The sequence below is a fragment of the Zootoca vivipara genome, chromosome 3, assembly GCF_965207765.1.
Source record: "Zootoca vivipara chromosome 3, rZooViv2.hap1.1, whole genome shotgun sequence".
NCBI classification, from domain to species: domain Eukaryota; kingdom Metazoa; phylum Chordata; class Lepidosauria; order Squamata; family Lacertidae; genus Zootoca; species Zootoca vivipara.
In genome coordinates, this window is record NC_142586.1 from 111,765,955 (window position 1) to 111,837,875 (window position 71,921).

The 71,921-nt window shown below is 43.2% G+C and overlaps 1 protein-coding gene and 2 long non-coding RNA genes across 6 annotated transcripts; 1 reads left to right on the forward strand and 2 right to left on the reverse strand.

The window, feature by feature from the left end:
• Positions 1 to 355: 355 nt before the first annotated feature.
• XPO1 (exportin 1) lies at positions 356 to 43,109 on the reverse strand. 4 transcript variants are annotated; one of them, XM_035110894.3, is made up of 25 exons: positions 41,685 to 43,109; positions 37,830 to 37,961; positions 34,717 to 34,818; positions 30,377 to 30,449; positions 17,645 to 17,706; positions 17,510 to 17,554; positions 17,221 to 17,402; positions 16,442 to 16,490; positions 16,239 to 16,358; positions 16,003 to 16,131; positions 15,461 to 15,619; positions 12,912 to 13,109; positions 12,276 to 12,414; positions 11,235 to 11,416; positions 9,749 to 9,905; positions 9,253 to 9,416; positions 8,394 to 8,528; positions 7,250 to 7,433; positions 5,056 to 5,162; positions 4,758 to 4,952; positions 3,849 to 4,017; positions 2,936 to 3,070; positions 2,662 to 2,821; positions 2,464 to 2,560; positions 356 to 1,399 (listed from the first exon to the last, which is right to left on the reverse strand). In XM_035110894.3, the coding sequence occupies exons 2-25, from the start codon at positions 37,953 to 37,955 to the stop codon at positions 1,253 to 1,255; spliced, it is 3,216 nt and encodes a 1,071-aa protein (XP_034966785.1). In that variant the 5' UTR covers positions 37,956 to 37,961; positions 41,685 to 43,109; the 3' UTR covers positions 356 to 1,252. The 4 variants fall into 4 exon arrangements, with proteins under 4 accessions (XP_034966785.1, XP_088523023.1, XP_034966784.1 ...); XM_088666897.1 differs by lacking the exon at positions 41,685 to 43,109 and adding an exon at positions 40,967 to 41,197; XM_035110893.3 differs by lacking the exon at positions 41,685 to 43,109 and adding an exon at positions 38,726 to 40,757.
• A 549-nt stretch (positions 43,110 to 43,658) lies between these two features.
• LOC148686401 (uncharacterized) lies at positions 43,659 to 47,072 on the forward strand. Its single transcript, XR_015949185.1, has 2 exons — positions 43,659 to 44,397; positions 45,905 to 47,072. It is a non-coding gene; the product is annotated as an uncharacterized LOC148686401 (long non-coding RNA).
• A 14,510-nt stretch (positions 47,073 to 61,582) lies between these two features.
• On the reverse strand, positions 61,583 to 66,433 carry LOC148686402 (uncharacterized). Its single transcript, XR_015949186.1, has 3 exons — positions 66,213 to 66,433; positions 64,995 to 65,254; positions 61,583 to 62,159 (listed from the first exon to the last, which is right to left on the reverse strand). It is a non-coding gene; the product is annotated as an uncharacterized LOC148686402 (long non-coding RNA).
• Between the last annotated feature and the right edge of the window lie 5,488 nt (positions 66,434 to 71,921).

Below are 71,921 nucleotides of genomic sequence, written 5' to 3' on the forward strand. Positions count from 1 at the left end.
AGAGAAATTCTGGAGAAATGTTAAGCAAAAGTAACATTGATACTGCCAAATGTTAATTTTTTTGTTTTTGGTCATATTATACACTGCTTGAGAAGAGCCACAAAAACTCTGGTTAAAGGGGGGGGGGAGAGACAATGCTGGGCTGGGCATTTCGGGAGACGTGTTGAAAACCTACGTTTAAAGAACCAATTTGCAGAGCCACTCTCCTGCTGAGGAAGGTCCCATGGCCATTATGGGAGTCCCTGCCAGGTCTTGCAGGGTCCGTAACAGGATTCTTCTGCTACTCTAAATTCTACTTGAATTTTAAGGTGATCAGAGTGTTTAATCCAATAAAATAAAGCCAAGGAAAGGAAAATAAATGTAAACCAAGTTTATTTTGCTTTTTAAGTAGTGTTCTTAAAGCACTACAGCATGGTAAACAATGTAATTAGTAGAAGTCATCTCAAAAGCCAGAATTCTTCTTTAATGAGCTTGTTAAAAAGATGCAGCCTAGTCTAACAGGATAAATATTTTAACCATTTCACTTCGAGTTAATGAAGGCTCACAAATGAGCAACACTCCTCATTGAGGAAAACAAAAAGCTGTTGTCGACAAAGCGACAGCACACACACAAAAACAAAAGAACTGTGTAAAAATAACTAACTGTACTGTGTTCCCATACTCTTTTTTTCCAAGTTGCTTTACAATGGGATGATATGCACATGATCTTGCTGCAAACTTGCCATACAACTTGCAAATACCAGTAAGCCTAGCCTTGCCACAGCCCAAAAGCTGCTCATGTCTGATGCAGCACTCACCATCCTATACCTAACAAATCATCTGATGGACTTTACTTATTTACCCTTTTCTTCTAGACTGCAGGACAGGCTAGTAAGAAAGTGTTCCCTAATTGGAAAAAAAATCTGTGTTCTAACTGGAAAATGTATAATTTTGCAATAGACTTTACAAGTTATATGTTTTGCCTCTTTTACCCTTAGCCACAAAATGGGCATGAAGTGTTTTTTATTTTTAAAATGCCTTAATTTCCAACTTCATGCAAATCTAAATAAAGATGACCAAAACAAAAAAGCTTAAACAATGGAAGGATATTTCACAGAAAATTTCTTATACAAAAACACATAAGAAAAAAGGGCCACTAGGTGACATCTTAAATTTACAAATTGGCATCATTTTGGTCAACAAATATCCAAGTCCTGTTTTCTTTTACAACAAAGCAGCTGTACAGAAAGAAAACAGTGCAACTGGTTATTTTTTAATCACACATTTCCTCAGGAATTTCATGTGGATTAAGGATGCCAGGGACAGACATCTGAAGTTTGTGTTTCTCCTCCTGAGCCTGTCGAAGAGCTGTCTCTCTTTCTTCCAGGAATAAGTCAGACGTGTCTTCACCTGCAAATTCCTGTGGGAACAAAGCAGGTGAGAAAATCCATTATAATCCAAACATCCGGCAAAGATCATCAAAAACTAGAAAGGCAGTTACGATGCAAAGTTCCAGAACTTGTGTATGTATATATGTATGTGTATGTATGTGTATATGTATGTGTGTGTGTGTGTATAATTTTATGCAATAATTTGTTTAAAAACAACACTCAATGTTTGAAACAGAACAGTGACTTCACATGTTAGAAAGCAGATGCCACAATTAGTGCAGATCCCCTTTTCATACCCTGATAGTTCTGCCCTTAAATTTTTGGTCCTCCAACTCAAACACCCGCAAGTGATTCCAACTATTCTCCCTTGCTTGTCCTTCATGCATGAAAGCAACATCCTTCCATCCAAGTCTATATAGTGCTCCTTCTCTTTTATTACATGTTGTCAAAGCCTACCTCCTGCATGAAACCTTTGACTGAACCCTTTTGTTTCAGTAGAGGGTGGGAGGGCTAATTTAGCGTAACTGCATTTACATTTAGTCTCCCCCCATTTTTGCCTTTCTACCGTGTCAAAAAAATAAACTGAAAGCTTTTTAAGGCAAGTACTTGTCATTTTGCTTAAGACTACTCCTTAAAGCTATATTATGTGTTCTTTTCTTTAACTGAAGAGTGAATAAAGAAAAGCACACAATAATCACAGGGCAATACCGTATTATACTAGGTGTATGGGCATTTCATGCACCCTTCCCATGAGGAAGTCTCCCTGCAGCTTGGAACTAGAAACTAAAGTTACCCCAGCACTTTAGATGTTTGCTACCTTTACCAATATGACAAAATAAAAAAATTCCTTCAGTAGCACCTTAAAGACCAACTAAGTTTATATTTTGGTATGAGCTTTCGTGTGCATGCACACTTCTTCAGATACCACGAAAGTTTTGTAAAATCATCTAGCAACTGACTTGGCATACCAACCAATGGAGCATGACAGAAACTAGCAATACATAGGTCTCAACAACAACAAAAAACCCCTCATGATTTAGTCTACTTGAAGTCCCATATGCATTCAGAGTAAGGGAGGAAATTCCAGACATACCTTTATCTGTACCAGGAAGTCCCTAAGGTGTTCCTTGAAAGCAGGAATATCCTGATTTAAACTGAAGAGTCCTGTTACAAACAGTTTAACCTGTGCACTGAAGTAATAAAAAAAGAGAAACACACAAAGAAGAGCAATTAAGACCACTAGTAGTTGCACTCAAGTTCTATTTAACCTTTTAATTCTAAACACACTTACTCTTGAAGATGAGGAAATGCAGATTTAAGGAGATTAGCAACATACTCCTGAATAAACATTTGGTTGCTCACTGGATTTCCAGGGTTTAGAGGAGTACTTATTTTTCCTTCTTCTACTAAGTTGAACATGTATGCAAGAATTGATGCATGCATTGTCAAACCTGGTGAAAGTACACAAAGGAGAGTAATATTTAGATTAGAATGTATACAGTAACTGAACTCACTGTAGCTCAAGCCGTACAGGTCTTCCATCCCACTTCTCCACAATTACTTACCAGCAGTGTGAGACGTGTCTGTTACAACAGAGAAAATGTGCTGAAGAATGTCACAGAAATAAGTCTGGTAAAAACTCTGGGCAGCAGCTTCTTCTTGTGCAACGTTTTGTAAAAGTGTATAAAGGATCTGAAGACCTAGAAGAAAGTACATGAAGCTATTCAAAATTTTAGCGTCTGTAGAAGTTATGCATTCTAGAAACCAAGTGAACTACATCAAGGTATGAGCTACACAGAAGCAAGAAAGTTATTAGTCTGGGAATTGTACTATTTAAATGAAATAACCAGACTCATGACTACCACATTTAAAATGAATGGACACACTTGGAGTGTCCACTCCACCAAACCCGGACTCAATAGAATTCCCATAAATTCTTGAGGGAAGCTGAAAATCAAGTTTCAAATCTGTTAGGCAGGTATATAGTACAGCCTCTTTTCAGAAATAGGTAAGAACAGGCATCCCCAAACTCGGCCCTCCTGATGTTTTGGGACTACAACTCTCATCATCCTTAGCTTACAGGGTCAGGGATGATGGGAACTGTAGTCCTAAAACATATGGAGGGCATTCAGAAGGAAGCAAAGGATATTGGTGATTAGTAGGGAGCTCTGGGAATGTGAGGCATGGGAGTCCGAAAAATTAAGTATAATTGGCTATAATTGGAATGTTTTCTCTAATTGGAATTGTATGATTAATTTGGATTTGTAAAAATGTAATTGGGACTAATTTCAATGTGATTTGATGTGTTTTAATTGGAAAATTTAATAAAAAGTATTTTAAAAAAACATCTGGAGGGCCGAGTTTGGGGGTGCCTGGGTAAGAATCTACATGCCCACATGTTCTAGGCAGAGGAGGATAGTTCAGCACAACTAGCTGACTTACTCAAGCGTAAGAGCTGAGAAAATTAGGACAAGTCACCTGTATCTGCAACGTTTCTCATTGTGTGCTTGAAAGCCCAAATGATAGAATCCAGTACTAGTTTGAACTGTGCAGGTGGGATGGCCAGGAATGCTGGGAAGCAATGGGAGTTTACTGCTTGTAGTAGCAAGAAAAAGTTTGTTCTGTGTTCAGGATATTCTTCAAAGTCCTAATGGCAGAGGAAGGAGAAAACAGAAAAAATAACTTTACACAATATAGTCTGGCCAAAACAGATTTTTAGAACTTCACATTACTTTAAAAAGCACCCCTAAGTAAAATAATCCAGGGCAGCAGCAGCTGCACAACAGCCACCAGTTGTTTAAGAGCCCAAACCTAATTTTGAAAGAAGTTTCAAAACAATTCAAATCATGGTTTGATTTACAAGTTTTCAGCACTAGTGTGTACCTGAGGCAGACCAAAACTTTAAACTATGCTCTAGCCTAGTTTGATCTACACTTTTTAACAATGGTTAAAACAATTGTTTCCTTAAAGTTGCTTCCAGTGAATGACTGAATATAGCAAGGAGAATTCAGTAAGCCATGAAATGAACGCCAGAGAACTGTCAGAACATTTTTTGCTCAGTTTGAAGTTCTGGTACGCTAATTCAAGCAAGATTTTCAGAGCTAGATACCCCTACATATGTGTCAGGCTTAAGTATTTTGCCTTTACTTTTCACGGAAAGGCACCAGTAAGTTTTTTATAAGGTTCCTTCTTAGATTTCATTTCCACCTCCAAGAAGAATAGCTCTAACAGCCACTACATGGCAAGCCTCATGAGCAGCAGCCTATAAATGCTTCACACATACATTTACAAGGAACACTACAATTTCAAACAGAGACAACTGAATGTGGTTCACAGCAGTGAAGAAACTCGAGGCATTCCTGTTTGTTGCAGTACTTTGTGAATTACCTTATTGATCATATTTAACGTGCATTCAAAGACAGCATCAAATATCTGAGGTATTTCAGCAGTAATGTGTCCTCCCAGCTTGTTTACTATGATAGCCATTGTACTAAGCACTTCAGGCTCTCTGGCAGCTGGAACATTCCTCTGGTAATCAATAAGAACTGCATCCAGCAATGGCGGAACAAAGTTTTCAGCTACCTAAAGAGAGAGAAAGGGTTGTACTGTAACACAAGGCCTACTATATGTTTGAATGTGCATTTGCCATTCAATGAGGTTGCTGACACTTGAGAAGTCCACTTACCATCTGAGGATCATTGGATCTGCTCACCCAGCCAGAAATTAGTTTTAAAGTTTCCCTTTTTACTGTTCTCATACTTCTGATCAGAGGTTGCTTCGTAACCATTTCTCCTGAAAGAGTTTGAGGTCAGTTACAACCCAGGAATACATACTTTGTAAAACAATTCAAAAGTATTTTTTACCCTCCCATTCCACAGAACGTCCCAAGGTAGCTACCCATCTAAAACCAATAAAACAACAAACAGAAATATGCCAGATAAAATCCAGGGCAAAGCAAGCAGCTGTCAAAAACTTGTAAAAATCAATTTGAACTTTAAACAGCAATTTTCCAACAGAACAATTTCAAAATCCAGTAAAGGTCACAAGAACATCATATAAGCTCCAAAACCTTTATAGAAACAAATGTCTTAAGCAGAGGCTGGATGGGCATGTGCCATGTATTATTTAGCTGAGATTCTTGCATTGCCCGGGGGTTGGACTAGATGACCCTCAGGGTTCCTTCCAACTCTACAATTCTACCTTAGGGTAAAAGTTCTGACCCTTTTATTATAGCCGGCTACTGGACAGCATATACCAGGCACCGGCAACCTCTAGCCCATGGGCCGGATCCAGCCCACGGAGGCTGTTTATCCGGCCCATGAGCCGCCCAGTCACTGAGCCGCCCGCTTTGTATTGCAATGCTTCCTCATGTGAAACCATGTTGATTCTTATGAAGGCAATTTGATGTGTTGTAGTGACCACACCATGCAAGGGTTCCCCTATCCCATCCATTCATTAAATTTAATCTTGTTCTAACCACCCTTTGCTTTTCAAACAACATAAACCATTCCATCACTTCACCCGTGTCTTTTACCCAAGCTAATTCATTCAGTAGATGAAACAAAATAAAAAAATTCCTTCCAGCAGCACCTTAAAGACCAACTAAGTTTTTTTTATTTTGTATGAGCTTTCGTGTGCATGCACACTTCTTCAGATACCATGCACACGAAAGCTCATACCAAAATAAAAAAATTAGTTGGTCTTCAAGCTGCTGCTGCTGGAAGGATTTTTTTTATTTTGTTTCAACTACGTCAGACCAACACAGCTACCTACCTGTAACTAGAACTCATTCAGTAGATGTTATTTATTTAAGTACTTATTCAGCTCAGTATCAAATAGCAAAGCAGGAAGTAGTTAAATTAAAAAAATATAGTATTTATACCCCAGCCATCTGGCTGGGTTTTCCCAGCCACTCTGGGCGGCTTCCAACAAAATATTAAAATACAATAGTCCTTCAGATATCAAAGCTTCCCTAAACAGGGCTGCCTTCAGATGTCTCCTAAAAGTCTGGTTGTTATTTTTCCCTTTGACATCTAGTGGGAGGGTGTTCCACACGGTGGGCACCACTACCGAGAAGGCCCTTGGCATGGGGGTGGAGACGATGCCATTTAGTGCTTTAAAGGTCAGCACCAACACTATGAAATGTGCTCGGAAACATACTGGGAGCCAATATAGGTCTTTCAAGACCGGTGTTATGTGGTCTCGGCAGCCGTTCCCAGTCACCAATCTAGCTGCTGCATTCTGGATTAGTTGTAGTTTCCAGGTCACCTTCAAAAGGTAGCCCCACATAAAGCACATTGCAGTAGTCCAAGTGGGAGATAACTAGAGCATGCACCACTCTGGCTAGACAGTCTGCAGGCAGGTAGGGTCTCAGCCTGCGTACCAGATGGAGCTGATAGACAGCTGCCCTGGACACAGAATAGACCTGCCCCTCCAGGCTGCGCACCTGGTCCTTCAGGGGCACACTTACCCCATTCAGGACCAGGGAGTCCTCCGTACCTGCCTGCCTCCTGTCGCCCCAAAACAGTACTTCTGTCTTGTCAGGATTCAACCTCAACCTGTTAGCTGCCATCCATCCTCCAACCGCTTCCAGACACTCACACAGAACCTTCACTGGTTCTGATTTGAAAGAGAGGTAGAGCTGGGTATCATCCGCATACTGATGAAGCCCCAGCCTAAACCCCCTGATCTCTCCCAGCGGCTTCATGTCTCAGCGATTGTTTCATTGCCCTCAGATCTGTGGAAAACCATGGGGCTGTCCTGGCTCCATTCAATCGGAGGGTGCTTAGGAGCCACAGAGTCAATATATTAGATCTCGCTCCGTTGAATCTGAATTGTAAGACACTCCAAATACTTATGTTAAAGCAAGTAATACTCACCATTTGCCTGAATAGCTGCAGAAATGTTTTCACTGAGGCACTTGTACACATTCAGCATATCCAAGTAGATTCTGCCCAGCTGAATCACAAAGGGATGCCCAACAGCTTTACATGCCCGCACATTTGTTTTCAGAATGCTCCCCAATTGCTTAACAGTTTCAGAGTCCTTTAGGATATCAACGTTCTGTGGAACAGAAGTAAACCACGTATATACAGTATATATATTTCCTGATACTTGATTTGGTATTTTATTCTATCATTTTATCTGTGTTTCATGTCACCTGGAACACTACGTTAAAACTAAATGTAATAATAGTAATAAATTAATTATCCTCCTCCTCTTCCCTGGCCAGCATGAAAATAGTCTGTTGGTGTTTTTTTTGGGGGGGGGGAGAGAATTCCTTCCTCCGTTCCCAGTGCAGAAACGGCATGCTGATGAAGATATGCTTTTTTCAATTTAATTAATTAATTAAATAAATTTGGATACCACCCTATACCAGTAGATCCCTGCTTAAGTTTTTCTTTACTAGCCTGCATTTTGCTTACTAGGAGGGTGGTAGCAGCTTGTAAGTTTGGGTTGGGACAGTGCTTAAGAAGGCTGCCTTTAGCCAAATTAGCTGATGCCTCTCTCTCTTCTCCTATTTCGCACCACATCCCCACAGAATTCCACCACAGCATCTTGGAAGGCAGGTCAATCTCATTTCAGCACTGCCCACCAAAGGAAGGTTCCAAATGATATGCATAAAGCTAGTAATGACATGCTTCATCAGCCTCCAGTGAACTGGAAAAAAAAAAATACTCCTTTTGTCCACTATGCTCTATGAAGGTTGCTACAATTTTACTATGGCGAAGCAGAAACTGCAAGTTACACGAGGCCAAACGGTAAAACTGGAAGTAAAATTAATGTGTTTTGCACCCAATACATGGAATGAAGTAGCTCGTGTAACTTAACACACCTCAACACAATAAAACCTTTGAAAATTGGGAGTAAATTATTTGAAGCAGCACTGATTTGGGTGACCACTGCCACAGCAGCCATTTTGTGGCTGGTCATGCCTTCATGGCAGCCATTTTGTGGTTGCTCACATATGCAAGTGTCTCCGTAGGTTCAAAATGAAGAAAACCCAATAGAAAATATGCTTACTTTTGTGGCCTGTTGAATTATGCTGTCCCATACTTGATTAGGCAGTAACATGTATTTCTCTATCAAATGCTCTTGTACCGTCTGGTCAGTCTGTGCTCCAATCATGTATCCAACAGCTTCGTAGAAAGTATGCACCTAGTTGAGGTATCAAATGTACCAAAACATATAGCTGAATATGCTAAAATATCGTAAGCCTATACATGCATTTCAGACTGGTATTTAAAACAGGTGCATTTATTTAAATTATCTGTTCAACGGTGAAGCTTCATCTTCTTCTAAAACATGTGAATTATTGCTCAAAATTAGGGCTTTTTAAAGACAACCTAAAAACACAACTTAAAAGGTTGACAAATAAATGAAGAACACACATGAACTTAGGCTAACAGTGCACCAAGGAGTCAGATTTCCCACTATGGAACAAAGACCACCTACTTTACTATGCAGAAAATTTGGCATTTATATAGCTAACTAGATGTGAATGCTACAGCACTATTTTGGGCAGAGGAGAAGCAGTTGGAGCTTGCCAATGCTTTGTACCATGTACCGTACATGTGTCCCAAAAGTTCAAAACCACTGTTTTAAGTCCAAAAATGCTCTTCTGTGAATGTAAGAGCTCTTTCATATCCAACACACTCCCAAAGAATTCATTCCAAGCTTTCTCCATACATCTTTCATTTTAAGTCATGAGTGGAGAAACTATCAGCTCAAAGGCTGCACTTCCTCATCGGTGAAAACCTTATTGGGGGGGCACATATCAGTGGGCAGAGGCAAAACTGACAGAGCAACAGATGTGTCTTGCTGCTGTCCACCCTCAGGCCCAAGGCTCTATATTCCTGTTTTATTAAGTTGAGTGACATACCTGTTGTGGTTGAAGGTCACAAATGATTGTATTAATGTTGTTCAGGATCTCATCAATGAATGGCATGACCTCTCCCACCTGGACTTGAACAAAGTGTCTGCGGCATTTCTGCGCTATTTTTATAAAAGTATCGCAAGCCATGTCTTGGACACCATCGTGGGTTTCTATAGCAGAGCAAGAGAATAGTTGTGAATACAAAAAATTACTGTATACAATGTGTTACTGTTTCTCAGGTTTCATCTTTCCACAGAAATCTTGCAAAGTTGGCCTATTTCTCTTTTCTAAATTTAGGTAATATTTTGGTGTCTTCTATTGGGGCTTCAGGAAATGAAATTGGAAGAGAGATGCTACTCAGAATCTTGAGTCAAATGAATACATTCCTGCTTCTCAAAGTCCAAAGGTAGTCCAGGATCAAAAGCAGTTAACTATTTCAAAATTTAGATTGCAAGAAATACTTGTTACTGTGAAAACAAAGTGAGCATTCCAGATAAATTACCATGCATAAATTCAAACAGCTTGTTGACAACCGTCTTCAGAAATTTCCAGTGGGCTCTCAGAAACCTTGGATATTGCCCTACTATATACATTATATTGGATGCGATAATAGCTTTATTATCCTTCCCTCGCTTTTGCTCGCAAAGTCCCAGAAGGTCCTACAAAAAGAAAGAAAGAAGAAATATAGAGTTGCACTATTAGAAGTTAAATTTGAAAGCTTTTTTTTCTATTCCGTTTGCAGCATTCAGAATATTTTATAGAACCTCTACAAAGTCCCCATTTTTCTTTTCAATAAATGCCTGCATTACCTTAAAGGCTTCTCCTTTTCTCAAATGGAAGGGAAGCACACACTGGCCCCCATTAAGAGCTACTGGGATGTGTGTGTGTTTTGATGGGGTTCTTTTGCATTATAACAATCTATTGCAAGTTGCCTTGAGGATCTTCCATCAAAAGGTGTTGTGCAAGTCTTAAAATAACTTCAGTTATTTTATTTGAACTGCCACTAGCATGTCTACATTTAAGTGCAGGCATCCCCAAACTTCGGCCCTCCAGATGTTTTGGACTACAATTCCCATCTTCCCCGACCACTAGTCCTCTTAGCTAGGGATCATGGGAGTTGTAGTCCAAAACATCTGGAGGGCCGCAGTTTGGGGATGCCTGTTTAAGTGTGTTGACTCCAAGATAATAATTGAGGCTGCATCAGCAACAGAAGCTGCATGTTACCTTTATGAAATCCCGCCTTTCCTGGAGTTAACTATGGCCACTGGTAAGATTAGCATTCCCTAGCACTTTTGTTCAGATATTGCTTTTTAAAAACAGACTATGTTCCGCCTCTTTCTGGATACTCTGATTTGTTTCCCCCAAGAGTTACTAACATTTCTCTGTCCAGATATATGCTATACATGGTGCTGACTCTGAAGATGGGTTAGAAATGTCAACTGCTGCAGAATTCAGCAGCCAGGTTTGAACATAACACGAATCCTGGCACGAATGCACAGGCTGCCAATTAGTTTCTGGTCCCAATTCAAACTGACGGTTTTTGACCTATAATTCTCAAAATGCCTCAGGACTGCAGTACCTCAAGGACCAAAAACATTCTCTTTCTCCCAGGCCTTTGGCTAATTAAATGATACATATACACGGGTGGCGCTGTGGGTTAAACCACAGAGCCTAGGGCTTTGCTGATCAGAAGGTTGGCGGTTCGAATCCCCACAGCGGGGTGAGCTCCCATTGCTCGGTCCCAGCTCTTGCCAACCTAGCAGTTTGAAAGCATGCCAGTGCAAGTAAATAGGCGTTTCCATGTGCTGCTCTGGTTCGCCAGAAGCAGCTTTGTCATGCTGGCCACATGACCTGGAAGCTGTACGCCGGCTCCCTCGGCCAATAACGCGAGATGAGGGCTGCAACCCCAGTCGGTCACGACTGGACCTAATTTTGTAAACTGCCCTTTGATCCTCAGATGAAGAGCAGTGTAGAAACATAATAAATACCTTTATTACTGTTACAAGAAACCTCTTCTCATCTTCTTCATGCATTGCCCCACTGATTGAGCCTATGGCCCAACATAGAGTGTTTAGATTTTTCCATGACCATTCGGTACCATTTACTTGATTGTGAAGTTTCTCTGTCATTATTCGCTCAGTATCTGCGTAATCCAAATGAGTAAGGTAAACTAGAAAAAGGAAAATTGGCCATCTATGAAAATGAGCATTACATATTTTCAGGGTTTCAGAGTAACATCTATGCTTAAGAAATATAGTTAGTATTTAAAGATAAAAGTGCTGTAGTGCTTGTTTATTTACTTAATCACACACAGTTCATCTTAACATCACAATACTATACATCATTCAATACTATAAGTGGGTATAGGTTTAAAGTAAGTGTTCACATAATTATACAGTGGTACCTTGGGTTACAAATGCTTCAGGTTACAAACACTTCAGGTTAAAAACTCTGCTAACCCAGAAATAGTACCTCGGGTTAAGAACTTTGCTTCAGGATAAGAACAGAAATCGTGCTCCAGTGGCGCGGCTGCAGCAAGAGGCCCCATTAGCTAAACTGGCGCTTCAGGTTAAGAACAGTTTCAGGTTAAGAATGGACCTCTGGAACGAATTAAGTTCTTAACCAGAGGTACCACTGTATTTCACTATACAGCCATGTTATTATACATAATTAGGGTAACTAAAGGGTGCCCTGCAGTTTCCCTAAGGTTATGGGGCTCTCTGCCAAGTAAGACATATCAAGCACGCATTATCTAGATTTGTGTAAAAGCAATATAGGCCCTAGTTGGTCTCCTAGGCTTCTGTAGGCATTTGTGACCTAATTTTCCAAGCACAGGATGACCACCAAGACAGAGCTAATATCATAAAGACTTTATCTAATAAGGACTCCAGGCAGTACCTGAAATTAAAATCATAGTTGACAGAAGCATGTAGAACAAATCTGCATTACACTGTTTACAAAGAGCTACAATACACACACATGGCCCTGGGATGATCATGGAGTTGCAGGAAATTATTATTTTAACTTACCTAGCGTTTCTCTCATGTTTTTGTACAAATTGATAGAATCTGTGTCTTTCATGAATTCTCGGACAACTTCCCCTTGGTCATTTTCTACAACAAGCACTTCCTCTGGTTTTGCCATGCGGCTAACCATCAACAACCGCACCTATATTTAAGGGCGGGGGGGGGGGGGACAGAGAAACACACACAAATTGTATATTCCTAAGTATTTTCATACAAGAATATTGCTAAATATATTTACACCTATTTTTAAACAAGCAGCCGGTGCACTCACAATGAGGCAGGCACACATTCCAATTAATGTCATCTGACTGCAGCAAGCAGGCTTCCTACCTTGTGACTTTATAAAGGATTAATATTGTTTTTATTTTAACCGCCATGAACCATGAAAATCCACCTAATATTTTTCACAATACTAGGGGAGGCCCAGCTGGATGGGTGGGGTATAAATAATAAATTATTATTACTATTATCATTATTATAGTTCAGAGAAACAAGTCCAAACTTGATGAGTTGAAGCAGTAAACTCGTATGAAATGATTTTGGAACTGCTTCTGAAAAAATCAAGCCACCAGACATTCAGAAGAATGATTAAGCCAAACTATGACAGAGATTATAAGCAAGTTGGAAGATTCCTATTACCTTAGACAGAACAGGAAGATAAAGTTGTCTCCGGGGAGGAACATCAAAATGCTGAGTCCCCGAAAGTAATGGCGAAGCAGATGTTGAAAATGGGCTCTCTCTATATAGTTCAGCAGCCAGATGATTCCAGTACTCCAGACAAATCTTAAAGATTTCAGTTTCTTCAACTTCAGATACCAGCAGCATGTAATGGAGGGCCTAAAGTAAATTTATGGTGATTACTTAATCTATATATATAAAAATGTAGGCATTGCGCACACGGATGTAATAGCCCTTCACCGTAACCGCTGAACCAAATTGCATCAAATTAGGACAAAGTGTTCCTTGCCTATCAGGGAGGGATCTGGCGTATGTTTTTCCCCAAAAAACCCACACCTGTCACACCTAAAATAATGATTAAACGCAAAAAGTGGCGCCCCTATTACGCGTCACCAGCAAAAACTCTGAAGACTCCAGCAGCATCCAATAGACAGAGGGCAGGACAACGTCACCCCCCCCGACATGCTATAACCGCCAAAACGGCCATTACCCCTCAAAGCCAGACGACGGGAGATACGCAGAGTACAACAAACACCGCAAACACCCCACTAGCCAACCCACACCCCCGTTGCCACCCCCACAAACTGGACCTCGCTGTCCAAACAAAAATTCCACAAGGCAGGCCATACTCCACAGCCCCCACTGCCGCCGCTGACTCAGCCAGCACCCCCCCCCCACAAGCCAACCCTGTGCTTCTTGCCGCCGCCACAAAACCAACAAACAAAAAGCACCTCGCCACCGCTGAAAAAAACAACGCCAACCAAAGCAGGAACCTCCACCACCCCCGCCTGAAGCAGGACCTTGCCTCCAAAGCATCAACCCCGTGGCAGGCCAGGACCCGCGCCCGCCGCTGCCGCCAACATAAGCCGGACCTCCCCACCAAACCACAAACCCCGCAACAGTCCATTTTAGCTGCCGCCACCAACGACGTCGCCGCAGAAACCGGCAAACCAAAAAGGCCAAAACCCACCTCCACAGGATGCGCGAAACGCGCCAGACCCCACAGTTCCCACCGCAAAAAACCATTTAGAAGGGCCGTCGCGTCCGCAAACGCCACAATACACCTCTCCTAAAGCAAAAACCCCACCTCCCCCAGTCAAAAAAACAACAACCCACACCCCGCTCCTACCAACTCCCAAAGCAGCCCAGAGTCCAACACACTTCTCGAGGCAGTCAAAACCCCACCCCGCCCCACGCCCGCAACAGTCCTCCCCACCAAAAAAAACCACCTCCCAAACACCGACCACAACAGTCCTAAAAAGAATAACCCTCCCTCCACAGCAGCCCCCACTACACTCCCAAAAAACCCCTCCCCAACACCACGCAACTATCCTTAAAAAAACAACAACAACCAAGCACCGCCCCCAACAATCCTTGGAAAAAACAAAACAAAAATCCCACCTCCCCAGCACTGCCCGCAGCACTCCTAAAATAAAGAAGAAAACCACCTCCCCAACAGCGCTCACAAAATTCCTCAAAAAGAAAACAAAAAACATTAGTGGTAGCTGGCTGTTAGTTTACCAACAACAGAGGGATGAACTGGGGGGAGGGAGGGGCCGGGATATGTCATCACAGGGATGACCCACAGGTGTGGGGGGTCACAGGGATAACCCACAGCAACGTGTGGCCGGGCCAGCTAGTTGACAAATGACAAATGAAAGGGCTAAGCATATATAGAATCTGGTAACTTTCAACATCTGATCAGTTTTTGGTGGAGCATCTCAAAAATGCTTTTGACCAAGTTCTCGGCAAAAATCACACACAAGTTCACATCCTTGGAATGAATACAAAAGGGCAACTGGCATTGTGTCCACTAAGTACTGACAGCAGAAGAAGAGCTCTTACTATTTCACAAGGTAAACAATTACCAGACTAGAAATGCTGGAGAACTCCCTTTGAGAACTGCACAGCCTGAACACAAATACTGGGACCAGGCCAACTGTACAGCTGACAAAGGAGCTCACATTTGAGACACAAATTTACCCTGTCTACTAATCAAACTTAAGTCTGCCCTCATGGCTTTACTCAGTTCTTAACCCAACGAAGAATTGATGCTTTTGAATTATGGTGCTGGAGGAGACTCTTGAGAGTCCCATGGACTGCAAGAAGATCAAACCTATCCATTCTTAAGGAAATCAGCCCTGAGTGCTCACTGGAAGGACAGATCGTGAAGCTGAGGCTCCAATACTTTGGCCACCTCATGAGAAGAGAAGAATCCTTGGAAAAGACCCCGATGTTGGGAAAGATTGAGGGCACTAGGAGAAGGGGACGTCAGAGGACGAGATGGCTGGACAGTGTTCTCGAGGCTACGGACATGGGTTTGACCAAACTGCCGGAGGCGGTGCAGGACAGGAGTGCCTGGCGTGCTATGGTCCATGGGGTCACGAAGAGTCGGACACGACTAAACGACTAAACAACCCAACTTACTTTTCAGTACAGACGATGAGATATAGAGGACACCAAAACAACAACACATACAAATAAGAAGCAAGCAAACTGGGAAAACTTACTTCCATTAATGTCTCCCTTAGATTTAAACGTTTTTCTATAAGTTGACCGTGCTCTTTCAGAAAGGTACAGAGAAACAAACTGAGATTCTGGATGAAATTCTGCTCGTCGTCTTTTCCATTGGAGTATGCAAGTCGAATATTAGTGTTCAAAGGAAGCATCTAAGAACAATGGAACTCAAAATTATAACCTGGCAGTCATGTAAATGCCAATGGTGTCATCAACTACAGCACACTTTGGCCTGCTTCATTTTGGATTGCAGCCATAAATAGCTCAACTGAGATCAATGGGATTTCACCCCACATGGACGTTTCTGCGCAACTTGGCATACTATCCACAGAGAGATTCATTAACCCCTCAAATGTTGCATACGGGGGGAGGGGGGGGAAATTAAGGGATTCCACAAGATTTACTTCCAATGAACAAGTTGTTGCCTGCACTGGAAATCTTGGTATCCAGTTGAAGAATTTGAGAGGAACCAACTGCTTCAGAGTAAGAACTGCCACCCACTCTAAATAAGTTTGGGAGGAGGAAAAGAAATTACCTGTTTGAGCTGCATCATCGTCAAGGTAAAGAGTGTGACAAACTGTTCCTCATACTGACTTACACTGACACCAGCAATCTCTGTGAGGCACTTCAAGGAGACATTTCGGAACATAGGGACATTTAAAAACTGTAAAAGAAAAAAATATGCATAGAAGTTAGGTACTCACTTACTAGCTACAATCAGCACCCCATTTTCCCTCTTAAGTGGTTATTTAGTTTAGAGGAAATGCTCACTTTGTATATTAGCGTGCTTATCAGCTTGGTCTCAAAAATATAGCCCAGTGGAATCCAGTTGAGGAATCGAAGCAAAGTTTCCAAAGTCGCATGAACAAGGGGAGCATTTTGAGAGTTTTCCTGTTAACAAAGCTACATATAAGCAAATCTGTCTTTATAATAACGTGACCATTTTACAAAGATTATATTGCAATTAAGCTTACCATCACAAACTGACACAGCTGAAATATCTGTGAGAACTCATTGCACATGCTAGAAGAAAGAGAGAAAAATCAGCATCTAACAACAACAACTATTTTATTATCAGTACTCTGCCCATCTGACTGAGTTGCCTCAGCCACTCTGGGTGGTTTCCAACATATATAAAAACATAATAAAACATTACAGATTAAAAAGCAATAAAAAGCAACATTAAAAGTTGCAATATAAAATGCCTCTACCATGTTTAATATGCCATACTACTGCAAAGACTTTTGTTACTACTTTAGAGGTTTTGCAGTATAGCCCAAGCAAACACCAGCAGATTACCAATTCAAGCAAAGGCAAGAACCTGCAGATATGTGCAGTAAGCCCGCAACTTACGTGCATTTAACTTGTGCATATTCAGCTTGCACACTTGGCAAATAGATAAATATCCAGGGGAAAACAGACTTTGGAAATCCCACCCACCATTGAACCCAATGTGTTTTTGGACTATATACAATTTTGGCTTTAGGCACGATCCTGGGAACGTAACCCCCATGTAAGTTGTGAGCTTACTGTATTGCTTCTGAAGTCTATCTTTTAAGAGCAGAAGTTGCAAAATAAGTTTTATTTCTACATCACAAACGTAAGAGACATATAAGCTCTGTTTAGAGTTTAGGGGAAGAGGCAGTTGCAATATATTGCCTCCAAATATCTGCAAGGAAAGCTGGTGGATAAAACAGATGGGCAACAGCCTACTTAGGTGCAGTATATTGGGAGGGGGGGGAACACTACTTGCCTGTCCTTTAAGTGTTTGGCTTTTACTTGAGTTATTTGTCCACTGGAAAAGTCAAACACCTCTTCACTAAGCAGTTTTAAGATCACCATGTTGTTCTGACAAAGGCTTTCACTTGTCCTGCTGGCCCCAACTATGTCACTGATGAATGTTGGCCAATGTTTTGGCCATTCTTGTTTTAGTATCTGCAAAGCATGAGAACCCCACGTGGTATAAGATTAGTTTTCTTCTGATAAAACCTTCAAATTCTTCTGATAAAACCTTCAATTTTTAGGTCCAAGACGAAACTTACCTGAACAAGAATCATGTTTAACTTCCCTATGTATACTTTCTCTTTCTAGAGGAAGCAAAGAAAAAGAGTTAAGGCCTGGTTTCACTTCATCAGAAAGGAGCCCACTTTCCAATCCCCTAGAGAAATCTCACTTACTTCAACACATGATGGATCGGATGAAGTCTTGATAATTAAGCCAACAACGTATTTTTTGATACCTACAAAATATTTTTTAAAAGTTTGTAAACTATCAAACAACAAATCACTGATTAAACAGGATGCATCAAGGAATTATTAAAAGCCCAAGTATACAGTGTCCCTGAGTAAAGCTGCCTGAATACATTCAGCCAGGCATAGGCAAACTTGGCCCTCCAGATGTTTTGGGACTACAACTCCCATCACCCCTAGCTAACAGGACCAGTGATCGGGGATGATGGGAGTTGTAGTCCCAAAACATCTGGAGGGCTGAGTATGCCTATGCTTGCATTAAGCAGTAATGGGAAAAGAGAACAGATTATCCTATGGACTGATACAGTCATACCTCAACTTCCGAAGGTTTTGACTTCTGAAGCCGACAACCCCGGAAGTCTTTTCCCGGCGTGCACGCAGAAGCACGAAATCGCTCTTTGCGCATGCGCCGACCGCCTGCTTCAACATCCGAAAACCTCGACTTACGAAGACAGCCACGGAACGGATCGTCTACGTAAGTCGAGGTACCACTGTAATTGATTAAAGAACAGGAATAGGAATAACTAAACAATCATCCCACTTTAGAGAGCGAAGGAATGAAGCCTCTCAAAGATCTGCATTAGGATTGATGCCTTTTCTTAAGCTCCTAAATTTTGTGGAGTTAAGGGGTAAGCGAAGTAGCCAAGATTGTGGATTGCTTCAATTTTTTTATGGTGATGAAACCCAAGCACGACTCCAAAAAGCCATATCCAAATTGAGAGAATGATAAATGCAGTTCAGTGTAAAGAGATACACATTGGCGCAAATATCCTAAATGCACACATACTGAAGGGGCCCAAACTCACAGTGACTAAACAAGAATGCTCTTGAGGTCATGGTGGATGGCACAATGAAATGTTGGCCCAGTGTGCAGCAGCTGTGAAAAAGGTGAATTCTTTGCTAGGGACCATTAGGGAAAGGGATTGGGGTGGGGAGAAGGTGCCAATATTATACACTAAGAATACTGCCCTGCTGCTCTCATGCATGGTTTATTAAAGCCATGGTTTATTAAACAGTGGTTATTAAACCACCACTTAGCTTTATGTGTGAACTCTGCCCTTGGGCTTAACTATAGTTAATGGCAAACAGATGTAAAGTTCATTGGGTAAACTATGGTCAAACTGCTCTCATAAAATCAATTTCAGTTCCAGTGAAAGAAAATACTTTAGACTAGTAATTTATTCATCTGTCAACTTAATTTCTCAAGCATGTCATCCTGCCCTTATAGAGAAAATTAACCCATGAACTGAGAGCAAGGAGGATTTTTTTTCAATAGACAATTTTCATACTGTCTGGTATTTTATATGAAATTTTATTTCATATATTATGACGAAAGAACATGGCTGCCTGTAATACACGGAAACCTGAGAAGCCCCCCCCCCCCGGATATACAGATTGACATCTTCTGATATACCTTGCATTCAAGGAGTGGGAGAAAGGGGTGTTGGGAGGTGGAGAACTATTCAGTTTATTACTTTAACACCGATTTAACCATCATGGTTTCCCATAAAGAATTCTGGGATTGCAGTTTAGCAAGGGGCCTTCTGAATGGGCAGCAATGCAACATACTATACCACGAAAAGCAACGGATCAATACACACAACATTTCATGCAATCATGGCAGCCTTGAGGACCTCCCATTCAGCAGGTTCCCCTGACCTTCAGAAGAGGCGGGGGTGGGGGATCACCTTCTGCCATAACCCTACTGCGTGCTTCTTTTTGCTGAATTTTACACAAGTTACATATTTAAAATTTGCAAAGAATGAAGGGGGAAAAGGCAAGAGTTGTTAGAAAGGGCAAAGCTGTATACAAAGCTTTCTCCAGCCCTACCGCTTCTGATTTTTGGCGATACAAGCAAGTCTAAATAAGCCCATCCTTTCCTCACAGGGTGGGGCTTACTCAAAAGACTGTCACTATGGAAGTCTCTCGTACTTCTAGTGGCAGATGGCTTACTCAAAAGACTGTCACTATGGAAGTCTCTCGTACTTCTAGTGGCAGATGCAGAACGTGGCCGTGGAGCAAAACCTTCCTCAATTTGCAGAAATTCACACTTAAAATAACTAATAGTATTTATTTTCAGAGTGATAGCTGTCATGTCTTCTTTCTTCCAGTGTGCAATCCAAAATATTTTGCTCTTCTCTCTTGCACTCACTTGTATCAAGTGCTGCCATTTCACTCATGCAATAAATGTCTGCTTGTGCAACAAAAATTTCCCCTACAATTCTCTCCAGGCCTTCATGCACGCTCAAAATGTGCTTCAGAGGGCTGGGGGACCTTGGATACTATCCATATTCACTGTGAAGACTGTAGTGCAATGCAGTTAGTTCTTTTATCATGCCCTCCGTAATGGGAACATGTTCCACATCTCCCCCTTTCCTTTGAGTTTCTCTGTTATGTATTTTTCAAATCTGACCTGAAAAGGTTATTTGATTAGGATAGTTTGTTTTGATTTAAATTCAAAGTTAATACATACTGTTGTTGCCCGATTTAAAATTAACAATCTTGGCATTAGGTAAAGGACTACAAGCAAAATACAACAAATACCACACTTACTAATCTTACTTCACTATAAACTCTGCTGTATCAAACCAGTAATTCATCTAGTGTCTCCTCTTGCTGTTGGGAAGAGGAAGACATGGAGTGGACAAAGACCTGCAATTGGTTTTGACTGGTAGGCAGGGGGGCAAGCATTCCAATGCAGAAGCAAGTAAGCGGTAAGAGACTTGCATTGACACCATTCACCCAGTGTATGAAGTACCCTCAGGCACCAGGTGCATTTTACAACTTGGCATGGCTTAATTGCAACCAAGTTGTATGGTTGCGTAATAGGGCGACTAGCGATGTGAGGTGAGAATATTCTTCGGAGAATATTCTCCACAAACTGTCAATTCTAATGCAAGAACCAGTTTTACAACACACATTTTATACTCTTGGCCATACAGTGCACTTTTATTACAGAAAGTAGCTTTAATGCATTGTACACTTAAAGTACCTAGGCATATACAATTATGTGTAAGAGCATACAGTAATTCACGTTGCTGCAAATATCCTTGATCCCAAGTATAATGGCGTTCATTTATCATGAGATGAACAAATTTAAGAGCTGGCAGCATATTGTGCTAAGGAAGATTTTTTTTTTAGCAAGTCATATGTATTGAAGTCGATTGAAAAAGTGGGTGCAGTGGTTTGGTGGAAGGGAACATGCTTTGGTTCAAAGCTTAGCAGAGTGGCTGTGGAAATTTTAAATATGCCACCAACGACAGCTGCAAAAGAATGTAGCTTCAGTACTTATGAACTTATTCATTCAGCAAAAAGGAATAGGCCTACTGTAGACAGAGCAGGAAAGCTTACATATGTAGGCTCATAACTTAAAACTCCTAGAAGAGAAGAAAGCACAGCTTTTAAGAAGCTCATTGAATTTTACACAACCATCAACTTCGTTCTATGATCTCACAGATGAACAGCGTGGAACTGAAAGCTCTGCCACCAGTGGAGACCAATATGGTGACTTATCCTCTTAAGATGTTTGAGGAGTCAATATAAATTAATAAACATTTGAGATGTTACTTAAAGCCTATTTTTTATATAAATTTCTTTCTTGTGACAATTTATCCTATATAATAAAGTCCCTGTGTCTCTGCGTCCAGATTCCCTGTGTCCCGTTACATACACCACATGTCGCTGCGGGGCGGCTGCAGCCCATGCTCAGTGGGGTCAGAAGAGGGGAAGGTCTTGGGGGGGAGGTGGACGGGGGCGGGGCGGGCGTTTCCCTCCCCCCCCACTATTGCAGTGGTTTGCAAATGGGTGCACGTTGCGTGGGGCGCTCTACATGCAGTGACTCGGGTGCGTGAAGGACCCATCGCCTGCAAAAGTCGCAGGACGGATGGCGCCCTGAGGCATAAAGCTCAGCCCAAGCCTTAGCCTGGCGCTTCCTTCCTGTTTTGGGAGTTCAAATTAATACAGGGCGTGGGGAAACGGAGGACGGCGGAGCTTTCAAGCCGCTCCCCCCTCCCCCGATATCTCAGACGAAAGTGTCCCCCGCAGGCTTTCAGCCAGACTTCGCTTCCGCTTGCAAAGTGCTTAGGACTCACCCGAAGGCCCGTTTTCGCTCCTGCTGTTCGGAGCCTCTGTCTTCTGACTGTGCGCATGTGTGAAGGGCAGCTTTAAATTGCTTGTGTTAGGTTTTTGAACCCCGCTAATTAATTCTAGCACCCGTTATTTTAACGGGCTTCAAGATACTAGTCAGTTATAATTTAAATAGGTTGTGTGTTGCCTTACTTGTCTAAGCAGATAGTTATCTGCATTTCTGATGTTATGTAACTTGTCATTACTGATTATTTGTGTTTTATTTTCTGGAAATAATAACATTTATCTAAAACTTTATATTGATTTTATTAGTATTACTGTACCATGAAGATATGATTATTAAAGAACGTACTCATGTAGCGGACCTGAGGTTTTTTAAATATTCCTTTTACTTTAAAAGCTACATTTCATACATACACAACATAATTAGAATTCAAAGTTGATGGTAAATATACAATTAATAGCAGGCTTAGTGATTAACGTGAGTCGTTCACATTGAATTTTCAATTTCAAGTTTGGTGCAAAAAAATCAAAGAATGTGAATTCGCTGCATTGCCCCATTGAATAAAAGTATCTGTACAGTTTTTGGTTGCCATCTGAACAAGCTTACCCATGAATAAACATGTAATGTATATTCCTGCGTGTAAGATTACTTTTTAACCCAGGAAAATCTTCTCAAAAGTTGGGAGGTCATCTTATACGCCGGGTCGTATTTCTTATACGGCAAGTATATCCCAAACTATATTTTAACTGGAAAAGTTGGGAGTTGTCTTATACGCCGGAATATACAGTATATTAACTAATGCATTAAAATGAATATTCTCCTATTTTAAATAAAAATTCTCGAATATTCTCATTAATCAAGAATATTCTCCAGAAGATTATTCTCAATAATTTAACATCACTAAGGGTGACAGATTCAAGAGTAAAATAAAACTGCCACCGTGAGTCAAAACAGCACCCTGTGCAACTCAAGTAAAATTGTTGCCGCTGCTGTGCAAGTGAAACTGCTACTGCACCAGAATAATACACTTGGGTGACACTGTGGGTGGTGCAAGTCAAAACGACATCCTGCTCAACTCACAGGTAAAACAGAAAAAAATCATGTTGTTAAAACAGCAACTAGACATTCTGCTACGGTGACCTTACTGTAGGTTTAGGGTGCCTTTTGGCAAATAGCTGATATATCTGAATTTCTACCACTGCTTGCACCATATGCAATGGCAACTGTTAACTGCCACAGCATGTCTGCATTTAAGTGTATCTCCATAACCATGAGAACTAGAAACTAGCTATTTAAAGAATAAAAGCATGTTTGCAGGATCGTGTGCCATTTTTTAGATCTGCCACATTTCACGTAAACATCAGCATGACTGCACATTTGTCAAACTACCATTCATGTTTATAGGGAGGCTGCAGTAATAAGGAACTAGTGATTTCATGTATGGAAGCTGGACTTCAGCTGCCACTGGAATAGTTATAAGAAGTATAGTTGCTGCCTCGCAATGCAGGGGGACAAGCTCCTAGGGCAAGGACCTTTGCAAGCTATGTAACAAAAGGCCATTAGAATGTATTGTCCTAAGGAAGACCAATGTATTTATGGCACTGGATTTAAAATAAATGTTGTGCCTTCATAAACAGTTATCATAAAACATAAAAAAGCTGTGTACTACAAATCTGAATTATATAACCTATAGAGATGTTAACACCCAATCTGCACTTTGCTGTTAATTAAAAGGCTCCTGTGAAACCTAAGCACCCACATAGATGATTCCCTGCTGTGTCCAAATGATTCACGTTCTAGCCATGTCTCCAATCATCCTCCACTGGGGGTGGGTAATTCTGTCTGCATCTCTAGATCATATATGAACATGACTGAATGATTCAACCACTCCAAATGCAGACATAAATTTTAAAAACCCTGTCCTTAAGGGGTGGCATGCGCAGAACACTAATTCATACAGAAAAGCACCGTGGAGTTTCTCTCTCTCTTGAAGATTGTCCAAGTAAACTTTTGAGTGCAAGAATGGAGCTTGTCTCCAATGGTAATTCAGAAAAAGAAATTTGCTGCAGCTTCTCTTGCACAGCATACTCCACTGGTCTGTCTTGCCTGCCTTAAACTATGTTCAGCCACTACCCTACCCCCATTTCTTTGTTGTAGCCAATTCTGTCCTACCTTTCACAGAAGGTTCTTTGATCAAGTGGAGGCTTCAGTCAATATATGGGTGAAGGGAAGACAATTTCCATCAGTTCTCCCTTTGCACTGTAGCCCCTCTAATCTGCTCCAGAGTTAACAGACCTTCAGGAACAGTGTGGAGGGTAGCAGAGGATGAATTGGTGGACATTGTCCTCATGGAAACCTTTGCTGGATCAAAAGAGCCTTCTGTGAACAATCACCACCACTGGATATGCTATTAATCTTTTATCAATTTAACATCATCTCTTCTCTTTTGTCACCATGCCTCCCTGGTGTCTTCAGGGCACACTTTTAAGTGAAATGAAGCAACCTCAGAATGATGGATTATGTGCCTAGTATAAGCTAACTTGCAACTTATACACATTTAACTTGTGCAACTTCATCTTTCCACAACTGACGGCTGGTTGGTTGAAAGCACACAAATTAAATGTATGGGAGGCGGAAAGCTTAAAAGCTCTTTTTGTGCAGGGTTTCCCAGCACGGAAGGAGCTTTTAAGCTCTTAAAACTTGCTCACCAGGCTTTGGGAGGCTTCTTGCAAGATCTCAGACAGCCCTGCAAGATTTCATGACACTCCCAGGGCCTGGTAAGCAAGTCTGAGAGCTTAAAATCTCTCTCTCTCTCTGTGTGTGTGTGTGTGTGTGTGTGCACTGTTTAGTGTGTCAGATTTGGAATATCAGAATACTTGCAAGTGGGTGCTTACAAGGGGTGGCTTGAGTATACATGTTTTTATGCAAATGAACCATCTCTAGAGCATAAGATGTAAGTGACCTGTACCAAATTTGGCAGTTGTGTAGTACAAATGTAGAGCCTCCAATACATACATATCTGATCATTCTGACCAACTATCTTACCAATTGCAGCAAAATCTTGAAATAGCACTTTCTGACATTATGGCACTTCTGGGAAGAGATGGGCAGTAATGGGGAAAAATTCCAGGTCTTATCAGGAATTTCATGCTCATATTGCCAAAATTTTATTTATTATTACATTTATATCATGTCCTTACACTCAAAGCAGACCAGGGCAGCAACTGGCTGAAGGCATCCAGCCCATTAAAATAAATTTGCTTAAGATGTGCCTAGCCCATATATGATTCCATTTGATCTAAAGGGGTGGTAAGGGGGAGAATCTACTTTTACACCAACAGTGTTGAGGTAATGCAAGTGTTAACAGCAGATTATAGTAAGCCTGGAGCAGTGAGTGCTTTTTCAGGAAGAACTTTCCTAGATAGCGTGACAGAAATATGGAAGGTACATACATAAGGAGATACTCTAGGAAGTGATTCTAGCAGATTTTAATAATGTCTGTAGTACTGGTGGTCATTGCAAAAACAACAAAGTGTATTGGGGCACCTAAAAGACATATATTAGCTCAGATGGTCTATATCAGGGGTCAGCAAACTTTTTCAGCAGTCCACTGCCCCTCAGATGTTGTAGGGGGCCAGACTGTATTTTGGAAGAAAAAAAATAAACAAATTCCTATGCACACTGGGAAGAATGGGGTGGGGGAAGGGCAGGCATAATAAAATAAAATAGTGTGCATTAAAGTGGGGTGGGGATGGCTCCTCAACAGACAAGCTCACCCATCACCATGCTGCTCATCCTCCCCCCCCCCAAACCACACACACACACAGACCCACAATCGCCCCACGGAGAAAAGGTTGGCAAGTTCAATATGCAGAGAGCGGCCAAGGCGAAGGAGGGATGGCAGCTCCAGAGAAGCGGCACCGGTGGGGGGAGCTGGAAGAAGAGGTGAGGGGGGCAAGTAGTCCTCCTCCCCACCCACTTTTTTCGTTTGCCGCCTGCCTCATTCGCCGAAGGGCTGGCAGCGGTGCCATGAAACGGGCTTCCTCCCTGCCTAGAGAAAGAGCTGTTTCTTGTAAAACGGGTAGGCAGAGCGAGCTTGTCCACTCCGCTCTCTGGTCCACAGGAGCACCAGGGCGGCAGCGATGGGAGTAAGATTATTATTATTACACTACTTTCCTAATGGCCTGACTTGGAGGGAGAGTAAGAGGAGAAAGGTTGGTGGGAAAGCAGAGAGAAAGAGGATTTTTTCCCCCTTCCACCATCTAACTCCGCGCGCTCAGCTTCTGGGGGCACAATACAATACTAATAATATTAATAATATTGGGGTAAGAAAGCAAGCAAAGGTGGCCTGGCCCTCTACCCAAAACAAGGAGGGGTGTGTGTGTGAAGGAGGTGAGCAGTGCTGCCCAGAGCTGCCCGTCGTGGCACAGGGCTCCATGGCGGCAGCAGCGCCGTTGTCATCGGAAGCCAGCTTGACTGACCAGACGGAGCTTCTGCTGAGGTAAACCAGGCACGGCATTTGATTGGCAGAGCTGCCGCCGCTCGGCCTTTTCCTCCCGTCGCCATCACTGGGAGTTTCGGCTTCATGGTGGGTTCTTAAATGGCTGGGCAGGCCGGATCTAGGACCCAGGCGGGCCTGATCTGGCCCGGAAGCTGTAGATTGCCAACCCCTGGTCTATATAGCCTACTTCATGTCATAAAATCTGCTAAAAAGCTTTTGTGGATAGCCTACTTCATGATATCCAGCAGACTATCCACAAAAGCTTTTTAGCAGATTTTATGACACTCTGTATTCTTGGACATTGCCAAGGTACAGTGACGAATTTAGGGCTGTGCAAGCACTGGGTGTTGAGCCAGGGGGCACATTCTCAAAGCAGGGAAGGTAAGTGAGGCATCAGACTTTGGGAAGGAGGTATGAGGCTCTGGTTGGTCGAGTTCACAATTCTGCTTTATTTTTAAAGAAGCTTTTTTTGTTATTAAGTTATATATTTTGTGCTTCCATTTTGTATTTTTATGTTGTAAACCACCCAGTGATCTTTGGATGAAGGGTGGCATCTAAGTTTAATAAATAACAGTAATAATAACAGAGTTTGAAACACCTGTCTAGAAGTCAAGAGTGCATAGTTAAGACTAAGCATGCACTTAGTTTCTAGGCCCCATCGTTCACCATCAATTCCAGATATCTCACAATCCAGCCTTATTTATTTTTAGATTTATATCCAATCTCCTCCTCCAAACAGCATAGGGAGGTATACAGATTCTCCCCCTCACCACAGTATTCTCACAACAATCCTGTGAAGCAGGTTAGACTGTGTTGGGGGCTGGCCCAAGGTCACCCAGTGGGAATTTAGACCCTAAAACTAAATGGGAATTTAGACCCTAAAACTCTTAATGACAGTACACTGATCTCTTAATGACTTTACACTAAACTCTTAGAAGTACCTCCCAATTTGCGTACAATTGGCATGTGTGCAAGCGCTGACACATGCACTGTTTTCACCACAAGGGGATGGGGGCATACACATGTCCTGCAGAAATGTGTGGTGCCTCAGAATGTAACCCCTGCATAAATGGGGAGTTGCCTGTACTCCCTTCCCCAATGGAAATTAAAATTTTCTTTAAAGCATAACATAAAATCAGAAAAACACAAATAAATACCATACCATAATCAAAAGAACAGATGCAATATAACAGCACCAAAACCTATCAGTACAAATTCATCAGTTGAATGAGTGGTATAGTAAATAGTGCTGTTCTTGGTTCTGGATTCAGAAACTATCCTAAAAATGGACTTGCTAGGTAGGTTCTGGCAAGGAATTCTTTTAGACACAATTCTTATTCATGAATTTGGAGTATTAGTGATCTCTTTCATTGAGACTTTTCTATTATGTATACCGTGTTTCCCCTATTTTAAGACGTAGTCATTATATAAGCCATAGCAGGATTTTAAGCGTTTAGGAAATAAAAGCCATACCCTGAAAATAAGCCATATCTTAAAACCTTGTACAAGCCTACGTGCGCTGAAGTGGCCTCTAGTGCATAGAAGCGGACGCCACAATAATAGCACGCGGAGTGCAATGGGGGTCGACGCCCACAAAAGGATTGCAACCAGCCTAAATCCCGCGCAGCGCAAGCCCGCGCGGGCTTCCGCGCAAATAATCCCCAGCGTGTGCAATGGAGCAAGTGCGTCGAGGACTGCAACTTTGCAGCGCCATCCCAACTAGGTCGAATTCTGTGGGTCTTGTAGCCACGCCACCCCCACCCCCAGGTAAATGGGGCCGGGATTCAAGGGGCCACGAGGAAGTCCCTCGGACGCGAACAGGCAAAGCGAAAGAAGCGCGGCTTTCCTTACTAGCGCTCGGTCATCCTCCAGCTTCCCACATAAGATCAGTGCGCCTGCTGCGATCCCACGACGGCGACGGCATTCCCATATTCTTCCGGCTTAAGGAAACCTTGGAGGACGGCGAGGCGGCTCGCTCATGGCGCTCCCGAGCGGCCTCTCGGCGGGAATGGAAGCAGCCAAGCGCCTCGGTCGCTCTCGGCGGCGTTGCGCAACTCTCCGCCTCCTTCCTTTGTGTAGGTCCGGGAGAGGGGCAGGAGAGACACCCCCGGCGGGAGCTGCCTCTTTCCACGTCGGGGACTGGCTGCAAAGGAGGCTCCCCAAGCGGCTGGGTCTGGGCCGCAGGCGGCGGCGGCGCTGAGCGCACGGACACGGCCCACGAGGCGCGAGGAAACGGCCCGCCTCCCTGGCGAGCCTCTCCGGGCGCTGCAGCATCTCCGCGCCCACGGCTGCTCTGCGCGGCGGGAAGAGGGAGCAAGAGGACGCTGGCGAAGGCTCGCCGCGAACTGCTGCCCTCTCCCGGGTGCCGCGGGCGTAGCCGATTTGGCAAAGGGCCCCCGGGACCACCGGGGAAGATCAAAGGCAGCTTAATTAAAAGCAGCGTCCTGAGAATCAAGGCGCCTCTGCGGAGTGAGCCTTAAGGTACAAGACATCCCCTGAAAATAAGACACCGTGTGTTTTTTTGAGTAAAAAAAAGAATAAGACGGTGTCTTAAAAAGGGGGAAACACGGTAGTACGTTCTGTATGAAAAAGCTATGGGCATAATCCAGTTGGTATGTTAGCACTAATGAAAAGGCTGGGGATAAAGTGAATGTGTTTGCTAATGGAAGAAGCTGCAAGGCAAATATTTGCAAAGTACCCCTTTCCTTCTGTAGTGTCACCATCCCCCCAAATATCAGCTCCAGAGCATAGGGGAGTCTTCCATAACAGGCTGGAAGATGGTTTAACCAACCAGGCTCCATCCATCAGCCAAAGCAACAGCTGAGGCGGGACTACTTAAGATTACACAGTCCATTTAATTCCTATCTTAGCTGAAGAAGAAACTAAAGAGAGACTGTGATGTAATATTCATCCAATACTGAAAGACATTTAAAACATACTTGTCATTTACTGGTTTTTAAAGCAGGTTAAAAAGCCACACCAAAATTGCACGCCAATTTGCAGCAACCACCTTTTTGAGCCCTATTCTACACATTGACTCTACTCTGGTCTGCTTAATATACAGCTGAAGCTCAGCTATTATGAATCATGACATCACATAAAATCGATGCTCACCCCAACAGCTTGTATACCAGCTTTCCAGAGTCAGTATCACATACTTTGATGTTGCCACTTCTGCCAGTCCCAGCTTCAATTAAAGCAAGCAACCAGACCAAGTGCCAAAAGTTGACAGTGTGCAAGATTGCTAACTATGCTTAGCACTAGACAAGCAGTTATTGGAATGGAACTGCAATCAGTTCCATTTAGCGCCACTTCTCATTCCTACAAGCTGCAAATACAGACTCTCTAGAATCATTCCAGCAAATACAAACTCCATCAGCACTCTTACAAGAGTGCACCCTCCCCATCCCGCACAAGGCAATTTAATTCTCCAATAGTTCCATTCTTCCTTGTATCTGAAGGAGGAATTACTGGCCCAACAAAATGTGTTCCATCTGGATGCAGCTATGCATGGCTCAGAAATGGCCCTTAGCTTGGATCTCTGTGTTGTCAAAACATGTAACTCCTTTTTATCAAGGTTTTTATACATCAGTACATTTGTCAAGCATTTGAAATTCCCTTGCCAGTATGAAACAGCTGTCTAAATGTACTCTGCTGTGGTACAAAACAGCAGTGCCAGGATTGGGAAAAAACCAACCAGCTTTGCATTATAATTCACTGACCAAACACAGCTGTTTTAAGTGTGGACAAGCAGCTTGCTTGCCAATGAAATAAGCAGCTAAAAATTGGGGGGGCAGGGGAAAAGTGAGAGGAGGGTAGTTATATTGCATCAGGACAGTCATTTGAAGTTTAATCAGTAGCCATGTTTGGAAATCAGAACATGTTAAAATTTGCGTCTCCATTCATCCCAAAGTATTTTTAAAAAACTACATGACTTCATAATCACACACTGATACAAAGTCCAATACCTGAAGCAGATAGAAAGGCAACTACCCCAGTGCAATATCCATAAACATACCATACAAGCATCTGTGAGTCTAAACTGGACAAAGAAGTCACTCATATCTACCTTCACACTGGGTTCTTGGAAGAATCTTCCATCTTGTTTTTATCACGTTTTCCAAGATCTGCAGGCCATAATACTGAAAATTGGAGAAGTGAAATATGTGAGTATGCTGGATGATTTAACAACACCTTCAGGATTCTCATTCAAGCTGACATCATTCACACTTAACATCTAAGATTAAGTCTGTTAAAAACAAGTCTATTCACCCATTTATTGAGCTTTTCCCATGCATTTTCCTTATTTTACCCTCTTATATTCTAAAGTCCTACTGCTTTTGATCATGGTTACACTAGAAAGGGAAACAAAAAAATGTTTTGCAAAGCCAAATGACTTATATGTAGGGGTAAAAATAGCAGCCACATAAAAATGAATAGCCTAAATGACTGCTCACAAGTTCAAGCACACAACCAAGTTTAGCAACTTGGATGAGCATGGGCTTCCTGGCACTTGAGCTGTTAAGACCAGGGCTTAACATTATATCTACTAACACTTTCTGAAGGATGTATTTTCTGCATTTCACTGGTGTGTACTTAAGGAACAGCAAGACAGCTCATAGGTGTTTGTTTTTTTTAAAAAAGATACAGTAGTCTCTCCCCTATAGCAGCTATATCTACTGTTTAACTTTTGTGCTCAGTCAAAAGTTCACCATTTCTAGATACACTTCTAAAGTTGTTTTACCACCCAGATAAGCCTCCCAAAGGCATGGTTTAAATGGATACGTTTATAAGAAATGAGAAAAGCTCTTCAACCCATTTTATTCCATTTATCTCAACGTAAATATGTCCAATAGACCTCTACGAAAAGTTGTAATAAAACTAAGGTCATCATTAAAAGCAACAGCACAGAGAAGAGGAGGAAAAGGGGTCAAAGAGATGCAGCTTTCCCTTTAATCAGAAACCAACACTGAGGAGACAGGAGGCAATACCTGAAAGGCAAATCTATGTTTTAATGTTGATGGCTGGTGAAGATTTGGCTGAGAATAAAAGTTCTTCCAAGTCTGTTAGTGTCTATACAAAGTAGGGTAATTAGAATTTCAGCCAAAGGGATCATGTAAGCCTCATTTTAAATAAACAGCACAATGTAGACTGTCCCAAACTACATTGTACTCTCCAGCTGGTTGATGGTCGTTTACATTTTAACTTCCCACTCTCTTCTAAGATAATAGTATTTCATATATTTTAGAACTCCACAGAAGTCTTCATGAAAGGAGTAAATTTAGTAATGTATCTGTAATATTGCTAGCCTAGTTAATAATCTTTCATTTCAATCTGAAGATGCAATTCAAGGAAGTTATATGCAAAAGGTGGAAAAGAACATCTGCAGCTGAAAATTTGCTTGTTGTTTCTTTAGCAGGTCTCATTGCTGAAGAGCTAAGTTTATAAAATTGAATTGCAGGTTGCCTCCTCAGCAGTAGGAACTGGTGCCAGAGAAGCAGCAAGCAAAGCTTTGGCAATGCTTGAGGTTCACTTCTCCCCCCCACCCCCACCGATGCACATAACTTCTTTGTATTGTGGCCTAAATCTCAAGTGAACAAACATTTCTACTGAACAGTGATGGCATTCATGAAGCAGCTCTGAATAGGTTCCCAAGCTGTTCATCAGCAGTCAGTGCAGTGTATGCACCACATCTGCGCAATGGGGAGACTCCCTATGGGCAAGATTTCACCTGTAATAACTCCCTTTAAAGTTGCTCAGTGATACACAATCTGTGCAAATATCCCCCTTGCCTAATGCTCATCCCACTTCTCTCTGGGACTAATCTTGCTTCAAAGTATCTATCTTTAACATAGAGAGGATGCCCATCAGTGAAGCAGATGATCCTGAAACCCCTAGACCTGCCAACAAATGAAGAAGAAGAAGAAGAGGAGGAGGAGGAGGAGTTTGGATTTGATATCCCGCTTTATCACTACCCGAAGGAGTCTCAAAGCGGCTAAAAATCTCCTTTCCCTTCTTCCCCCACAACAGACACCCTGTGAGGTGGATGGGGCTGAGAGACTTCAGAGAAGTGTGGCTAGCCCAAGGTCACCCAGCAGCTGCATGTGGAGGAGCGGAGACGCGAACCCGGTTCCCCAGATTATGAGTCTACCGCTCTTAACCACTACACCACACTGGCTCTCAAATGGAAGGCCAGAAAGGGTGTTACTATAGTTCAGAACTACCACATTCCCACCCTGCAGCAAGCCCTAGAGACGCTGAATGACAGGTATACATTCCTCCATTCTGACTGGTTCAGAAGGCTATTTGGTACAAGAGATGAGATGACATAAGATTACGAGCATGTGAAATTTTGGCTCGTCTGTCAACACATTCACCAACAGTCTCAACTGTAATTTCCCCCATCTCATCTTCACATTGAAGCATCTTCTTATTCTATTCCCACTTTACTAACAAAGCAATAATTTAAGAATAATCACAATGAATATACAATGTATTTTACCAAATCAAACCTAAACCAGCCCAACCCAGTATGGTCTTGTGGCTGGCAATGGCTCTCACAGGACCCAAGCAAAGGGTCTTTCCAGATTCCTGTTAGCTGGAGATACCAGACTGACATAGAACCTTATTCATACAAAGCTCATACACTAATTCTTTCCCTAGCAAACTACTGTTAACCACACAAACACACTAAGAACTACTTTACAGGCTACATGTAAAGAGTGATAGATGCAGCGACTCTTGCATCTTTTTTTTCTATGCTTCCATGTTAACATAAGGCATCTTTCTTCCGTGAGTAGCATGCAGGCACATGCACCAACACATGTGTGCATATAACATGCAATGCAGACCTAATATAGTAGGGAGGGAAAATAATCAAGTTGCATTATGACTAGTTTGTTTTCTCTGCTTATTGTTATGCCAGCAGCGAACATATATTACAGCTATTTTTCTCTCTCCAAAATTAATAGGTGTTACATTCCTGTAGCAAAACAATCCATGGTTTTATATAGTTTTCGTTCCCTCCCATTTTTGTTGTATTTATATTTTAAACCTGAAAATTTTATTTATGTAGGCAAAAGATGGGACAGAAATTGTAGATTAAGGAACATATTTTAATACAATGATCCCTGTGGCAGAAATTTTTAATGGGACACTTATTCTATGTACAAAACCCATACCCTCCCCACCACCCAAGAAACCAAAACAAGGAAAAAAAGCAATTGATGAACAGAATTCAGTTAAAGGGAATCAAAAGGGTAGACCTTGTGGAGGCCTGCCGTCAAAGCCTAGCTGTGTCAGTTGCACAGGAAGACACCCCTTTTCTTCCTATTACAAGCAATCAACATAATGGAACATTATGATTAATATCAGGTAGTGTTAACAGCTTTAAGAAAAAAAATGACTGCATAAAAGCCAAATGTCATAGTGCATAAATTTAGCACCAAATCATTTGCAATTTATGTAAATTGAAGAATTCTTTACCTGTTGCTTTCTTTCTGTTCCTCTAATCATCTCATTTTTCACAAGACAAATTTGAGTTTTAAAAAATACTGTTGATAAAATCAACTTTAACATTAGTAATGTCTGTGAGTATAAAAAGCAAAGTTTACCAGGCAAGCAAACAGGCAAACATGGTTACTTAAATTTAGTACTTTGAGGAAGTTCTTAACTTTGCCCTAAAATTTACAAAGCCTTTTTCTTCCCAAAAAAGTTAAGACTTTCCTAAGTGCCATCCGAATTCTGAAGGAACCAGTCAGAGCATTTCTGTTTTCTATCTCAACACAACTTATGCCAAATTTTGTGTTCAATGAATGTGGCCATGCACAAGTTTCTCCAACTATATGACAACCACTTTAACATGTTTGGCAACTCATATTTAAACCTTTAAAGTTTCTGAAGCAAAAACATAATTGCAGTAGGCTGAAGAATGTCTACTTTAGCCAAACTATCCTGATGGTATGGTTTGATTAACTGTACTGCAAGCAACTACAGATTGTATTCAACTGAAGTGTCTGGGGTGCCTAGCCTGCTTTAAACTGAGCAGGACAATACCAGTCTTTCAAAAAAAATATTGAGGGATGTATTTTGCCCTCAGTTAAGTGCACATGGCTCTCATTAACAGAAATGAAAGCCAAACACATTATCTAAAGACATGATATGGCTATAAGATTTTATAACACTCAAATCTGTTCATAATTCATCAAGAGTTTTTATACAATTCCCAAGTGACTTATAATTTTTCAAGCCTTTTATAAGAAAAAGTAACTGACAACGTCATGGATCAGACTAAAGGATTGAGAAGAAGCAATAAAAAAGTTAAACAAACGCTAAATCTAAAAATTGAGATACCTTCCTCAAAGCCTGAGTGGAAGAAAGGTCAAGATCAACTGGATATCCTATACTTACTTTGGTGTTCATATTCTGAGAGAATTCCAAAATAGTATCAACTCTTGTCCATGCATCAGGGTGCTCCTTTAAGTGAGTCAAGACCTCCTGTGCCATCCTTTGCTAAAAAAGCGGATACAACGAGTTAACAGCTTTCAAAACAGCTTATGGCACATGGTTTTACAGCATTAGTTCCCACATTTTGGATAGCTGAGGCAAACTTTTTAAAAATTAGATGCATACTTCTCAGTAGTGACACCCACCCTGTGAAACACCCTCCCATCAGATGTCAAGGAGATAAAAAAAACCTACACAACTTTTAGAAGACATCTGAAGACTGCCCTGTATAGGAAAGTTTATGTTTAATGTCTCGTATTTTTATAATTTGTTGGAAGCCGCCCAGAGTGGCTGAGGCAACCCAGTGAGATGGGAGGGGTAAAATAGTAAGTGCCTAGATAATCCAGTCATATCTGAGACAGATATTTAAAGCAAATGCCCTCCCCCCAACAGAGACTGACCAGGAGGCGGCAAGGCCAGAGAAGTGCATCATACAGGGCACACAGTAGGCAGCCTGCTCTGCAGATGGTACTTTGAGAGAACAAGAGGCTTCAATGATTACATTTCTTTCACGTGGGACAATCACTGTTCTCTCACAGTACACTAGCACACCCTGGCACAGTGCTTGGGAATTACTGGTTAAGTAATTAAATGCACTTTTCATGGTGGGAAAATTTTAGGCAATTGTGTGTCTTTATCAAAAATTCTCTAGCTAGGATAGACTATTGATCTACAGTAAGGAATCTGCCAATACCACTAAATATGCTTTTGAAAGTCCAAGCTATAATCGTTATTTCTACTCATTTCAAAACAGCTTTTAAGAGACAAAAAGCAAAAACATTTCAGTCGTTTCTCAACCACTGATAGCAAATAAAATCTAACATTGATGGTACATTTTTATTTAACAGAGAACAAGCACACAAAAATTTAATCCAAACGAATGTAGGACTAAGATCATCTGAATTTCAAGACATACCGTATATTCTGGCGTAAAAGATGACTGGGCGTATAAGACGACCCCCAACTTTTCCAGTTAAAATATAGAGTTTGGGATATACTCGCCGTATAAGAAATACGACCTGGCGTATAAGACAACCCCCGACTTTTGAGAATATTTTCCTGGGTTAAAAAGTAGTCTTATACACAGGAATATACAGTAAACTTTATGACACCTTTGACAGGTAGAAAAAGCACACAGTGGCATTCTAGACAGTTGGAATAATCTCTGCTCTCCTCCCCAACCATACTGTTTGGGGGGGTGTCTCATAACCCCCAGAGCAGATTTGGGAGATATATGGGGCACACAGGAGAGAAGAGGTTGGGGGAAATCCAGTTCTGCTAATGGGAGTCCTTGAGATGGCTTCCACTAGTGCCCTGGATGACCTGAATTGGGACCACACACTTGTACAAACTTTTCCAACTGCATGCGAATCACTACGCTTTTGTTCAGAGATCCACTAGGAAGTAAAAAACACCCTAAAATTAGACTGGAACACAGACACTCAATTCTAGAAATCTGATCACCACTTTCCAAGGCATGATGCAACTATGCAAGACACCCTCTACAGCAAGCTGCTGTCAAAGATGCAAGGCATGGAACTTGAGAGTCTGTGTGTATTTGGGGTGGGGTGAAGGGGTATTGCAAACCACCAACTTGAATATCAACTTCCGAATCAGCTGCCAAGAACCATCTTAGAGGAGAAAGGTTCCTGGTGCTATGAATCCCAATCTATTGTATACCTTTCAATTGCTTGGTAGAACTACTCAAGGTCTGAAGTTCTAGTTTTTAATTCATACCTTTCCACTCACCATGGTGAATGCCTCAACTAGAGAGGAAAGCAAATACTGATTCAGGGAAATGCTTCTATAGTGCACATCATCCCCAAACAAAGGATTGTGGAGCCTTCAAGCTTTAGGTGCTTGCCAATTTAAAACAGAACCCCTTTTATGTTCTTCTGCAATTCTGCTTCACCGATACCACTAAATATGCCACAACTCTGCCACAAGTCCAGGAGGGCAATTTGTATCTGGCCAAATCATTCTGACCTGCAAGTGTGCCATACTACATAAAAACTAGTCCAGCTGGACTATTCAGCTCAGTCCAACAACAACTTAGACTGCAAACATGAGTAGTGGAGAAAAAGTAATGGATTAGACTGGGTATCCCCAAACTCGGCCTTCCAGATGCTTTGGGACTAAAATTCCCATTATCCCCGACCAATGGTCCTGTTAGCTAGGGATGATGGGAGTTGTAGTCCCAAAACAGCTGGACGGCCAAGTTAGGGGATGCCTGGATTAGACCACCCTTCAGATATTGTTGGACTACAACTCCCATCATCCTGGACCACTGGCTATGCTGACTAGGAATTATGGGAATTGAAGTCCAACATCTGGAAGGCCCCTGTTCAGAGATATGAAGGGATGAGGAACAATATGAAGGTAAGGGTACCTCAAACAGAGACCAGTGTGTTTATGGCTGCAGATTGGGGTATACACAGAAGGTCTGACAAGTTTCTGTCTAGGCAGCAGAATGGGATGCTCACTGCCCTATCAGAGGACTTGGACTGACTGCCCTGTCTGCTTTCAGTGGCTCCTTTTAAGTTTGATGTCAAAATATGCTTTAAGCACTTTAGAAGTATAAAAGCAGATTACACAGAATTTATAATTCTGAACACAATTTGGAAGAGGTCACATAATAAACATTTAAACTACTTCAGAGATACAAATATACTATGGGCAAAGGAGACAGAAATTTGACTTCCACTTAAAGTCCTATCAGTAAATGGGACATAAAACTGGACCAGAACACTTACCGTATCTCTAAAAGATTAAAGAAACAAACAATAGTAAATTCAGTCATAATCCATCTTTCTGCTACTGGCATGAAAAACAAGACAAGAAGCCACCAAGGTATTTTTCAACATAACTGTAGAATTCCTGCTGGCTTATTCTCTTTAGATGCAGCTTGACTGCTAGTCAAGTTTTACTAGCATATGAGAAGTCTTCAAGAGAACCAGCTGTTTTCCCCTCTACAGATATGCTTTAGATATAAACATATACTCAAACATATACTGTACCTGGGCTCCTTCTCCATGATACAGGCAGTTCACCACATTATCCAACAGATTTATATCCAATTTCTGGTTGAAATCCAGCAGCTGCCGTGCTGCATGGTCTGCTAACATTGTCATAATTGCTGGCATAGATTACTGCAAATTTAAAGAAAGAAATCAAGTTACAGAATGTACTTATGTTTAATATCATAGAAATTCAAAGTTCTTCCCAACTGCCTTTAAGACCACTTCAGCTCCCATCTTTTACTACTGCTAACATATTCAAATGTTGAACTTTTTCTTCAGCATAAGCCAACCACTCTGCAAATAATTCTGTCATACTAAATTTTGTAATACTACACATGAATAAGCTTATGCCTGGTTAACTTAAAATAAAGTATTGCTAGTGCTTAAACCAGGAGTTAATGAGTCACAATATGTGTTCATTACACCAAATGCTAAAGTATTTTACAAAAACGTGTGCATCTTTAAAACGTGGAAGAGTGGCATCCAGTTCTGGTTCTCCCTGAGACGCAATAAATTAATAATGTCAAGTGTAAGAGAAATGGTCAAAAGAAACAAGAAATGCTAAAGCATCGACAGATTTTTAAAGTTGGGAGGGGCAGGGGAGAATGTAACTTACTGACCCAAGAAGATCATTAACACATGAAATTATTTATGTTGAACAACTAAGTCTGCCAGAACATATCACCTAGTGAACAGCAGTTAAAGCAGGCATCCCCAAACTTTGGCCCTCCAGATGTTTTGGCCTACAACTCCCATGATCCCTAGCTAACAGGAGCAGTGGTCAGGGATGATGGGAATTGTAGTCCAAAACATCTGGAGGGCCAAAGTTTGGGGATGCTTAAGTTAAAGGCAATAGGATTTGCTATTAGCCCATAACAGTCTTCTCAACCTACCATCCAGAGAAGTAGACAGCAGGCATGCATAAAATTTGTTCAAAGCTGAAAATGTGGTGCTAATCCTGCTATATAGTAACATTAATATGGTGTCCCACTCAGAAAGTTTAACATCACACTCAGGAAACTTTACCAAAAACACAGTGCACCCCTAAACATATCTATTCAGAAGTCAGCCGCATCAAGGTTTACTCCCGCATGACTGTAATAAGCAGCCTAAGTGTCCCTAAAGGATTAAATTCTTACAGAAATACATATACAGGTTTTGACAGTGGGACTTACAGCACAAGATCAGCATTAACCAATTGAGCAGAATAAAATCATAGCTAAATAGTTAATGGACAACAACTATTGCTGAAGACAGCCTGGTGAACTGGCATAAATGGCAAACTAAGGCTCATCACACACTTAGAAAAAAAGTGCATTGAACTCATTGGGATTCCATTTGCATTGGTCTGGGCTGCATTAACCATCATAACCATAATAGTGACAAGCAAAAAAACAAATTTCTGAACAGCACACTATATTTAATTAGATATAAGCACAGCAGTTATGGTTTACATCTACTATGCTATTGCTACCAGTACTTACTACATAACAATTTAAGTGTTCAATTTCTCACAATATCATGGTACTAATTACAACAAAAACTAAGGCTACCCCCCACATTTGGTAGTACTGTATATTTTCCTTACACTCCCTAGCTCCAAGTATCAAATTACCACACCTCTTCTATGCTTGGCCACACACCCTTTATTGCTGCATCTACTGTTCCTGACTAGACAGTTACACACAACAGCTCAGAAACAATTTTCATGCATCTTCCACCTCCAACTAAAACACACAAAACTGCATCTTAACTGCACTTTTTTCTCCCTGTGACTTATCTTATAAGTCTTACAAATGCAGAAAGACAATAGCACTTTGCCACTTGTAATCTCTTTATATCAGATAGGTCATTTTAAAGTACAGTAATGGGTGGGAAAGGCTAGAATGCATCAAGTGCATGTATATGGCCAGTAAGTTCAATAAATACATTAATGAATCTAGACTGAAAGTCACAGGAATGCAAATAAGTTTAAGATATAGAATACTAGGAACGTCACATAATTTCTATCCAGATTACATGTGAACATGTAATCTGCGCAAGGAATATCATTTGGAACACATGCTGTCAACAAAGAAAGGTTTTCAAAGGGCTAGCTTTTGCTGTATACCTATGCAATTTGTTCCATATCATTAACCTTACCTAGATTGTGAAAATAGATTCCTCTCTTTGCACTCAATTCCTCCAAGTCCGTTAGCAACTTTACTGCCACTTTTTAAATGCACACTTTTGTTGAGTTTTATCAGAAAAACAACTACCACATTGAGAAAACAAATTGTTAATTACAGAGCTCACAATGTATCAACCCTGTTGACGTTCAAAGCAGTATTCATTGAGGTACTTACTGCCACTAACTGATTACAAAACAGCTATCAGACCAGCGTTACCGAAAGTAGGCTCTCCAAAGTTCTAAGTATACACACATCAGAAAGCCCGTACATTTTCAGGAAAGTTAAACCAATCTGCACACAACCAGAAACCTACAGGAGGCTGCAGAATACGAAACTTTGGACTGCAGTCTGCCCCTCCCCCTATGCTTCGCTAACGTTTCCTCGAAACAAGGCATTAACTTCCGATTACAGAAAAACGTGAATTAGAGGAGGCACGCTGAAATCACTAATAGATACGTAACGTAAACAGATGCAGCACATGGGGTACATCCGAAGACAGCTGTTACACACCCACCCACTGGAAAGGCCTCGGCTGCCGCCCTTCGCCAAACAGCAGACACACTGCAGCACATGCAACATTCACGCTGCTACTACTACTGACACACAGCTAACGCTTACGATCTGCACTTAAAAAACAACAACCTCAAACCGCCCGAAATATTTAACAAGGGTCACTAGCCCCGGGCACGCGAAGCTTTAAAGAGATTTTTGTTGCCTTTCCTCCCCGACAGCCGTAAAGAGCAGCTGGGCCACTGCAGCCCCTCCCTCCTCTATCCCTGCTTTCTATACAGGGCCCCCACGTGATCCAGACGGACGTTTCAATAGTGCTGCACAGTGAGAGAGGCACAAATATATTTCTGGAAACTTCCACTCCCAATAATTTAGATTATGCCCCTTAATTTCTAAACCCGCTCTCCAGCCCCCCCACCATATACTTCCCCCACCGAAAGGAGGAGGCCTTACCTCTAATCTCCCGCCAGGCCGCCTCCCTCCCTCCTCCTACCCGCGTTGCGTTTTGCCCACCCAAGCTCCAGTTTCCCAACACCACACTTGCTGCTTTGCTCCATCCTCTAGGGATGGCTTTGGCTTGCTGGGGCCTTTCGGATTCTCCTTCCCCATCCGATTACTTTATTTAGATCAAGGCAATGTCCAAACGAAGCCACCCCCCCCCCCAGGTTTCTCTTTCCAAGGCTCGCGGCCTTGGTTTGCATACACACACCCTTTCCTCCCCCCCCCTTCCTCTTTCTTTCTACCCTCCCATTTCCACGAGGCTTTACAGCACACCTCTCCACGCTTAGCCATGCCCACATCTTACACCCAAACTACCCCAAGGAAGAGGCCTCGGACTTTGTTTTCTAAAGCACATCCATCCTCCTCCCCATCACGGCTTCCTCCTAGGAAAACAATGAGGAGTTCATCAGCATAACGTTTAGGCCTTGAGATTAGCACGCAACATCACTTCCAGGGCTTCACACCGTCGCTATTTCCATACTTTCCACTTGTCCAAATGCTGCATCCTAAAATGCATGAAGTTTCCTCCTGCCCCGCCAAAAAACTTCACCCCCCTGGGATTGTATCCACTCCCTACTTTCTTCTCCAGCGCTCCCTCCCCACCTTTCCCAATCCAATCTCCCACTGGTGTACCACCATGCACAAGTTTCATAGAAGAACTCTCACTTACCTAATTGAGTATCACAGCTACTTCTCGTAGAGAGGGAGCGGAGAGCAACAATAAAAAAATAAAAATAAAAAAACTCCAAGCAAAGCCAAGAAGTAGGAGGAGGAGGAGTGGGGTGAAAAGACCTGTCCAGCCTTTCTTCCTTTTCAACTCCCCCCTTGCAAACAACACACACACACACACTGAAGAAACAAAGCGTCTTTCTATTTTTACATGTGCCCCCGAAGTCTGCTTCTTCCAAGCCCACCCGCCCTCGGCCCCCAACAACAACAACAAAAGAGGCCCCACTGGACTTGCTACCAAAAAGAAGGGGGTCGGGGGCAGAATAGGTGAATTACCAGGAAGGGAGGGGGGAGCCTAGGAAAGAAAACGCACCCACCCAACGCACACACTCAAAAAGTCACTTTCTGCCTCCCAAACTCAGTAAAGTTGCTAACACACCCACATGGAGGATCAGGGCTTTGCCACCCATTCAAACTCATGCACACACCTCCAACACCCCCCTTACTGCTCCCCACCCCACAACAAAAAGAGAGGGGGGGAGAATACAAAAGGGGCAACAAGACAAGAGAGGGTTGCTTCGTCTAACAAGAGGGGAAGGGGCAACTCCTGGGCCCTCTCTCTCCTCCCCCTTTTCCCTGCCTCTCCCGCCCTTTCCTCGAGATTCAGTTGTATGGGGACGCTATACTCTCTCACGCTCGGGTATATATATACAGAGACACACGGCAAAACTATAAATATATATATATATATATATATATATATGTAAGTATATATATATATTTCTTTCTCTTTAAAAAAAACGCGGTTTCAAGAAGCTTCTAGCGCAGGTAAGGCAGCCACGCTGCTTCGAAGGGAGATGGGCCAACCCCTTTGGTTGGGGCCTACAAGACAAACACAACACCTCGTCCCCCGAAAACGAGGAGAGATGGGAGGGAGACGATGGACCAAAAGGAGGCGTTCGCCTCAGTGAACCACCCCGTTATGAGGAAGAGGGTAAAAAAAGAGCCCCACACAGAATTATTTTCCTTTTTTGGGGGGTGTCCTCAAGGAAACTCCAGTGAACGTGGAGCGTGTCAGCCAAGTCCCCTCACAGAGGTCCGCTCATCCCCCTTGGCTTAACCCCCTCCCCGACCCCGAAACCCACCCACCCCTTCCTCAGCCGCTCCACTCCTGCGCTTAATGAACCCCTCGCCCGCCTTTCACACGCACTCGCGGAAACACGCGCGTGCCCCCCTCTCCTCACGCAGCTCGCTCCTCAGCGCCCCCTTCCTTCTCTCTCTCTCTCTCTCTCTCTCTCCACACACACACAGCAAAAGGCGGCAAAAGGGGACCGAGCGCGGCGGCGGCTTCTTCTGCCTCTTTTTCCCTCGCTCCCCCCTTTTTTTCCTTTTCTCCCTCTTTCGGCGGCGGCGGCGGCGCTTCTTCTCCTTCCGCTCGTCCCCCTCCTCCGCCTCCTCCTCTAGTGCCACAGACTCGGAACCGGCTCAAACCGGTTCAGACTGGGAGATTCCATCTCGGTTTAGTTTTCAGCCCATGGCGCCTCGGAGCGCGCGGGAGGGGCGGGGCGTGTGCGCGGAGCCTCCGCCCCAAACCGCCTCGCCTCCCCATTGGCTCCGAGCGGGTGACGGAAGAGGAGTGGGGTGGGCAGAGAGAGAGAGAGAAGAGGGAGAGTGGAAGAAAACCAAACGCCAGAGACACACAAACACACACGCACCACATTGCGCGGGACGCGGGCGGAAAAGGAAGCGCGGCGTCTCATTGGCTGGCCGGCACGCCCGTCTTTCTCCTTTTCCTACCCAAACCGCGCCCCGCCCTCCGCTTACTATGAAGAGAGAGCGCGGGCTTTTCCGACAGACCACGCCCCCTTTTTAAAAACTCTCCCGCAGAGGTTGGCTGGGAGGAAACGTGAAGAAAGGTCGTGTGGGTGGCGGTGGCGGCAGTGGGGGGGGGGTGGAAGGAGGGAGAAAGAAAGAAAGAAAGAGAAAGCGCCAGAGTGAGCGGGCGCGCGCAGCGCGGGCGGGACGAAGCAGCTACTGGGCTGCTTATATGATTGGAGGCGGGGGGCTGTCTGTCTTGATGCCAGCCCTCCCACCCACCCACCTCCTCCTGCTCCGTGTCTTCAAATAGCAATCTCGCGGGCTAATACGCTTTAGCCGCAGCAGCAGCCGCCTTTTGATTGGGCGGCCGCTTCAAATGACGTTGCGCGCGGGCTTAAGGAAGGCCCTTGTACGGCTCGGCTCGAAATTAGATCTATGAGCGCGAGGTGAGGCGGTTGAGGAGGAGGAGATACAGCGCACGCGCACATCGCTTAACAGGCCGGCGGAAGGAAATGGCTGCCTAAACAATAGGGATTTATAAAGCGGGGGGGGGGAGAGGACGACGAGGGACCTTGTGGAGTTGTGAGGGGACGGCGGCTCTCATTTGTTGATTTCCTTAGCCCTGGAGGCTCAGGGCTCCTTCCGACTTACTCGCAGTCCCGCTCCTTGTCGCAGGGAAAGGCGGTGTAAAGCGAAAGACCCTTCTCTCCTTGGGACACATCTCCTTTTGCTGAGTTCATGCTGCTCTCCTCCGGCTGGAATAGCTTCACCCGGTTTATATGAATCGTCACTTGCCCGTTTTCGTAACTGTATGTTTTTACAGTACAGTACTGGTTTTTACTCCGCTGTCGCTTTTCCTGTGTTGTTTCCTGCACAAGGGGCCTTTAGGGTGAAGGGTAAGAATTCGATCGTTTTAGCGGGGGAGGGAGGTGATGGGGCCGCTTTTGTTCTTGCTGCTTTTATTATGTATTTTGTGATTTTTTTTAATCTTGTATTTTTATGTTGTGAGCTGCCTTGAAATATATGGTCGGGGGGATGGTATACAATAATAAAATAATAATAATAATAATAATAATAATAAGTGTGGCAATGCCCACACTTTGGAACTCCCTGGCTGTTGAGATCCAGTGGGCACCTTCGCTGTACTGTCCTTTTTTTTTTTTGCACCTGCTAAAAACATACTCGTTTAGATAAGCCTACCCGCATGCTTAGAAAGTCGAGGTAATTTTAATCTTAGTATTTTAACTTCTGTATGATTTAAAGTGTGGCTGTAAATTTTCCTTGATCGTCGTATAAACCGCTTTGAAGGTTTTTGTAGCAATCAAGCGGTGTAATATTTTTATGAAATGATTAAATAAACAGATAAAATGAAGCTTATGTTCTGATTTAATTTCCACCGCCATCCTTACCTTAACTTAGATTGTTAAGAAACTAAGCTATAAGTTAAGAGTTTCCAACCATTTCTGAGTCTTGAATTCACCCTCAGTCTTGCTCCCCCCCCCCACTAACTGCAATATTATTGATTTTACCTTTCTGCATTGGTGTGAATGTTACAGTTAGGTAAGGCATTTGAACTTCTTTGAACACTTGGCAATATACCCTTGGCAATATACTGTACTTATGTATGTTAACCAGTGTTTTCTGGGGGGACGCAGGGGTATGTATACCCCCAAATATTTTGTGAATCTAAGTTTGGCCTCATTGAGGGGCAATATTTCAATATGAGTAGGAAAATGAGAGTACCCCTAGATTTTTTTTAAAGAAAAAAAGCACTGATGTTAACCCTGCTATACAGATGTGTGTCATTATTTCGTTGTTTCTGTGGTGGTTTATAGATACTGGCAGGGTGGGGGTCATTGGGCATCTATTAGGCAGAATGGGAAAATAGAATGTAGGCCTACATAGATCAGATGTTCTTAACCGTGTTTTAGGTCCAGGTCTCATTTGATGAAAGCTATGGACTCTTCCAGAAAAATGCACAGAAACACATACACACAACATTTTGCATACAGCTTATTGGAAAAATAATTATTTTGTGCTCAGTTCACAGACTTCCTGAAGCCTGGTTGTGGACCACAGGTTAAAAACACTTGGCATTAATAGGCCCTCAGAAAAATAGAATTGTGGAGTTGGAAGTGACCATGAGGGTCCTCTAGTCCAACCCTTTGAAATTCAGGCCTCTTTTAACCAACGAACTCATGGCCCTGAGATTAAGAACCCATGCTCAACCAACTGAGCTATCCCTTGGTCTCTGCAACTATTTTTAAAAACTGGCTAATAGCTACCTCTTAGCACCTTTAAGCCTGCCTCTTCACTTGGCTAAAAATGCTGTTAAATAAAAGGAACTTCTCTCACTTGTTCACCCTTTAATGAGTCTGTTTCTTTTTTCTTTTTCTTTTGCAGTGAATGGCCAGAGACTATGCTGTGTGCCCCCATGGCTTTACTGCTACAGAGACAGAATGTTGAGAGTGTAAGCCAGGAACATAGGAAGTTGCCTTATAGTGAGTTGGGCCATTGATCGATCTAGCTCAGCATTGTCTACTACACTGATTGGCAAACACTCTCCAGAGATTCAGGCGGGGCATTTCCAATCCTGGACAAGGCCCTGTTTCAGTTTATTCTTCATCAGCTCTAGTTTCATAGTTTCAAGGTCAAAGCGTACCATTCATGTTTTCCTAACTAGGGCCTTGTCTTGGATTTCTAAAAACTGGATTGCTACTGGAATTTGTCTTATTATTATAAATTTAAAACTTTCTAAAAATTATTCCTTTACCTGGCCAGAGCTCTTGGAATCTTTTCATTTGATTTTCTCAACTCTCCAAGGACTCCAATTTATTTGCATTTCCAATCCTGGCAAGGGTTGGTCCTTCTATGGGAGAAGCAGAAGTTTTTCCCATAGAACTTTTCCTAGCTTTTGAAGTGTCATTGGAGAGTTCTGTTTCTGGAACCAAATGGGAACTGGGCTTAACTAACTCTTGAGTTGCTCGGACAGTTGGCTGCCTGCCTTAATTTGCTACCAAACTCCCACCCTGTAAGACTTTGTGTGCTGTAGGAGAGGGGCAGGCCTGTGTATTGTTTGTATGTACTGTATTCAGTGGAGTCCTGACGTTGTTTGGGTGTTATCCAGTACTATACATGCCTCATCATCTTGGTCATACTGGATGTACATCACTGAAGTCTATTATTTTGCTACACTCTCCAAGGCCATTTATTCCTATCCTTACTTCAAGTGGGGGTATGTGGAGTACTCTTGTGTTACTCTTTTGCCTTTGAAAAGTCCCTATATATAAAAGCTAGGGTTTTAAATTCTCATAACTCTGGGATCAGTGCTAGCCACAACACACTGCCGTATTAGTAACCGAGTATTGCACCTCAGGAGTGGCGCCTGTGTATGTGGTGTTTAGGAAAATAGCTGAAAATGGGAAATACAATGTGAACAGGATCTTGGCAGAAAAGGAGGGTAGTTGTGGTGTGAGGGCCTATGTTCATACAGCACTGTATGAATACCACAAATTACTTTTTCAGCTTACATAATGACTAGAAATAAACTTTGCTTTTAAATTGCAAGCAATTATGGCTGGTTGTGTCCTTTCGGTTAATCCAGAATAATTATTTTTCCTTGGTTATAGTTGTTTGTTCACAGTTGTAGATATAAGTGGAAATTAACACTACCACAGACAGACATTGCAACAGAAAAAAATTACAGCGTTGGCAATATTTTATTTCTGACTGATCGTGCAGATAGGGTAGGTAGGTGACTGAAAGTCTGTTGAGGAGCAAGAAGTTGTGTTAAGCTATCTTAAGTATGTGCTGTACAATATCCTTAGTGCTGTCTAACTGTAGCAGTTGTCTGGCTTTTAACCAGCTAATACGTTAACGTATTGCAAAATTTCTGTTAAGGTGGTTTGAATAGAGGAATGGGTTATGTTAAGTGTGTGAGAATTTGTAAGAAAAAATGGACCAAAGTTCAGCTCCCATTAGTATGTGGAGGATTAGGTCTGCGCCTGTTCGTGTCAGCTAAGCATGGTCAGTGTGGTAAAGCTCAGCAGGAAAGGCAGCGTTATTTCCTAGCTGTAGTGGAAAGCAAATCCATAAACACATTGGTATAGAATAATAGAATTGTGGAGTTGGAAGGGATCCCGGCAGTTCATCTAGTCCAGGCATAGGCGACCTTGGCTCTCCAGATGTTTTGGAACTACAACTCCCATGATCCCTAGCCAACAGGGCCAGTGGTCAGGGATCATGGGAGCTGTAGTTCCAAAACATCTGGAGAGCCAAGGTTGCCTATGCCTGATCTAGTCCAACCCCCTGCAATTCAGGAATCTCACTAGAAATCATACATAATAGACTGAGGCATACCCAGGGGCTGGTAAAATTGGCACCTGCTGGAGGCACAGACCCAGGATGGGTGCAAAAATTAGGCATTGGAGTCCTCTCATGACACCCTACCCCATCCTGGCTCAGCACTCCAGGGTCTGCTTTGCCCTCAGAAGTAATTTACCAGGATCTCCAGCTGGAAAAGCTACAGCTGCTGCTGCTGCTGCAGAAGGTATGGAAAGGGGTCCTCAACAGATTTCACGTATTAATCACACCTTTCAGGTCTAAGGTAGAGAGTAGCAATATTGTACTCTTAATGGATGAATGCGCTTGTTTGAAAACCTACTGCAGTGAGTAAGGTATTGGCTACTGAATGTTTTTACAGAAATACCTAACATGCCTTGCGTTATTTGTGCCTGCAACCTGACACTTGTGTTGTGGTAGAAAAGCAGCGCCTGCGGGGCTAACAACACATTTCAGGGAAATGTATGTAGTGTATGTAACAGAAAAAACAGTCTTAAGGAAAGCTTCATTGAAAGGCTCCTGTTTTAAGCAGGTGTGGGTGCTTATTCTTGCTGCATCAAATTTTGGGATAGTATAAACTGATGGTTGCTTTGGGAAGAAGGGTGTGGTATAAATTCAATAAATAATAGTTTTATTTATTTTTGCATTTACCGTATTTTCGCTCCATAGGGCACACCTTGTTTTAGTGGAGGAAAACAAGAAAAAAAATTTCCCCTGGTTTTCCTCCTCTAAAAGGCACTGGAGGAGGAGCAAAGGAGGCAGTGGCGGTGGAGGGACCAGTCCGGCTTCCCTGCCTCCCCCGCCCCCTTCCGACACCGCCTTTCTTGCTGAACGGCGGGGGCGGGCGGAGGAGATGCTGCTGGTTGCTCCCCGCAACCCCGTTTGCAAAAACAAGCCTGCTTTCGCGAATGGGGTTGGCGGGGAAGAACGAGCAGCATCCCTCCGCTGCCCCCGCTTCTTGCTGAACGCTGGGGGAGGCGGAGGAGATGCTGCTGGTAGCTCCCCCACAACCCCATTTGCAAAAACTAGCCTGCTTTCGCGAATGGTAAGGGAAGAACTAGCAGCACCCCTCCGCTGCCCCCCGCTTCTCGCTGAACACGGGGTAGCGGAGGAGATGCTCCCTGTCAAACATCTCCCCCCCCCCCGGGCTGCTCTTCCTCCCCCCCCCAATGTGCCGCCTCCGCTTCTGCCTGCCTATGACGCTTGAAAGAGCAAGGGGATGCCGCCGGGGTTGAGAGAAGCACAGCGGACCTAAGCGCCTCTCTCAACCCCGACTCCGATCTCTTACAAGCACCAAAGGGGCAGGATCAGAGGCGGGAGGTAGACAGAGGAGCAGCCGAAAGGAGCCCTCCGTCCGCCCCCCACTTCTGCTGCTACCTGCCCAAGCTGCCCGAGACCCTGTTTCCCGCTGTGCGCTGCTGTGGCTTGGAGAGCCGCGGGAAACGGGTCTCGGGCCGCCTCCTTGACAGCAGGCGTGGAGGAGGGAGCCCCAGGAGAAGGTAGCCCCAGAGCCCGTTTCCCGCTGTGCGCGGCTCTCGATTTCGCTCCATAGGACGCACAGAGATTTTTTCCTGTACTTGGTTCTCTTCTTCCCTATTTTATCCATGCAACAACCTTGTGAGGCTGAGAGGTTAGGCTGAGAGGTTGACTAATCTAGAAGTTGGTGTGTGTTTATTTCCCATGGACAAATTAGCAAAGCTTCAAACATTCTTGGAATAGAGAAAAAAAGGGAGTATCGGAATTTGTTCATTAGAAGCAAAGGTCTTCCAACAACAATTAAGTAGTGCAAACCGGACAAAAAAAGCACAAATGTTCTCTCCATTAATGACAGGTTTCTTAAGCCATATGATCCAGCTAAAATTAAATCATTATTTAATACATTTTGCTATAAAAAGAAACACTGAAGCATTAAGACTTCCAACATAAAATAATCACAGCATTAAAAAGCCTAGAAAACAAATGTTATTACCTGTCAGTAAAAAATAAATGTGGCACTAGGCTTTTATTACTTCAGTAAAATATAAAAAATTCTGAGTGTTTGTATAAAGGATTGTATAGTCCTGCTCTTGTTTTTCTTATGTTACTTTTTTGCAGTTTTAGTTTGGCTTGTTCCAACATCCCTTAAATTCTTTACAGTGCTCTCTGCTGCTTTGTTCCCTTGTTTGTTTTAATTTAAAATATTTTTATATTGCTTTCCCTCCAGAAAAAATCCATTCAATGCTTTGATGATTAAGAATACAAAGAAAAGTAATTGTTTTTCTTTTTCCATTTTCCTGTTTAAAAAGTAAACTCTAGAAAATATGTTGGGAGCATACTTCCTTGAGTTTATTTTTATTCTCTACAAAATATGGAAATTAGCCAGTTTGGTTCTTAAAGTAGTCTTCCTGCATAATAGTACACAACATCTGATGAAGAAAAAAATTTGACAAAGGTTTGCTTGCATGCATTGGAAGAGTTCTGCTGCCCTGTTATTAATTTAAGCTCAAAGCACCCAGCAAGAGATGACATTCCTACAGGCCCATTCCTCACTCAACAGTAGCAAGGCATGTGCTGTCTGGAGGGACTATCCCATTTTCCAATGATTTTTAGTGCTTGGGAAATGTGCTTTGGCTGCAGCAGGAGATAAATGCTGAGAAAAGATGTAGTAAGAGAGGAGAATAAATTGACATTCATTGCAGAATGAGCTGATACTCTGGGATGGTTGTCTGTTACTGAAGTGTCCGCTAAGTAGCAGTGTATATCGAACTGCATAGCAAAGATTTTTAGTTCTATCATTCCTGACATACCCATATAAGTAGGTGACACATCTAACTGGTAAGCTGTCCTTGGAATCTGCTTTCTTGTTGGGTTCTTTATTACTGTATATGTTTGACTTTTGTAACCTCTTGTCTTTCCTTTATGACTCCTTAGCATTCTACTGTTGGGATAATTCACTCTGCTCATTGTTCAGACTATGTGGTGCCCCTCTCCAGATCCTTCCTATCTCCGTTCCATCCAACCCAAATTCCTTGCCCTTCCTTTAAAACCTTTCTACGGCCTCACTCCCTGCTCTGTAACCTTCCTGCCCTCCTTGTTACATCACTAATCCAACTCTTTTTTTTTTTACCACTCTGAAGTTTCTTCTCTTAAAAAAGTTTTTATGAAAAGATTTTCATGGATAAGAAAGGTACGTGTAACGTTTCTTGTTTTCAATTCACAGAGTCCTTTCTATAGATCAGTTACATTCAGTGTGAGACACTGCTGCCATAGGCATTATGAGGTTCCTGACCCTTATATTTGTAACTCTGCTCCTGAATAGCCATTTAGTGCCACCCATTCAGTATGAAGTTTGACTGAGTGCCTGCATACTAATAGAACAATAGCTCTGAAGAAAACATTATTTCCAGATGATGCATAAGCATGGCACAGCAGGCATATCCTGGAAAGAGGCATTCCGTTATGTGAAGGTCTATGATGTCTGTCATGCACAGTTTTTCAAAGCTGGGATGGCCCTGCAAGTGCTGGCCGGACTCCAATTCCCACAAGCCTCAGCTAGTACGGCCAATGGTCAAGTGGGATTTGTAGTCTGGTATTACTTTGAAGGCCAGAAATCAGCGGGCATTTTAAAATTACCTTTTAAAAAACCTTCTCGTTGATTAAGAGCACCTTTTAAATCATCTAAACACTGAAACCCTTTTCACCCTTGCCTCTTTGCTCCACCCCTAGTTGAGATTCATACGAAGCTCTTTGAGGAAGGGACCTGTCGTGTGCTTCTATTTTATTACAATATTTATTATTCACAACATTTGCATATCACTTGATTATAATAAAACTTCTAATAATAATAATAGTAATGATACCCTGCCCATCTGGCTGGGTTTCCCCAGCCACTCTAGGCGGCTTACAACAGAATATTAAAATACAATACTCTATTAAACATTAAAAGCTTCCCTAAACAGGCCTGCCTTCAGATGTCTTCTAAAAGTTGTTTTTCTCTTTGACATCTGGTGGGAGGGCGTTCCACAGGGCCGGTGCCACTACCAAGAAGGCCCTCTGCCTGGTTCCCTGTAACTTGGCTTCTCGCAACGAGGGAGCCGCCAGAAGGCCCTCGGTGCTGGACCTCAGTGTCCGGGCAGAACGATGGGGGTAGTTTCCAAAAGCAAGGTTTTAAGTTAAAAGCAAGTATTTGAACCACTTGAAAATAATTAACGTCAACAATACACTAAGCTGGTTTTAAACACATGACATGTATGGGTAGGCCTGCCTAAACAAAAATGCTTTAGGCAGACGCAGTGCAATACTCTTCTTAGCAATATGCTGTACTAATAGTGGGATCTTGAGACTTTTAATTTCATAACAGCAGTTTTCAAGTACAGTGCGATGCATTGCAAGCAGTTGGATTGGATGACATTTGGGGTCCCTTCCAACTCTAGAATTCTATGATTCTAACTATTTGGAGCATTGGTCTAGTACTGGGTTCAAATTGCCACATGGGCAATTTTTTTGGCTCTTTTCTACCTCACCAGGTTGGTGTGAGGTTAAAAGAGAGGGAAATTTTTGCTGTCCTGTGCTTCTTTAGAGCAGTGTTTCTCAACCTTTTTTGGGCCACGGCACACTTGTTCCGTGAAAAAAATCACGAGGCACACCACCATTAAAAAAGTTTAAAAAATTAACTCTGTGCCGCCCTATATTATAATTATGACTGTAAGAAACACTTGCCAAATATTGCTTTCCGGCGGGTCAGCGCTGCCGAGTTCTTAAAAGATCCGGGTTTCTGATCCACCCCACCCGACCCCGCCGTCCCGTATCTTACCCTGTGCGTGTTCTCGGACTTGTGAGAGGACGATTTGGTCTTCATGCCTCCGTGAATTAGCAACAAACTACCTTTTGAATGATGGAGATTGAATATTTTAAAAGTAGCTACTTGAAGTCCGCTCGATTTTCCAAAAAAGAGACACACGTGCGGCACTATTAGCTGCTGGGGCCTGCCATCTTGGCTAAAGGATTCTGGGATGATCCTGTCACGTGAGGCATGGGGAAAATGGAAATAATGAAAGCTGATTGGTCTGTGGAAACTAGAAGGGGCGAAGAAATAGGACGCCCAGGGAGGTGGAGTTTGCAGCTGCAAAATCGCCCTTCTCGTCGCTGCACGTCGCGGCACACCAGCCAGCGTCTCGCGGCACACTAGTGTGCCGTGGAACAGCGGTTGAGAAACACTGCTTTAGAGGAATAGTGTGTGTCTTTTGTAGCCTGGGCTGCAAACGTTTGTTTCTTGCAGGGCTTTTAAAATGGAATAGCATGACAGAAAAACCACAAAGATGGATACGATATGCCCTACAATGAAGTATATTCCACTGGTATTGGATGCAACAGCTTGAGCTCATTTTGCCTGGTTCCAGAACGGGACAGTACATTTAAGCCTTTTTCATTTGTCACTTAGAGTTGTTCCACCCTTCACATTTTTCCTGCACACAGAAAAATGCCTCTCAGCTTCTAACTTGTCTGTTTTAGCAGGAAGGGCTAGGAATGCTATAGACATTACTTTCCTACTTGAAGGGTGTGTCATGAAGCACAACTCGCAGCGTGAACAAGAGTCATTGCACAGCAAGTGTTGCCACATGTATTCCATTTAATGGGTTTTTTTTTGGGGGGGGTGTCAAACATATTTGATGTTCTGCTTCGCTGTGTGGCTGGGAAATGAAGTGGTAGTGCCTGTTGTGAAAATAACATTTATTTTGGATCCTTTAGGGTTGCAAACTCCAAACTAAGGAGTATACAAGGGGAGTCATAGTTTCTCCAGCAAGATTGTCATCTATGACTATTTAAAAGGGAGAATCACCAGGTGTGGGGACAGTTAAGCACTTTTTCTTCACACTCAGTGATTCTTATCCCATAAACAAATTCTCATTTGCTCTCACTTTTGTTTTATCTCATCAAACACTTTGGAAACACACATTTCATGGTTTCTGTTTTTCCAGCAGCCAGCATGGTACCCGATACTTAAAACATTTAAAAAATAAGAATGATGTGACACTACTTCATCTTGGCCAAGTATTGAGCATATGTTTGCAATTTACCAACAAGGTTTGGTGGGTGAGTTTTCATGTTTTCCTCTTCCTGGCTCATCTTTTCTTCGTTTTGTGTCTTCTCTTTTTATTTTCATTGTATATCTATTTAGCTGAAGAGCAGGGTGGCAATCCTTTAAAGAACTATTTAGATCCCTCTCTGCTAAGAAATACACTGAAGGTGACTTGCAGTATCATTTATATGTGTTTTATTATGGGACTTAACCATCCCCCATAACAGCTGCATTAAAGCAAGCAGCAGTGAGTTCAAAACGCAAAAAATACCCACTTGAGCAGATAGTAACATGAGGCTGAGTAGCACCATTTCATATTTTTCAATTGCTGCCTCAGTGTTTTATTGAATTTCAATAGCATGGCACTTTTGCTAATATGCACACTTGTTCAGCCGAAAGGCTATTTGGTCCCTTCCGTCTAATGCAATAAGAGCAGCTTCAGCAGTGAAGAAGGCATTTTTTGTTTTCCTGGTGGCCATGGTCAGTCTTACGGGTTGCTTTTGATAAGTCTCAACTTAAACCTAATGCTACATGCCAGAGAGGATTACTAAAACAGAATAACAGGGCAGGTGCTCATCTTTCATCCTGGGCCTGAACGTTCCTTATTTTTTTGACGAACACTTTCCTGTGAAACATCTCAAGGGTGATTTAACAATCAAAATATATAAAAACACTTTCAGTTCCAGCACAGATCCAGACTGGAGTTGAAAGTCATTTAAAAGGCTTGCTGGAAAAGGAAAGCCATCCATAGATACCGCAAGGGCAGTAGAGATGGTGCCTGTCTGCTTGTCATAGAATTGCAGAGTTGGAAGCAGTGTTAGAAACTCAAGATATGTAAGCTAGGTGCAAAATGGCTCCTCAAACCAGCGTTATAGTCGCCAAAATGGAATGCCTGGTTGGCATTTTAGGGTCATTTTAGAAAGTTGTATTTTTCAAGGTGACTTTTTGGTTCCTGAAATTCATTCTGGTTTTTCAGATAAAATATAATGGTTAGAATTCTGTAGGATGTGTTGCTAGTGTGTGAAAATAGTCAAGATCCAAGGATTCCCAGGCATGCACCTCTGTATGATGAAGATGTCAGGTGCTGCCCTGGCACCTGGGCATCTTCATTTGGTTGCAAGTGACCGATAGCCAGGTGCAAAATGTGCCTGGTGAATTTCAAACACTGGTTAGAAGGGGCCATGAGGGTCATTTAGTCCAACTCCCTGCAATACCAGAATTTTTTGCCCAACCATGACCCCGAGATTAAGAGTCTTTTGTCTACTGACTGAGCTATCCCAATGGTCTGGGACAACTTCTAAAGGGCAGGTTGCATCCCTGCAACTTACAGAATGGGGCTCTTGATAGGGTGGTATCTGCGAGAGGTGCTCTCGCTTGTGGAGTATAGATTTAGGTTGATTATACAGTCATACCTCAGTTTAAGTATGCCTCGGTTTGAGTATTTTCAGTTTAAGTACTCCACGGACCTGTCTGGAACGGATTAATCCACTTTCCATTACTTTCAATGGGAACGTTCGTTTCAGGTTAAGTACGGACGTCCGGAACCAATTACACTCGTACCTCGGGTTAAGTACGCTTCAGGTTGAGTACTCTGCGGACCCATCTGGAACGGATTAATCCACTTTCCATTACTTTAAATGGGAAAGTTCGCTTCGGGTTACATATGGACTTCCGGAACCAATTACACTCGTACCTCGGGTTAAGTACGCTTCAGGTTGAGTACTCTGCGGACCCATCTGGAACAGATTAATCCACTTTCCATTACCTTTCAATGGGAAAGTTCACTTCAGGTTAAGTACACTTCAGGTTAAGTACTCCACGGACCGTCTGGAACGGATTAATCCACTTTCCATTATTTTCAATGGAAAAGTTTGCTTCAGGTTAAGTACAGACTTCCGGAACCAATTGTGTTTGTAAACCGAGGTAGGTAAAGGTAAAGGGACCCCTGACCATTAGGTCCAGTCGTGACCGACTCTGGGGTTGCGGCGCTCATCTCGCATTGAGGTACCACTGTATAAAAGATGAGGCTACCTTTTTTGGTGTCCTAGTCCCAGGCTATATATATACCAGGGCCAGCACCTTGAACTTCTCCCTCTGGGATTGGAAACTGAAAACAGAAGGTTTATAATTACTAATTCTTGAGAGCTAATATGTTGTGTCTTGGGAACGTGAGATGGGAAGCCCCAAATTTCTGAGTCATTAATTGACCTTGAGCAAGCCTCTCAATGAGAGCCAGTGTGGTGTAGTGGTTAGGAGCGGTAGACTCGTAATCTGGGGAACCAGGTTCGCATCTCCGCTCCTCCACCTGCAGCTGCTGGGTGACCTTGGGCTAGTCACACTTCTCTGAAGTCTCTCAGCCCCACCCACCTAACAGGGTGTCTGTTGTGGGGGAGGAGGGGAAAGGAGATTGTTAGCCGCTTTGAGACTCCTTCGGGTAGTGATAAAGCGGGATATCAAATCCAAACTCTTCTTCTCAGCCTGACTCACCTCACAGAGTGCTTGTTGTGGGGGAGGAGGGGAAAGGAGAATGTTAGCTGCTTTAAGACTCCTTAGGGTAGTGATAAAGCAGGATATCAAATTCAAACTCTTCTCAATGTCAGCACTGCCTACATTAAGCACTTAATTTTTGTTCCATGCATGTTAGGTTGCCAGCTCTGCAAACTTGACCTTTCTGATTGGAGACTAGGGCAGTAGGACCATGTTATTATTTATTGAATCTATATACCGCTCCATAGCCAGGGGTCTCAGAGCGGTTCACAGAATAAGTAGTAGCTCCTCCATGGTTTCCATGGCATGAGTCTTTTCCCAACCCTACTTGGAGACGCTGGGAATTGAACATGGGACCTTCTGCATGGAAGCATGTGCTCTGCCATTGAGCTAAAGCTCTTTGGGGAATGGGACTTTTCCTAAGAATGTGTAGGTGGAGCTTGGTTTCCATCCTGCTAGCAAGGTCCTCAAACAATGGGCATTACTCTGTGGACTACAGTAGACCTTGTGATGTTGACTCAGCAGCTCCATAATTTGAAGGTCATAATCTTGGCACAAGCTGAAAATCAGCAGAAACTTCTGATCACCACACCCAAGGAGGGTTTTTGTCTCAGTGAGTCCCAAGGGCTGATTCACACAATCTGTTTGAAATATGTCTCGTTCTTGGCTTTTAGCCTTCTGTGGGGTTAGTTGTGCAGGCCTCATTTCAAAAAGGCAAGAGCATAGAATCATAGACTTGAAAGGGACAAGAAGGGTCATTTAGTCCAACCCCCTGTAATGCAGGACTCTTGCCCCATGTGGGACTCAAACCCATGGCCCCGAGATTAAGAGTCCCATGGTCTACCAACTGAGCTATTCATGATAACAGATCTCACACATAATAAATGGTGATAAAAGCGCTGCTTTTACTAATTTTTACTAATTCTTTTACAGTACTAATATTTGAAAGAGAAGCCAGGTGTTTTTCTGTCCTTATTGCTAGCTCAATAGACTCTCACATTGGCTATAAATATTTCCTTCTACAGTGTGGTCTTCATTGGATTATTAATTTATATCTATACCATCACCGATGTGCACAATATACAATAAGACAGTACCTCCTCCCAATCTTCTCCCTCTGACTTCTCTCCTCCTCACCAATCCCTAGGCTCTGAGTTTTCCTTCTCTGGGATTTCCCTTGGGGCTTTTCCAGCTGGCGCCTCTTAGTCCTGCCAGTCCCTGACACTCGGCAGGGTACTTGAGCCCTGGGAAGGTGCTAATTAGGCTTTGGCAAGGAGGAGGGAGGACTCTAGGGTTCTGTCAGAGCTCTTAGGCCTCCTTCCCAAAATTCAGCACCTTGCTTACCCTGCTTTGGGAAGGCTCCACAAGGGGGTGTGTGTGTGTGTCAAATGTTGCCAAGGGCTGGGACTGGGCGTTGGACCACCCTGGTCTATACTGGCTGACAGGAGCTGTCCAGGTTTTCAGACTGGTCTCTCACAAACTTGCTTGGAGTCACTGGGGATTGAACTTTCAACCTTCTGCATTCAGGTAAAGGTAAAGGACCCCTGGATGGTTAAATCCAGTTGAATTTGACTGGGGTGCAGCACTCGTCTTCACTTTCAGGCAAAGGTAGCCGGTGTTTGTCCCCACAGACAGCTTTTCCAGGTCATGTGGCCAGCATGGTGGAACCGCTTCTGGTGCAACAGGACACCATGACGGAAACCAGAGTGCACGGAAATGCAGTTTACCTTCCTACCGCAGCAGTACCTATTTTATCTACTCACGCTGGTATGCTTTCGAACTGCTAGGCTGGCAGAAGCTGGGACAGAGCAACGGGAGCTCACCCCATCAGGCAGATTTGAACCGCCGACCTTCTAATCGGTCAGCCAAGAGGCTCACTGGTTGAGACCACAGCACCACCACTCCCTCCAAAACCTACTGGATTTGAAGATGATCAAGGCGGCTTCTCGCACATAAAGGGAAGGAAGGAAGGGAAAGGGTCATTGGAAATGCTAGTAGATGTTTGTATGGTGGGCCTGGAGGAAGCCATGGGCAGAGGCATAACATGAGAAGCTTGTAATGTTGCTTTACATGCCCTTAACCTGTTTAGTCTTCCAGCTGTATTCACAGTCCCTCTCAAATCTGCCCTCTCAAAGGACCCTGAGATTCCTGCATTGCAGGGGGTTGGACTAGATGACCCTCAGGAGCACCTTCCAACTCTACAATTCAGTGAACCTATGACCCTACCCATTCCCTCTCGTCATCCCTGGAGATGCATAGTGAGAGTGTCTGGTTTAAAGTCTGTTGCCTGCAGCCCACAAATCCTGCAGTTGTCCTCGGCCTGACTCTGGAGATCTTGCTAACTACCCAGCCATGCGAGTTTCTTATCTTAAAACCCTCGGGGCTATTTTAGCAGCTGTTGTAATTTGTCAGCTCATAGGAAACATAGTTTCCCTAGCTCCCTCCTCTGGCTTCCCATTAAAAGTTGCCAGGCCAGGCGTGAAATCCATACACCCATGGCACATATTTTGAAAGATTTCCATTTTATGCATGCATGTTCTGATTCTGCATACTGCTGTATCCACAATTAACAGTTTAGGACAGCTGAAACACGCACTTTAGGCAACCATGCACTGGGAGTTGACAGAGCAGAGTAGATTAGCCCTACTTATCCCAGTTGCTATCTGGGATTTGGGGGGAAATTTTCCTCCAGAAATGGGCGACTAAAGCAGTCAAGAGATTGGATCCCAGGGACTTGGGGTTGTCGCAGGGCTGCAACTCCTATCGTGTTGCAGATGGTTGGACTAGACCCCCAGGGTCCCTTCTACAGGTCTATGATTATCCTTGACCATTGGCAATGTTGGCTAAAAGCCAAGAAAGAGTCCAACCTTTGGAGAGCCATAGGTTCCCCACCCGTTCACTGCTGTGTCTCAGAAACCCTTCAGTCTCCATGCCAGGGATTGTCTTTCTCCCAGTATGTAGTGGGTTGAAGTTTCGCTGACTTCTGTATAAATGCAAGAGGATAAATGAAAGTGTCTGGCTTATCCGATAGGAGCAGGTGACCAGGAGGCCAACTGTCATTAGCATAAACAGAAGTGCAGCCACGTTTTTTTTTTATTTTGAATATAGCACTAATAACACTGTAGCTGGTAAACTGAGATAAAGAGTTTATGCCACTTACCGGCCCTTCTAGGAACTGCACTTTCAAATCAAAACAAGTGCAAGCGCTGAGGGCGAAGGGAATGTTTCATAATACTGTATCTGGCTTGAACAGGTTTAACCAGCATTCCTTGACCGCAAACGATTCTGGGAACTGTAGTCTTGTGATCAGAGCATGTGACGTCTAATAGGGAGTTTGCAGCTCAGTTGCCAAGCTACAATTTCCCGATTGTAAGTGTGCATGTGTGTATGTATATGAGACACATTATAAGTTAGACTAATAGGAAGCAAATGTGATACTGTATTATAAAAACAATAAAGAGTCTTGTGGAAGTTAAAAGATGAACACAGTTTTTGTGGCATGAGCATTCGTAGGCACAATCTTGTTTTATTCATCTCAGATTTATTTACTTGTGATGTTGTGTAATGTTTTATTATGTTTTTATATATATTTGAAGCACCCAGAGTGGCTGGGGCAACCCAGTCAGATGGAAGGGGGTACAAATAATAGTAATAGTAATTATTATTATTATCCCACTTTTGCTCCAAGGAGGGTCAGGTGTCAGATCCAGTTCAACCCCCTGCCAAGCAGGAAACACCATCAAAGCATTCTTGACATATGCCTGTCAAGCCTCTGCTTGTTGTTGTTGTTGTTTAGTCGTTTAGTCGTGTCCGACTCTTCGTGACCCCATGGACCATAGCACGCCAGGCACTCCTGTCTTGCACTGCCTCCCGTAGTTTGGTCAAACTCATGTTCGTAGCTTCGAGAACACTGTCCAACCATCTCGTCCTCTGTCGTCCCCTTCTCCTAGTGCCCTCAATCTTTCCCAGCATCAGAGTCTTTTCCAAGGATTCTTCTCTTCTCATGAGGTGGCCAAAGTATTGGAGCCTCAGCTTCACGATCTGTCCTTCCAGGCAGCACTCAGGGCTGATTTCCTTAAGAATTGATAGGTTTGATCTTCTAGCAGTCCATGGGACTCTCAAGAGTCTCCTCCAGCACCATAATTCAAAAGCATCAATTCTTCGGCGATCAGCCTTCTTTATGGTCCAGCTCTCACTTCCATACATCACTACTGGGAAAACCATAGCTTTAACTATACGGACCTTTGTCGGCAAGGTGATGTCTCTGCTTTTTAAGATGCTGTCTAGGTAAAGCCTCTGCTTAAAGACCTCCAAAGGAGGAGACTCCACCACACTCCTTGGCAGCAAGTTCCACTGTCGAACAGCTCTTACTGTCAGGAAGTTCTTCCTAATGTTTAGGTGGAATCTTATTTCTTGTAGTTTGAATCCATTGCTCCATGTTCGCTTCTCTGGAGCAGCAGAAAACAACCTTTCTCCCACCTCTATATGACATCCTTTCATATATTTGAACATGGCTATCATATCACCCCTTAACCTTCTCTTCTCCAGGCTAAACATACCCAGCTCCCTAAGCCGTTCCTCATAAGGCATCGTTTCCAGGCCTTTGACCATTTTGGTTGCCCTCTTCTGGACACGTTCCAGCTTGTCAGTATCCTCCTTGAACTGTGGTGCCCAGAACTGGACACAGTACTCCAGGTGAGGTCTTAGAAGCTGCTTCTTAGAAGCAACTGTCTGATTGCTGTGCAGATGCAGCAGTCTGCACCAGAAGGTCCTGTGGTCAGATCCAGCAGGGCTCTTAAGTTCTCAATAAATAAAAAACCTTTTCCCTATAGTAGTTAATTAGGGCTGTGCACAAAATACATTTAAAGCACATTCCCACGCTCCCAGATTCCTGGGAACTGTAGTTTGTTAAGGGTGCTGTGAATGGCAGTTTGTTGGGAGTGCTGGGAATTGCAGCTCTGTGAGGGGTAAATCACAGTTCCCAGGATTCTTTGTGTGAGAATGTGCTTTAATCATATGTTATACAGGTAGGGAGCCTTGTTGGTCTGACGTAGTCAAAACAAAATTAAAAAATTCCTTCCAGCAGCACCTTAGAGACCAACTAAGCTTGTCATTGGTATGAATTCAGTTCATACCAATGACAAACTTAGTTGGTCTCTAAGGTGCTTCTGGAAGGAATTTTTTTATTTTCTTTAAACATATGGTTTGTATGCAGCCTAGCTGTGTGCCGGTCCTCTGTCACTTTTGCAATGAAATAAGCAAAAATCTGCCCTTATGGGGTTCTCCATCGGTCGGAGAATATAACAGAGGCCAACCAGAGAATTTTGAGAAGCAAAGCCTTTTATTTTTGCTGTTGCAACAGGGTCCTTCCCCTCACGCAGGAGAACAAGGAAGGAACCCCGAACAAAAGAGAACCTCCACTTTTATCAGTTTTCCCATCACCAAGAAACACCCCCAAAATACATCAGTCCTACATCACAGCTACATAATCAATACCTCACAAAAAGGGAGGGTTCAAGGTAGAAATCTGAGCAACTTTGACGCCTCTCCTAGTCCTCCTCTTACCCCTCCCAGGTGTGAATTCCTAAACATAAAGGGAAATTAACAGTTTCCTAAAAGTTGATCACTATCTTTTGTTTGGAGGAGTCTTCTTGTGAATGAGATGGCTAGCAGTCTGGCACCATTGATGGGGAAATGTCCAGTTGGCAGATCCTCCGGCTTACAGGATTATGGCTCCCAAGTTGATAGTCATGTGGAAATGTGTGTGTGATTCTGGTCAGAGAGAGTCAAAATGGTGTCAGTCAGGCCTGTCTTCCTGTGCTGCTTCAGACATGTGCCTGTACATTCATGTGCATCTTTATGAACAATTATTATATAACCTTAAAATTTACAACAGCAATTTAATGGGACCTATGGCCCAGGGTATAGGATGATGCCAAGCAGGGTGATCTTAGGCAAATCACTTGGTCTTAGCTGGGGATAGTAATATTTAACCCCTGCAACCCCTAGAAAAAAAGGTTATGTTTAAGTAGTATCAGGTAACGTGTCTATAGTGGTATGAGCACACTCAGGATGCTATATAAATTATTATGTAAGGTGTAAGATGCTTAGTTCAGAGCAAAGGCTCAGCTTATTTTAAGCAGCTAACTGCAACCTTATGCTTGTGTAAAACTAGCAAAATAAACCTTTGAGCTCACAGAGCATCAAGCTTGCAGATTTCCTGTGCTTTGGGGAAAAGATATATAAAAATAAATGTATAAACAAACAAACTCTAGATCTGAGGACCTGTCCCTTTTTAAAGTGCTATGTGTTGTTCATTCTGTCCTTGAAAGGAATAGATCCTTCATTTGGGCAGCAACTTGGGAACTCCCTGCATATTGATATTTGGCATGGCACCTTCAATGTACTGTTTTTGGCCCACTAAAACCCTTCTTTGCTTCAGCAAACCTACCGAGACATGAAAATTTGACATGTATTTCAGTATGTAATCTTATTTTGTAATTATATTTTTTATAACTGCTGGTTTTTATTTTGAAAGGATCTAGGCCAGCATCTGATTTTATGGCTAATTTTAATGTATATTGTATTTGATATTTTATGTAAACCGCTTTGAGAATTTAATGATAAAGTAGTATATTAACCCCATTACATATTTACCATGTGGCATTGTCATATGAAACATCTCAAAGATTTAACAGTAAAAACGTCAACAACAAACATACATAAAACAATTTCATATACCCGGTATATAGGGAGTCAGTTATATGGATCTTTCCCTCTCTGGCCTTTGACACCTGAGATATATATCTACAGGACAAATCCTACTCATTGTTATTGTAAATAACAATAAACCCGCCCCAGGGCACCGAACGGTAGGCAAGAAATGTAAAAAACAAATTAAGTAGCCATAATAATAATTAATTGCAGTTTTGCTTGCTGATCAGCTTCCAGTTGCCTCTTTCTTTTATCTTTTCTACTTGTTTGTTAAACATGCTCTTTGCCTCGTGCCCCCTTTTCTCCCTTTAATCCTTGGCACCTGCTTGCTATTTTGTTCACATTAAAACCTTCAATGCATCCTGCCTCCTGTGCCCACAAAAGGGCTGGGTTTTTTTTATATATATATTATTCATTCAGCCTCAATTATTTACAAGCCATCTGGTTGCCATAGTAGCAATTATGACTCCAGAGTGCCGTTGTCCGCTAAGCCTTTGTTCCTTCCCTAAAACACAGCACCTTCCCTCCGCTGGCCCAGTCCTGCTGATATAATGAAGATAATGAAGGCCACCGGGGGGGGGGGGGTTGCTTTCTAAGCTCTGTGTTGAAGATTATACTTGTTTGCCCATGCACCGCCAGGAAGGATACAGAAAACATAGGTGGTGATGTGACCCACCTGTGTCTCTTCTGATAGAAGCGGCACAAGGCCTCTTATAGGATAGCATCCCTCCCTTGTTCCGAATCTCTCTGCCCTCCTCCTCCTCCTCCTCTGAGGAGGAGGGCGGAGGTGGTAGCATCAGCACGTGCCACAAAGCACAAAATGTTTCTGTAGTTTGGCATTCTTTTTCTTGTGCACTCATGATGATATGTCCTCCCGACGGGATCCCGGCAGTTACACGCTGATATAAAATTAATACGTTCCCTTAAAGGGAGATCAGTTCTTAAACGCTCTTTGCACCTGCGAAATATTTGGGGCAGGCATGCAGCTTCATTTCTGATCAGTGCATGCCCCATAGCCTCCAGCAAAACCCTGTAACTTTTTATATTGCAAACACTGCTTTATTTTATATTTCTGGGTATGGTGCAAGAGTTTCCCCTCCAGACTGCAGCAGTGCAATTAAGGAAAATGATGTGTGGGTGATCCAGTATAAATCCACTGCTAATGTACTATTATTTCATCAATGGCGTGCTGCAGCATTGTTGTTGCTGATTTCCTTAAGAATGGATGAGTTTGATCTTCTTGCAGTCCATGGGACTCTCAAGAGTCTCCTCCAGCACCATAATTCAAAAGCATCAATTCTGCAGAATACAACCCCCTTAAAAAAATACAATCCAGTCTAGAGGGGCCCTATGTTGGGAGAATGGGCAACCTTTCACCTGGGGAGAGAACCCTTATAATACAGTCATACCTTGGATCTCAAACACCTTGGCTCCCAAACAATCGAAACCCGGAAGTGAGTGTTCCAGTTTTTGAACGATTTTGGGAAGCCGAACGTCCGGTGCAACTTCCATGGCTTCTGATTGGCTGCAGGACGCTCCTGCAGCCAATCAGAAGCCGCGCCTTGGTTTTTGAATGGTTCCAGGAGTCGAACGGACTCCCAAAATGCATTCTGCTTGAGAACCAAGGTACGACTGTACCTTTTGCTGTTAGGATCAGCCCTTGCAACTTTCCTGCACAAATTTGTCCCCAGGCATTTAATATCATTTTTATTCATTGCTTTTTCATGCATCAGGTGTTACAAAGCAATTGAATGATTAGTAAGATTAAAAGCAAGATGAAAGGCAGTAAAACCACATGTAATAACAATAATAAAACAAGATACTCATTCCTCAATACCTATGAAAAAGGATAAGTCCTACCCACCCCAGATCAATAAATATATATCAATATACCTTCCAAATCAATAGCCAAAAATGATTTAGCCTGGTGTGACGGATTGGGCTGGCTTGAGTAGAACTCCAGGGTGTTAAGTGTTAAACCCAGCCTCTTAGTTGATTGACGCATTCCATTCCATGAGGGGCGGGATAGCCACTGGTTTAAAGAGGATGGGTAGCGGTTAATTCAGTTGAGAGAGGGTTTTGGGAGCTGGAGCATGTGGGAAGTTGTGGAGAGTAGAGTGTTGGAGAGGGATGCAGGAGCTGTATTAACAAGTCTGTGTTATATGAAAAGAAGATGATGAACTAAGAGTTTAAACAAATGAAACCATAAAGAAATATACATGTTCACCAGTTAAATAAAGCTTTCATCTATGTTGTGTCAAATTGGATGTTCCTCCTTATTCCAGCAACATATCTAAACTCAAAAGGGTGGTGACTGAAGAGGGGAGATAAAACTTAGCCTGAGGAGCAGGTGGATAGTTTGCATCTCAAAGTCAGGCACAGAGGAGGCAAGTGGAGGTAAAGAGTGCCACAAAGTAGCTAAAGTGCTGAGGCAAACAGCTGCTGAGGTGAACCTGAGTTGAGAGGGAAACCTTACTGAGGGCACAAGATTGTTCCTGTAACATTTGCCTGGAGTTTTAAAGGATACAGAGCCACGTTATTTGGGAAAGCTGGAACTGTACTCTATGTACTAGCAAACCCATATAAAAACAGGGAGTTTATTTGGAAGAAAGAAGGAATAGTGGGTTGTTTGAACAATAACTGAATTCCTTCTGCACACTGCTAGTAATAGAGAAAGGGAGGTACGTCGCACCTGGCTCCCCAAAAACAGAGTTTGGTGGCACCAGGCATGCTTCCTTGGAGAGGGCATTCCACAAACAGGAAGTCACCACTGAAAAGGCCCATTCTGTTGCCACCCTCCATATCACATGTCCCTTGGAGGAAGCACATAGAGAATGGTCTCTGATGACAATAACGGTGTCCTTGGTAGGTCCATCAAGCTCAGTACTGACTTACAGCCTCTCTTCAAGATTTCAAGCAGGAGTTCTCTCCCACCCCCGGCCACTGGCCCTACCAGGAGATGTTGGGTACTAAACCTGGAATATTTTGTATGCAGAGCCAGTGCTCTTCCTCTAACCTCTAACCCTCCCTGGTTTCACCAGTGTGAAACCAAGCTTCAAAAGCCTGTGCATTGCAGACGATTGCAAAGGAAATGAATACAGCACATACGACCTGCAAAGTCCTCATTGATGCATCAAGGGAGCACGTTCCTTGGTGGGAAGGGATGGGGATTTTAAAAGTGCAGAAGAGTGACCATGTCTTCCCATGGCATGTTGGGAGTGCACGAGATAGAAAATATTGCTAGTTTCTCCTCATTTCTCCCCCTTTTCATTGCTGCTGTTCTCTGCTGTGCCCTCCACCCCCCCAAACCCAGTTTAGCTCATCCGTCCCAGGAATGTGGAGGGCTGGTGTGGAATGCAAAGAAACATTAAACAACGACACAACTCATTGCCCCGCCCATAAAGGTCACAGCAGGTTCTGCAAGCAGACAAGTGCTGCAAATGGCAGAGGAGCGGAAATTTACTGGGCTGAAAGAAGGGAGAGCACTTAAAAAAAAAAAGGCACAGCAAACGTGGATCAAAGCAAACATCATCAGCTTGCAGAACTGCCCTTTGCACAGCAGTGAAATGTCGGGACTACAATTCACACCAGTCGCAGCCAGCAGAAGCTGAGGAGGATGATCTTAACCCCCCCCCCCCGCATGGCGAAGGTAAAGGAGAACAGCAGCAAAACATGTGCTCCTCTTCTTCTCTTTGGTGATGCCTCGTAGCCGAGTAAGATTGTCTTCCATAAACACGGTCTTAACAGGGTGTCCGTAAGTGACTGTGGAGGCCAATTCTGGATCCACACGTCCTTCCACAGTGGGGACATAGGTTTCCGGGTGGTAGTTGATAATGGTGAGGGTTTGCCAAATATGCCTCCCTCTTAGCATGTTTCTCCCTTTCATCCTAAGTTCGAGCATCTTCAAAGCCCACAACACCTTTGGTAAAGGCTGTTCTCCAACTGGAGCACTCGCAGGCTAGTTTTTCCCAGTTGTCAGTGTTTATACTACATTTTTTAAGATTTGCCTTGAACCTCTTTTGCTGACCACCTGCATTACGCGTTCCATTTTTAAAAAGAAGAAGAGGAGTTTGGATTTGATATCCCGCTTTATCACTACCCTAAGGAGTCTCAAAGCGGCTAACATTCTCCTTTCCCTTCCTCCCCCACAACAAACACCCTGTTTGACTTCAGAAAAGTGTGACTAGCCCAAGGTCACCCAGCAGTTGCATGTGGAGGAGCGGAGATGCGAACCTGGTTCCCCAGATTACGAGTCTACTGCTCTTAACCACTACACCACACTACCACTACACCTACAGTGGTACCTTGGGTTTGTTACAGAAAATCTGGGTGCGAGGCTGCTCTGCCACCTAGCTCGTCGGGCACAAGCCTGCGGTCCGCTGCGGAATGAAATGGAAGGAGTCCAGCCACCATCCGGAGCAAAATAGCAAAGTTTATTACTGCGCAGCAGGTTCAAGCCAAGACTGAACACCGGGAGTTGGGTGACAATAACTTTTAAAACTTCCCACCTCAATCCCATAATACGTTTCAAAAGCGTCATTCCTACATCACTGTTACATAGCTAAACGTCAGAAAAGGGGAGGTTCACATAACATTTACATACAGGTAAACAAGATAAGGGCAAAAGGAAATGCCATGGTAAGTACCGGGAGGAAATCTTTGAGTACTCGAAGGGGAGGAACAATAGGGGTGCAAATGGCCGGTGATATTCCAAATGGCTCAAGGATTACCTTCCTGTGTGTGAGCTGCTGCCTGCTGAGTTGATTTTATATGATTTTTAAAGCTAGGTAACTTCCCTGAGCTGTCAAGTCAAAATGAAACATTTATGCATAATATTTGTAACATTTAACAACTTCAAAAGATGTGCCCCACATCTAATTTCCGTAACAAGTTGCAGACGCTTCAGGTTACAGACTCCGCTAACCCAGAAATAGTACCTCAGGTTAAGAACTTTACTTCAGGATGAGAACAGAAATCGTGTGGCAGCCACATAGTGGCAGCGGGAGGCCCCATTAGCTAAAGTGCTCAGGTTAAGAACAGTTTCAGGTTAAGAACAGACCTCAGGTTAAGAAGCTCAGGTTAAGAACAGTTTCAGGTTAAGAACAGACCTCCAGAACAAATTAAGTTCTTAACCCGAGGTACCACTGTAGTTGCTTTGGAAGACCAGGCATTCGAACAACAAGACCAGTCCAATGAAGATGAATGTTGAAGAATCATTGCTTCAACACTGGTGATCTGTGCTTCTTCCAGCACACTAGTGTTAGATCCATAGCTGCCAAGTCTCCCGTTTTTCGCGGGGAACCCCCGTATTTTAAACTGTTTCCCACTGGCAGCCTGGATTGGGAAAAATCCCGTAAATCCCCCGGATTTCCTACCTGCCAGGGAGGCTCCATTTTGGGTCCTGGCGCCGCCCAATTTCCGGTGCCCAGACATGGGTAGCACGGCACATGCGTAGAAGCGACATGTGTAGAAGCGACTTCCGGTGCCGTGCCGCTGCTGATCCTGCATTTTCCAGCGGGAGACTTGGCAGCTATGGTTAGATTGCCTGTCTTCCCAAACGATGTGTAAAATTTTTTGGAGACATCATTGATGGAATCTTTAGAGGAGCTGGATATGGTGTTTATAAGTGGTCCACGTTTCACAAGCACACAGTAAGGTTGGTAGCATAATGGCTTTGTAAATGAGCATTTTGGGGTCCTTACGAACATTTTGGTGTCCTTAAACACTCTGCACTTCAAATGGGAGAAAGCTGCACTCGCAGAGCTCAGGCAATGCTGGACAAGCACAGGCCTAACCAGTGAGTGCCATGAACCTTGGGCCAGCCACTGCATCTCAACCTCACCTTCCTCCCAGGTTTGTTGGGATTAAACTGGGGTGGGAGCGGAGCACCATGTTCGCAACCTTGAGCTCCTTGGAGAAGGAGGTGGGATTTAAATGCATTTAATAAATAAACAGACCTTCTGTACTCAGCAGTAGACCTTACAGAGCTCAAACATTGGGGGGGGCGGTTTGAGCCCCTGGTGTGTATTACATTTATACCCCAACTTTTCTCCAAGCAGCTCAAAATGGCGCGCACAATTCTTTTCTACCCCTCCATTTTATCCTCGCAACAACAACCCTGCAAGGTAGGTTAGGCTGAGGGTCAGTGACTGGTGCAAGGTCACTCAGAGAGCTTCATGGTCGATTGGGGATTCCAGGTCCTAGTCCGATGTTCTAACCAGTATACCACACTAGGCAAGCTATGGTTTGCAGGCTGAATTTTGTATTTTTGCATTTGAAGTGCGAGAGAGAAATACAGCAGCAGTGGTTTTTATCAGTCAAGGGGGCAAGGCAGTGGCTCATTGGCTATATAAACAACTCCTTCGAGGTTTTATATTTATGCACTTTGGACTGGGGGGCAAGGCAATGGACCCTTTACAGCTTTGCACCAAGGTTCTTCACTTGACCGAATTTTAAAATATTAACCGCCCTTAATTCTTTCTTATGTAAGGGTTGCATTGCAGTAGAGCTGATGAATTTTCTGTAAAAAAATAAAAAATCCGTAAAACCAGCATTTCCCCCAATCTTCCTTGGTAGATGGGGCTCCTCCATTTCAAGTGTGGGGTTCAAATAAACCAATAGAGATTTGGTGATTTCCCTGCCTTTCATTAAAATGATCTTTTTTGAAGTCAATCTTACAAGCAAATAAGCTAATTTAAATTCAGCTACAAGGCTACAAGTAACCAAGAATTATCCTGTGGTCTGCATGGGTGAGGAGGGTTTTGAAAGATGCTACTGAGATTGCCAAGGAGGTAGAAATACTACCTGATGCTGTTCTAGGCTGTATCAGCAGAAGTATCATGTCCAGATCAAGGGAAATAATAGTACCACTCTATTCTGCTTTGGTCAGACCACACATGGAATACTCTGTCCAGTTCTGGAGACCACAATTTAAGAAGGATTTTGACAAGCTGGAATGGGTGCAGAGGAAGACAACCAAGATGATCAAGGGTCTGGAAACCAAGCCTTATGAGGAGTGCTTGAAGAAGTGAGAATGTTTAGCCTGGAAAAGAGGAGACTGAGAGGAGATATGATAGCCATCTTCAAATATCTCAAGAGTTGTCACATGGCGGATGGAGCAAGCTTGTTTTCTCCTGCTCCAGAGGGTGGGATCCAAAACAATGGCTTCAAGTTACAAGAAAGGAGATTCCGACTAAACATCAGGAAGAATTTTCTGACAGAGCGGTTTGACAGTGGAATAGTCTCCCTCAGGAGGTGGTGGACTCTCGTTCCTTAGAACTTTTAAAGCAGAGTTTGGATGGCCATCGGTCACGAATGCTTGAGCGGAGATTCCTGCATTGCAGGGGCTGGACTAGATAACCCTTGGCGTCCCTCCCAACTCTGCAATTCTATTATTCTTTACCTTCCTTTTATTCCTGCAGTTCCAGGGCCACCAAAGTTTGGATCCTTCTTTCTGGGAAGACTCTTCCACAGGTGCCTCTTTTCTAGCCAACAGATGGAGTCAGACTGACCTTCCGATCGCCAATGGTTAAGGCCTCCTTGTCTCCCCTCCTCCTGCTCAGAGCTTCTCACCAAGGCACCTTAGCATCCAAGAATCATTACTGGCAGAAATGTCAAATTGACTAAGAATTACTTTTAAGCTTGGCAGCTTTTATCTGCCTGTATATATTTATAGTCCCATGCTGTCTGTCTGTTGATCTCAGCGCAATGCGCACTGTTCCTTCCTTCCTTCCTTCCTTCCTTCCTTCCTTCCTTCCTTCCTTCCTTCCTTCCTTCCTTCCTTCCATCCTTCCTTCCCCCTTTCCTTCCTTCCCCCTTGGCTGCCATGAACTCAAAACAACCCAGTGAGGCAGTTTCGGCCAAGAAAATAACTTCTGGCCCAAGGTCACCAAGCGAGTATCACAGCTTGAGTGGGAATTTGACCCCAGGTCTCCACAGATCTCATCTGACGCACTAACCACCATGACGCTACCCCCAGATGTCCATCATGATGAACACCTTCCTTAAAGAAATGCTTCCAATAAGTTTGCTCACACGGTACGGTAGCTACCCCCTGCACACGTCCACTTAAGCATGATAAAGGTTTCTGTGATCTGGACAGGTCTGTGGTGGTGTAGGAGTGATTTAGCACATTAAATCTGTTAGCCTCCGAGGTCCCACAGCATTCTTTTCTGTTTGTTGTTATTGATGGCAGGAGTTACTTTTCCCCACTAGGCTGGCTTTAGCTTGCAAAATAGTTTGTTATTCAAACAAAGCATTCTGCAACGATCTAGGTGAAGGGGCACGCCGGCTCCGCTGTTTTAAGACAGAGCAGCCGTAAACAAATCACTGTTGGTGACGGATCTTTTTACGTTAATTTTTCACCGACTGTCCTACTCCAGGCAGATATAAGCAAGTCTGGGTAAAGTGGCAGGGCACCAGTCCCTGGCAACTCCATTTTAGAGTTGGGAATTGTTATAAGAATTTTAAGGTCTTAGATATGTAATAAATGTTCATAAATGTACCAAGCAAACACATACATAAATATATAAACCACATGTCTGAAACCCCACAGAAAAAGTCCTGAAACCATTTTGTCCCTTGCGACATGGGTTGCCATGTGTCTGAACACGACAGCATGGCAACTCTAAAACTACACTGACTTGCAGCAGCTCTCTCGGGGTTCAGGCATGGGGCACTCCCAGCCCTAGCTGGAGCTGCCAGAGATTGAACCGGGAACCTTCTGGATGTAAAGCGGAAGTCCTGCCAGTGACCTTTCCTGCTAGGATTCAGCAGCTTCTGAACTCCATGAAAACAGCTTGCGATGCAGGCTGGATTAAA

Coding starts and splice junctions, on each gene's coding strand:
- XPO1 (XM_035110894.3), bottom strand. CDS start 37,955: ATGCCAGCAATTATGACAATGTTAGCAGACCATGCAGCACGGCAGCTG. Junction 17,707..30,376: donor TCCAAGAACCCAGTGTGAAG/GTAGATATGAGT, acceptor AATATTTTGTAG/GTATCAAAAAATACGTTGTT. Junction 2,822..2,935: donor AGACACGTCTCACACTGCTG/GTAAGTAATTGT, acceptor TACTTTCACCAG/GTTTGACAATGCATGCATCA.